This window comes from Lactuca saligna, chromosome 9 (genome assembly GCF_052625555.1).
Source record: "Lactuca saligna cultivar CGN05327 chromosome 9, ASM5262555v1, whole genome shotgun sequence".
NCBI classification, from domain to species: Eukaryota; Viridiplantae; Streptophyta; class Magnoliopsida; order Asterales; family Asteraceae; genus Lactuca; species Lactuca saligna.
Window position 1 is genome coordinate 13420013 of NC_136425.1, and position 72089 is coordinate 13492101.

Sequence of the window (72089 nt, forward strand, 5' to 3'; positions counted from 1 at the left end):
ATCATGGCTTAAAAGCCCCAAAACTCACAACCAAAGTTAGATCCAAGAGAAGGAAATGACTTAATACCTTCAATACTTCAGAAAGGTTCCACAAACTCCAAATCTGAAGCAAATCCTTGGAGCTTCACTGATTCCTCTCCTTCTTCTTCCTTCAAATCACCCAAAAATGGCTTGGAAGCTTGAATGCACAATAATGGAGGCTTAGGCTTCGTTTTCTGAACAAGGGGGCTCTAAGGAACCCTAATGGAGAGAATAAGGAGCTTAAATAGTGCTCAAAGTCCCGGATTTAGGGTTTTCCTCGCACAGACCAGACTCGCCGAGTCCACTTGGCCGACTCGCCAAGTTGGTCACTTACACCTTGACCCGGATCCCGCTCGGACTCGCCGAGTCCCTCCTTGGACCCGCCGAGTCGACCCAAATTAGGGCTTTTCTTTCCTTTCTTGGCCTTTGAAACTTTGGGTGTTACACAATTTCTCGGACACCTTGTCAACCAGAACGGGATTCTGGACGATCCGGCCAAGGTCGAGGACATGATGAGATGGGAGGTTCCAAAGTCTCCATCTGAGATTCGGAGTTTCCTAGGATTGGCAGGCTATTATCGGAGGTTCATTCAGGATTTCTCCAAGATAGTTGTACCCCTGACACGGTTGACGAAGAAAGCCGTGGTCTTTCGGTGGGGACCCGAGCATCAGGCAGCGTTTGAGACACTGAGACAGAGATTGTGCGAGGCTTCGATCTTAGCCCTGCCAGAGGGCGTAGATGATTTTGTGGTTTATTGTGACACGTCTATTTCAGGGTTGTGCGCGGTATTGATGCAGAGGGGGCATGTCATTGCCTACGCTTCGAGGCAGCTCAAGCCTCACGAGGCGAACTAGCCGACCCATGATTTGGAGTTGGGGGCGATGGTTTTCGCCCTCAAGATTTGACGGCATTACCTCTACGGGGTTCGGTGTACCATTTACACGGACCACAAGAGTTTGAGGTACCTCATTGATCAGCCGAATCTGAACATGAGACAGCGTCGGTGGTTGGACGTGGTGAAGGATTATGATTGTGAGATCCTTTACCACCTGGGAAAGGCCAACGTGGTGGCCGATGCGCTTAGCCACAAGGCGTCGCCGATCAGGGATATTTGTATGAGGATGACTGTGGTGACTCCCCTGTTGGAGCAGATTCGGGAGGCTCAACAGGAGGTTATCAAGGAGGAACATCGGAAGAGCGAGCGTGTGGTGGGTCAAGTTTCTTCCTTCGATTATGATAGTCGAGGACTATTGACACTACACCGCAGGGTGTGGGTGCCGTATCACGGAGACGTGCGCCAGATCTTGATGGAGGAGGTGCACAAGTCCCGATTCTCTATTCATCCCGGGGCGACGAAGATGTATAGGGATCTTCGTCTAGATTTTTTGTGGCCCTGCATGAAGCGGGATGTGGCATGGTACGTCGAGCGATGCTTGACATGTAGGAAGGTCAAGGCCGAACATCAGAGACCGCATGGGAAAATGCAGCCGTTGGACATCCCGTTGTGAAAATGGGAAAACATCACGATGGATTTTATCACAAAGCTTCCCAAGACTGCGCGTGGAGTAGATTCGATTTGGGTCATCGTGGATCGATTGACCAAGAGCGCCCATTTTATTCTGATCCAGAAGAGCATCTTGGCCGAAAAGTTGGCCGATATCTACATTAGGGAGATAGTAGCGCGGCACGGGGTGCCAGTATCAGTCATATCAGACCGAGATGTGCGATTCACTTCCAGATTTTGGAAGAAGTTTCATGTCGAGTTGGGCACTCGTTTGCATTTTAGCACCGCCTTTCACCCGCAGACGGATGGTCAGAGTGAGTGGACCATCCAGACTTTGGAGGATATGTTGTTGGCATGTGTGTTAGATTTCGGTGGTAGTTGGGATACCTATCTCCCCTTGGCTGAGTTCTCGTACAACAACAGCTACCACACGAGTATTGACCGTCCTCCATTTGAGATGTTGTACGGAAGGAGGTGCAGGACCCCGATATGATGGGGTGAAGTTGGCCAGAGGGTCATGAGAAGTACCGAGGTGGTGCTCGAGATGACCGAGAGGATCCAACAAGTTCGGAGCAGGCTTCAGACTGCTCAGAGTTGGTAGAAAAGTTACGCCGACAAACGTCGATCCGACTTGGAGTTCCAAGTTGGGGATATGGTTCTCTTGAAGGTGTCGCCTTGGAAAGGCGTCTTTCTATTCAGGAAGCGGGGCAAGTTGGGCCCGAGATTTATCGGACCGTTCAGGGTGGTAGCCCGGGTGGGCAAGGTGGCGTATAGATTGGATATGCCGGTCGAGCTCAGCCAGATCCACAACACTTTCCATGTCTCTCAGCTGCGGAAGTGCTTAGTGGATGATTCAGCAGTAGTGTCGTTGGAGGATATTCAGGTTGATGACAGCCTGAATTACATCGAGCGCCCAGTCGCAATCCTCGACAGGAAGTCGAAGGATTTGAGGAACAAAAGGGTGGAACTAGTGAAGGCGCAATGGCAGCACCGCAAGGGTTCAGAGTGGACTTGGGAGCCAGTAGAAGAGATGATGGAGCATTACCCCGAGCTGTTTCAGGATCGAGCGGCAGACTTCGAGGACGAAGTCTAAAATAAGTGGGGGAGATTTGTAGCACTTGGTTCCTGGTACGTGAGTTTTGCCTTAAGTATTTGTGTTTTGGCCGTGGACTTGGCGAGTTGGAGGCCCGACTCGCCGAGTAGAGACGAGACTCTGGGGCGCGGATTATATGGCGACTCAACGAGTCCATATTAGGGACTCGACAAGTCTGCGTTGTTTGATGAAACCCTAATTTCCAAGGGTTTGCACCTTATTTAAACATCCATTTGCGCCCCAACTCCGCCCCATTCACCCCCATAACCTCTCCATACGTCCTAGCGCTTGTTCTTGTGAGTTTGAGGCATCTTAAGGTGTATTCTTGAAGATTTTGTGAAGGAAGTGGAGTAGATCAAGAGAAAGGGAAGGAAGCCAAGCATCTTAGTGTCCTCTCAGTGATTTCCTTGAGGTAAAACTCGTTTTCCCCTATCTATATGCTTATAACTCCATTAAAGTCTTCCTTGAGCCCTTCCCCAAGCTTGTATGTGCATCATATTTCGTAATAAGTTGATTGGCCTCTAGATCCAGACTTGGTTGAGCTCCAGGAGCTCAAATCTACTACCTTTATGGACCCATATTGCATGAAGACCTTAAATCTACTCTTTTGGTGCATTTTGAACCTTAAAACCCTCATGGAGGAATATCTACACGTAAATTTGGAAACTTTACGTGTTATTCATGCTCTAGGAACCTAGATCTCTGAATGGAATGGACTAGATTCGAGCAAAATCGCGTTTATGGCTCTTGCATGGAGCAGACTCGGCGAGTCGCTCATCTGACTCGGCGAGTCTACTCGCGAGTCTCCGAGATTGTCCCCTTTTTGTTGTGACGAGTTGCGTAGTGAGTCCAGGGTGGACTCGGTGAGTTGGAAGCCAAAACTCACCCATAATGGAACTCGACGAGTCGATTCCCATACTCGGCAGTTCAAGGCAATCTCCTTAGATAAAGATCAGACTCGGCGAGTTGTTCATACAACTCGACGAGTCACAGTATAACTTGTTCATTGGATGAAGATGAACGCGACGAGTTGTTCATACAACTCGGCGCGTAGGATGAAGGACTTGAACATCAGTTTGGAAGGAGAACTTGTCGAGTCGACGCCTAACTCGACGAGTAGAAACAGAATTCAGGTCAGTCGTTTGGACATGGACTCGGCGAGTTGGCGAGCCAACTCGGTGAGTCGGGTCAACTGGAAGTTGACTCTGACTTTGACTTAGGGCATGATCAGGGGTAAAATGTGACGGGTTTTGGTCATAAGACATCCTATGTGCTCATACAAACCCTAATGCTTGGATCTAAGTTTCTCTATTGTACATGCTTTGAATCCAAGACTATAAACCCTAATTCTAGTATATGAAATCGATATTAACATATGAATGGGTTTAAGAACATACCTTGATTGTTATAGAGTAATAATAATCCTAATTCCTCCTTGAATTGACTTTGGAATGCTTAGAGTCACAAGTGTCACTCCTCTAATGGCTTACAAACACCAAGAGCAAATGGAGAAGGTATAAAGAGAGAGGAGAGAGGTTAGAATTCGTCCTTAGGACTCCTTGGGAAGGGATACACAAATTCATGAGCCTTAGGGTCTTTATATAGGTGTAGAGATAGGGTTTCAGTCATTATCCTTATCTAGTTGCTTATCCACAAAGCAACCCATAAGATAATCCTTGAATCCTTATCATAGTCGAATTCTAAGGCCTTATCACCTTAAATTCGTTCACCCTAATAATAAGAAAATCCTTACCTTATTTTGTAACTATCACATAATTACAAATCAGCCCCTCTAGTTTAATTAATTACACTTGATCACAAAATTAATTCCTAATTAATTATTGACCAATATTAATTAAACAAATATGATTTCTCCTTTACTATATTATTCTTATAACATATTAATAAATCATAATAACCTCTTTCTCTTTATTTATTTCTCCAATCAAGTTGCTTTGGTGAAGGCAACCCAAAAGGACCATGCACCATCGGGTCAAGTACATACCAAAATAGTTATGGACTTAGACACTAATCCAACAATCTCCCACTTGGATAAGTCTAATAACTATTATGCATATGACTTCAGATCCTGATCTGCAATCGTAGCTTTCCAAAGCCACTGTCAACTCTGATCCTATCAGATACGCGTGTCCTTAGATAAGGGATCATATATTCCTCCATTCTAGATATCGTCTGAGATATGATTTCTAATCATTCTCTTTGTACTATATCTCGATTTCCGATTTATGACGACAGACTAATTGAACAAATCAAATTAGCCCTACCCCGGCCGAGCATTTACGTTTGTCATCACTAAACCATCGAGGGGCCCAAAAGATATCGCTTTTAGCCTACTTTGGATAAAAGGAACGGATAAACTTTGATACAATGCTTGCTTGTACTTACTCACCAAATTACACACAACAATATGTTTTATAACACCAAGTTACTGGTGTGTTTACATATTATCAATGTGCAACCGATTTGCAAGATACAACTCACACATCTCGGTTTCAAGAATATAAGATGTTATCGTCTCACCAATCACTCGTAATGCAATTCATGGAGTGATCCAAGTGAGCGTGGGTTTAATCCAATGCTCAAATCATATTCATAAGCACTCATGAACGTTGCAGCAAACATTTGCTTATGTCTAATACTTTTCTAGACAATCCACACACCAATTCATGACAATCTTCATTCATATCTACTTCCAACATATGAACGACTGTGGCCCGTTTGAATAATTCGATTATTCTTAATAAATTCAATTATTCTGGAAGTCAAAACATGCAAGGTGAAACACAAGAATAATACTAATCCCATATGGTCTCAACCCTTTGAGCATAAATAAAACACCTTTTATTTATCACCATATCGATTACTCATTATTTGTCGTTTCGAGTAATCAACTTCTTACTTGAATTATTACATTTGTCCCATGCTCCTAGCATGCACACAATGTTTACCTATGGTTCTTACTTTGTGAAATGGATCACATTTGACACATTTCCAATCATTCTCATTTCACAACTCCAAATCCATTTTTCATAAGTGAAAGCATATAAAATTCTCGCTACTTATAGAATATGCCAGATTCTAACACTTTATGCAACGATCCTTTCGTAATGTCACTGCATCAAAGTCACAAAGACTATTGCTAATGATGTTACAAAATCTTCTATCGGAAATTGTTACAAGACAATTCCTTAGATATGATGTCTCTCACTCAAAGTACATTCCTTTGAACATCCTTTTGCATAAAAGTTTCTAATCTAGTCATAGATTTTCAATATTTACTTCCCAATATGGACACGCTTCCATATTTTCCATATGACAACTTATTCTTAATAGAATCTTATCTATTCATAATAATGTCAACATGGTCCATCCAATACCATGCTTCCAACTACTTACAAGCAACCAATCCTCGTCGAACTTTGGATTGTTCTTTGATAGTTGTTTAATTATTTTAGTCAAAACCGATTCTAGTCCCTTTTCCCTTTAAATGCGCTAGACATTTGGAAAATTTAAGAATGGTCAAACATTAAAGCATTTGCAATCGATCCTATACCCGAAGCGTATGGGACACGATGCACAATGTTTTATTTGCTATGTTCTCAAAATTCGAATTGTGAAAAGGAATTCCGTAATCATAATCGAAATTTTAAGAACACACTATCTACCTTTGACTAAATTTATTAACATTTCTCAACCTAAGCCTTTAGATTTGAGATGAAGCATAATATTCTCTCCCTTAATTATAGCAAAACAACTTTACAACCCTTACGACTTTGCAAGGTATAACTCTTGTTTTTCTATAATTAATATTGCCAACTTGCAATACTTTCCATAATAATCATACAATCATAACTTTTATGCTCCCACTATCATGATGATTACTATAAAACATAACAGTTATGCTCCAACTAGCTTCAACATGTATTCATAAACATCTTAACTTTTAGAAAGACAATACCTATTGAATTTCTTAAGTCCATGTTTCTAATACTTAGTGCTTTGATAATCTTTTATCAAGGCTTCTTGAACTTATACACCTTTGCCTTAGATAGTTCATATGTGTGTATTAAACAATTAAGACTAATTGTCAAACCTCACAATTCAAATCATGGAAAGGGATACCGTAACCATAATTGAATTTGAGAATGCAACTTTACAATCACTATCTTCTTAAAATCTTTCTTAGTGAAAGCATTTCCTCACAATCATTTTCATGAAGGAGGAAATCTTATGACACTTAGATTTAAAGCGGTGTATTTGTTCCTATCCATGTGAATTTGTTAAAACCAGAGTTTACGACAAATTTAAACTCATATGGACCGAACTTTCTTAATCTTGATTTCTTGCCTTATGGTAGCACAGCTGTCCACCACGTCTTCCAAGTAGTTAAGCAGCTCACCTTTTCCTATCAATGTACCTTTCATTGATCAAGGTGCTTTGCCTTTTATGCGTTCAAAATGAGAACTCATAGGACTCAGATGCATAATTAACTCAATTGGAACAGCACAGAAACAAAATAATGTCAACACGATAGGTTGCAAAACCTCAACTCGTGTGCTAGTGATGATCAATAAGGTTTATTTGATTTGTTCTTGAAACCTTTCCAGACCATTAAGACTCCCACTGACTCCTTGACATATAAGATTCTCTTGTCATTAACCATTTCTTGACAAACAAATATTCAAGAGTTAGTGTAGCTTTTATCAAAACACTTCATAAATTGGTCCAAGTTGGTCTTTGTCTTATTCAAGACATCACAAATTTCCACATTCTATGAATGTTATAAACCTTTAATACTTTTCACTCATTGTCACAATCTTAACTTTAATACTTGTTATTGGAACGAAGTATGATAGATTTCTTGATCTAACCATTTCTTCAATCCTTGATTCCTCTACTTAGACATGCAATTGTACTAAGACTCACTTAGAGGATCAATTAAGATATGGTTCTTAATCATAAAGACCTATCATAAAGCATAAAAGGTACTCTCCCTTCTTCTTAGAATGGAGAAACTTTTATCTTTCTGCCTACTTGATTCTTCTTATTCGTTTTGCTATTGATTTAAACCTTTTTAATCAATTCCTAATTACACTTAATCTTGTATGTATAATCATATTTACTAAACCTTTAGTAAATCATGACGAATATCTTTGTTACTCTTATGGTGAACTTGATCAACACACAACTTTGTGTACTCGATCTCCTAGTCCTTCACTTGATACTTTGTCAACGAATTAGTCTAATTATCAAATATGAAATTTCTCATTCATCATGCAACCAAGTTGCGTGATTCCAAATTTCTGTCCAATTGAAACTTTGGGCGATGAGAAACTCTCCCTATTTGGTAAATTCTCGACATTTCCATAAATAACATAACTAAGAATCATATCCATTTGTTGTAGAAATATGCAAACATCAATTTTCATAACGATTTCATTGCAAGGAAGTAAACAAATAAATAAATAAGTCAAACAAAAGTTATTTTATTTATAAAAGCAACGGAAAAACATTTGTCCTTACAATGCAAAATCTATTGAAAACTATGTAAAAGGAAAATTTCTAACAACTCTATCATAACTATCTAAGCTCAAAATCCAATCTTCAAGTCCATACGATCAAGATCCATCTCTTGTGATTAGATTCATCTTGCTCTCTTATCAAGCTTCCTTTCTTTTCACCGATCCTTCAAAACATTCAAATGCAATCTTATCACATCATGTATTAAGAATCAATGAATAGGAACTTAACGGAGTTAGATAGTGGATTTTACCTGAAGCGTAGTCATACTTTTGACTCTCCCATCTCTTAGATCTCTTAGGTAAATAGGGCAGCTTCGTCTCCAATGCCCCTTCTCTTGGCAATAAAAGCAAATTGACTCTTTTTGGAACAGGACATGGAACTACTTCAGACATCGCCATTCTCTTATGATCATTCTTTTCAATCATAGCATGTCTTTCATTGCCATTGTCTATATCCATAGAGGTCTCGAAGGCAGATTCACCAATCAACTTTGCTTTTCTATTGCGCCAAACCATTGCTGATTCAGCAGCAATAAGCATATAGGTGAGATCTATAAGGGTCACGTCGCGGTTCATCATATAGTACTCTCTTACGAACTCACTATATGAGTTAGGAAGTGACTGAAGAACCCAATCAACAGCCATTTCCTCGGATCCCAACATTCTTAACCTATCAATGTGTGACTTCATCCCTAGGACGTGTGCACACACCGACTTTCCTTCTTTATGTTCACTTGCCAAAAGGGCTTGAGTGATCTTGAACTTTTCAAGCCTTTGAACTTGTGGGTTAGGGAGAATAATTGGAGGAGGAGGAGGAAGTGAAGCATGATCTCTTGTTCCTCGATCGAATCATGGAATATCATCTTCATGTTGAATGCTTGTTCCACGGAATTTGGGAAGACCATGATTGTCGAACTTTGACATCTACAAAACGGGAGAAAAACGAATTCAAGTTAGTTGATAGATTGAGTCCTTAGTAAATCACCCAAATGAAATACTAAGGCTAGGACCCAACACAATATTCTACAACTCGGGAGAGGGATGTCGTAACCCTAATTGCAGAATATTTGAAGGTAAGTGAATGATGATTCACTAATTTCCACCATCGAAAACGAAAAAGAAATTTAAGTTTTAAATCTATGAAAACTCCTAGATCCTTTGAGATTCATTGAACTTTCAATGGCATGTTTAAATCTCTATATGCCCCTATAGTTTGTGACTGGGATGCCGAGGATCACAAAGCGGGTGTGAATAACCATGCAAACTTACATGGTGCCCTCACATGTTACAATCACCTATTCGATGTGCCGGTAAACCACACACGCTCCACCGAACTATGAAAAACATTGAGTCACCCTTTGCTACCTTTGCTTAGAACCATTTAGTGTGCCGGTAAACCACACATGCTCCACTAACGTCTTCGCAAGGGCACAAAGTGTAATTTCATGGAATTGCATCAATTCTCTTTTTCATAAGTAACTAAGATTGGGAATTTGAAAAACATTTAGTTACTTTGTATTTCATTATACTTATAATGGAAGGTTTTTGTCCTATCCTACCCGTTCGGCTAACGACCCTCCACTAGTCAAGAGTGCGGTGGGTAAGAGTGGATACCCATTCAATCGCCATTTTATAGGCAATTTCCTTAAACACCCCATATAGACCAGCTTCGTGAATGAGGCCTACTAACGGTAAGACTGACTTTTAGTTATACATATATAATGTTAGACTTTTAATGTTATATATAGTATAGGGTGTATTTTATAACTTTTAAAATACTATGTGGTTAACTTTAACAATTACACTTTTAATTCAATTAATTGGTTAACCTAAACTTTTATGGATTTATTAAATCTCTTTTAACTATACACCTTAATTAATTAATAAAACCATAAGGGTGTATTTGAACTTTTCAAAACTGGGGTTTTAGAATTAGCATTCCTAATTAAACTTTTTAATCAACTTTTAAATTCCAAAACTTGAGGGCAAGTTTTGAAACCTTTTTCAAAACATTAGGGTTTTAACTATTTAAATTTCAAAACAACAAAACTTTTGGGTTCAAATTTAAACTATAAAACCTAAATGGGAAAATATGAAACTTTTCATAACAACAAGGATGAAATAACAAATAATTTTAAATTAACATTTAATCACATAATTATCCATATTTGATTTATTTAATTATTTCTTGCAAAACAATTTATCAATTTACTCAAAATAATTAATCAATTATCTTATAAGGAAACAATTATCTTATTAATTGATAAATATCTTCATTTAGATAAAAAAATATAGTCAAATATATCATATAATCGGATTAATATTGATCTAACATGATAAGGTAACTATCCATATGCAAAAACAGCAAGAAATCCCAAGATAAACATTATCTGACGAGTTGACTCGTTGAGTCAAGCCTGGACTCGTCGAGTCACCCTGGACTCGGCGAGTCCAGCCTCTACAACACCAAAACATCAAATTTTTTAGATATATAATGCATCAATACAATTGAAACCACTCTAGGCTCTGATACCACTGATGGGTTTTGGTCATAAGACATCCTATGTGCTCATACAAACCCTAATGCTTGGATCTAGGTTTCTCTATTGTACATGCTTTGAATCCAAGACTATAAACCCTAATTCTAGTATATGAAACCGATATTAACATATGAATGGGTTTAAGAACATACCTTGATTGTTATAGAGTAATAACAATCCTAATTCCTCCTTGATTTGACTTTGGAATGCTTAGAGTCACAAGTGTCACTCCTCTAATGGCTTACAAACACCAAGAGCAAATGGAGAAGGTATAAAGAGAGAGGAGAGAGGTTAGAATTCGTCCTTAGGAATCCTTGGGAAAGGGTACACAAATTCATGAGCCTTAGGGTCTTTATATAGGTGTAGAGATATGGTTTCAGTCATTATCCTTATCTAGTTGCTTATCCACAAAGCAACCCATAAGATAATCCTTGAATCCTTATCATAGTCGAATTCTAAGGCCTTATCACCTTAAATTAGTTCACCCTAATAATAAGATAATCCTTACCTTATTTTGTAACTATCACATAATTACAAATCAGCCCCACTAGTTTAATTAATTACACTTGATCACAAAATTAATTCCTAATTAATTATTGACCAATATTAATTAAACAAATATGATTTCTCCTTTAATATATTATTCTTATAACATATTAATAAATCATAATAACCTCTCTCTCTTTATTTATTTCTCCAATCAAGTTGCTTTGGTGAAGGCAACCCAAAAGGACCATGCACCATCGGGTCAAGTACATACCAAAATAGTTATGGACTTAGACACTAATCCAACAAAATGGTCATTTTACCCAAAGGTCAGTTAGCAATTTTTGACTAAGTGTTTGGTGGGAATTACAGCCGGAGGATTTCCGGAGCAGCAGCAGCAGCAGTCAGACTATTCCCACGAAGATCAGCAGCTACTCCAAGGTGAGTTACCTTTTAGTAACGGTGGGTCTAAGTCCACAATGCCGGCCCACCAGTAGGAGTTGTATGTTAGATGATTGTCTTTATGATATCATATAGGTTTGCTACTACCGATATGTTATATGTTGGCATGATATGTTGTACGTGATAGTAGTAAAGTTCAGTTGTTAGGACCGAAGGGTAGTCAGGCACCCCAAATACATCTGATATTATGTTTGTGTTATGATATATGTGATGGTAGTAGTAGGGGGTGAAATAGTCCCTGAGGTTCGGTTGTTAGGACCGAAGGGTAGTCAGCACCCCATAATAGCTCGACATGGGTAGGTCAGCACCCCAGAATGGCTTGACACGGGTAGGACGGCACCCCATAATGGCCGCACGGGTAGTCGGCACCCCAGAACGGCCGTACCGGGTAGTCAGGCACCCCAGAATAGCCTGGCAGTTTGTATGTTACATATTGTATGTTATGTGGTACAATGGGGGAACTCACTAAGCTTTGTGCTTTCAGTTTACGGTTTTGGTTTCAGGTACCTCTTCATCGAAGGGGAAAGAGCTGGCACGGTAGCGGCACATTATGCACACACACTGGTTTCCGCATCTGTTAGACTCCTCTGCGATTTATACTCTGATGTTTCGATTGGTTGTATGACTTGACTTATGAACATGGTTTTTGTTGTGATGTAGTTTGATCAAACAATGTTTTTATTTATTAACGTTTTCTAAAGTAATGTTTTAAAAACGAATTTTTTTTTGGACGTGAAAATTGGGTCGTTACAAATATACCGATCTAACAGATCATACCATACACCACATAATATTATCCTACCCTCTAGGATAACGATCTAACAAGTCATACTAGCATAACATAACTAGATAACAATCCAAATGGCTGACCTTGGTGCCTAAGACCCTTGAGTATAATGAGGAAAAATCACCCCGCGACTGCCAACTCGAAGGATAAGCTCAAATTCTCGGATCACTGGCACAAACTCCACCACCTATAATCACCATAGAACCATGCCGTAAACTTTCGATATCCCAAAATGTCCTCAGAAGTCAACTGGTCAATCCTTGGTCAAAGTTAAAGTCAACTGCCAAGGTCAACAGTCCATGTTGACCTCAACTCGTCGAGTACCCTTAGCTACTCGCCGAGTTCCTTGCACAACTCGCCAACTCGCCAAGTCACTAGAGTGACTCGTCGAGTTCCTAAGGTTTGCAACCGTAAAATCCTTGGCCGACTCGTCGAGTTTCCCTTGCAACTTGCCAAGTTTATAGATGTCCAAAGGTTGGGAAAACCCTAGCCGACTTGCCGAGTCACTCATCTGACCTGCCGAGCCCACGACAATCTTCATCGGACTCGCCGAGTTGACCATGCAACTCGCCGAGTCCCTTCAGTCCTTCATCCATATAGATGCTTTTTAAGCCATGCAAAGGCTCCATATTGCAGATCCAACTTCCCAAGGCATGCTTATCACGAAAAGTTGCAAACTTTACGTGCATGCAAAGCTCTGAAGTTAATGACAAAAGTAAGCTTGCAAATAAGTCTTACACTTAAGGGGAGGTTCATACTTGCCAAAGCTGACAACTTTATGGACTTAGAGACCCAAGAGAGTTCAGATCTAAAGTTGTAACTTCAAATCTTAGCTAAAACACAAGAAAAGCTTCCTAAAATCCACCAAAAAAAGATCTAGAATGTAATGAGACCAAACTAACAGCTTAATACCTTCCAAAGGATGCCAATTGAGGTAGATCTCTGATTCCCACGTGTTCTTTGCTTCTAGTTGTTGGTTCCCCAAGCTTTTCTCACCAAAATCCTTCTTCAAAGCTTAAGACACATAAATGGAGCACACTGACACGAGTTAGGGCTATGAGGTATCAAGAGACCGTGAAGGGGAGGATGAGGAGGCCAATGATCCTTTAAATAGGATGCAAAACCTCAGAAATTAGGGTTTCATCCTCCAACTCCTGCTCGTCGAGTCCCTTATTGGACTCGACGAGTAGGTCACTTAAATACGTGGACCAACCCGCTGCTACTCGACGAGTCGGGCAATCAACTCGTCAAGTAGACCTCGAAATCAAGAAAATTCTTATATTAAAAATCAATACTTGGGAATCGGGGCGTTACAAGTTAGGGATTTTTAGTGAGATTTAGCAGTCGAGGTGAGTTTCCTCACTGGGTTTAGCGGGTCTAAGGCACCAATATCAACCCTTATTGTTTATGTTAGGATGCTAGGAGTCTGCGTGACCCTTGCATGCGTTATGTGCTGCTATGTATACCGGGCGGGGCTCAATGTCGGACGAGTCCGATAACTGCATCGCACACACCACATAGTTCCACTTTTGTGCTTTACTCTGATTAATATGATGTTGATACACTTAGTTTCACTTGGATTGTATTGATGATGTTTTGGAATATTGTTTTATTTAAATTAATAATGAAAATTTTGGGTCATATTTTTGGGATGTTACAGAACAGGTTCACAATCTTGTCACATTTATGATTAGATACTCGTAGGTACACGTTGATGTACTTGGCAATCGTTTAAACAATTGTTTCCTCGTAAGTATAAGGATTTGTCAATCACTTATCCTTATACAACTTGTATCGCTTTAGCCGTTGTTCCTATTGGTTCGATACCTTTTTCATGGTTTGGTACTTTTAAGGGTATATGTGTAGTGTCAGACCCTATACCCTATTATCGAGCATGGTGAAAATGAAAATATTTTGTTAGTTAATGCTTTTGAGACTTTCCGTAAAGAAACTAACAAACCTCTCTGGCTTGTTGAGCTTTAACAAATTGGGAGGCGGTGCGACAAATGACGTCACCATTAAGCTCATTGTCTTATAATTTCTAGTGGCTTGTGTAGTTGTGTGTTTTAATTTTTAGTTGTCTTGTGTGTTTTAATTTCTAATTGTCTTGTGCGTTATTTTAATTTTAAGCGTGTTATGTTTTTTTGAACGTGTTATGATTTCTTTTCAGATCAATGAAATTTAAGTTTTTATTAAAATAATTTGATTAAATTGTTTTTTTTTATATAAATTCAATTTCAATTTTTTTAACATGACAAACGTGATAATTCATGCCCTGTAAATAACAAACTTTTGAAGTGGTTATTATGTGGACTGCGAGAAACCGAGAAATGTGACACCACTCCATCTAGTCTAACTATTAAATCCAAATTCATAATCTTATGAGGAAATTAAAAGATAAAAAATAATATATGATTTTTAATATTAAAAGCAGTTAAAAATATTTTCAATAATTTTTATTTAAGGATTTTCTAATATATATCTAAGAGCATATATAAGAAGTATTAATTATAAAAAATATTACCATAATTAAATATAAAATACATTAATTATGGAGATTATTAATGAATTTTATATTTAATTATGATAATATTTCTTATAATTAATATGCTTGGAGTTGAAAACGGGAATACACTCAAGTTAAACCTAACTGTTATGGATTTTGATTCTGATTCCTGTGATGATGTGCACGTCCAAACAACCCTAACTCCTGTTTGCGTGTATTCCCGTTTTCAACTCCGTTATCTCTCGTTTAAGAAAAAAACGTCTTCTACCTTCCCTACCCTTTACAGTCGCGTTTTCTCGCCGTTGCCAAAAACCCTAAGAACTCTATAATGGCGTCGAAATTCGGGATGGCCGGCGGCATACCGGAACGGCGTGTCCGGCCTGTTTGGGACGCAATCGACTCTCGACAGTTTAAAAATGCTCTCAAGCTATCTACGACTTTGCTCTCCAAATATCCCAACTCTTCCTACGCTCTCGTAAGTCTGCTGTCTGATTCCCTTCTTTTCGAGTGGGTTTCAATAAGGATGAGTTCGTCAATATCTTACAGTATTTCTGTAAGAAAAGAATTGGTCTGATTTAATTGACTGATCTTGCACTCAAGCCGTCAACAGTTTGGTTATTCTCGCCAGGACTTAGGAATTCTTTTTCTTATTAGAACGACGAGTTCAGACATTCTGTTTAATGAATGCGGCTTCATGATAGTTCACAGCAGTCTTATATAACCGATTAAGAATTAGGTGTATCAACTAGCCATCTTTAAGGGTTTATTTGCCCCATACTCCACCCTGGATACATATAAATTTCAGATGAACTTTTTGGATATCCACTACACAAATTTAAGAACTCTTCTTTTATAATTCAACATATAAAATGAGGGGAGTCCTGCAAGAGAAGTTGAGAAAAGATCTGAAACTCATGTTCTTTTTGAAGTGTTATTTTCTATACCTTAACATAGTCATCCTAATATATTTGTGTTCTTCATTGGTCTGATTTTCGAAGAAGAACTGTGATTCATTGTTCTATTTCTTATTTTAATGCAATGCAGGCACTTAAGGCTCTCATATTGGAAAGAATGGGAAAATTGGAGGAAGCACTATCTGTCTGCATCAATGCTAAAGAGCTTTTATATAAGAACGATTTGATCTTGATTGATGATCTCACACTAAGCACATTGCAGATTGTTTTTCAACGGCTAGATCATCGTTAGTATTTCTAAATGCTCTCTCTATCTATGTAATTTCTTATAATCTTTTTCTACTTACAAACATATATATTCTATTTACATCATCAGTGGACATGGCTACTAGTTGTTATGAGTACGCATGTGGAAAGTTTCCAAACAATTTGGAACTGATGATGGGACTCTTCAATTGCTATGTTCGTGAATATTCTTTTGTGAAGCAGCAACAGGTTGATGATATCCAGAATTATTTTGTCAAATTTATAGTTTCTTGTGACATTTATGTGACATGTTTTTGTTTTATTTTGTAGATAGCCATTAAAATGTATAAAATTGCTGGTGAAGAGAGGTTCTTGCTGTGGGCAGTCTGTAGCATTCAGTTACAGGTTTTTTGTGGGAATGGAGGAGAGAAACTTTTGCAATTAGCAGAAGGTTTGCTTAAAAAACACATTGCTTCTCATAGCTTGCATGAGCCTGAAGGTGCGGGTTTGATTTCTTTTTGATTAATAATTATATAAAAGGATAGATTTTATTCATGCACAATGTTCTATCATCTGAATGAATTGTATTGGTTGCAGCTCTTAGTGTATATATTTCTCTATTGGAACAGCAAGCCAAATATGGGGATGCTACAGAAGTTCTTTCAGGGAACTTAGGATCACTTATAATGATTGAAGTTGATAAACTACGGATACAGGTACTATCTGCTTCTTTATCATTTCATGCCACCTTTTTATTTCATTGATTTCACTTGCATTTGTTAATTGAACTCAAGTGAACAATTTACACTATCTAAATGCATTTGACAATATTACATGTTTTTAAATAGCAAGATGAAAACTAAAGAAGGATAAGAACTGTTTTGTATTGGGCTTTAAACATCAATGACATAAAGGTCAACTGGTCCCATGTTTTCATTCCTAAACTAGTTACACAAACATTTAAAACATCAAATTCAAGTTTACTATTTATAATCGACGTTAACAATATACTGGTAAGTGATAACTCATTTAGGTAATCTGTAGACGTAAATGGTTTCACACTTTTTTGAAAACATAAACAAGGAGAGACATAAAACAGAAGAAAATGAGGCCTATGTTTCTATATGGTTTTATTTATTCTGCAACACCATGATCTTAGACTTTGTTAGTTGAATTTCACTTGAATAATCTACTCAACTACTCAAGATTCAACAGTCAAATATTATTCTATAGTGGGTTTAATATTTTTATTACTTCAACCCAAGCAAATTCACCTACAGTCTCCTAATTTGGATATTCAAAACCAAATTATACTCAATATGTGGAAATAAATGCTTGATTTTAGCATTTTCTTAGTTTCTTTAGGTTAATAAACCATTATCTTAACATGTATTTTGGGTTACATCATCATCCGACTCATTGACTCAAAAAACCCAAATTTCACAAACCCTAATTGCATTTAAACAGCAAGAAGATGAATAGAAGCTCTTACCTTGATTTTGGAATGTTAATCACTTAATCTGACATAGAGATGTTAGTTTCTTCCACAATCCTAGACTTAAAAAATCGCACCTAATCTTTGCACACATTACACATAGCTCTGGAACTGAATTTATAGCCACTAACAAAAAATACTGCTTATGGTGGAGCTGCAGATACTTTACAAATTCTTATAAGTGCTGTGTATTTGTATTGTCTTTGCAATGCATAGTTTGTTTGCATATCTTATATACTTGTGCTCTTTAACTTACAAGTTGACAGGGGAGGCTTCTTGCTCGGGCAGGTGATTATGGTGGAGCTGCAGATATTTTCCAAAAAGTCTTGACATTGTGGTATGTCTTCATCTTCCATCCACTTTCAGTGACTCATTATTTATCACTAATTATTTATTTATTTATTTGAAGCCCTGATGATTGGGAATGTTTTCTTCATTATCTTGGTTGCTTGCTGGAAGATGACTGTATTTTCCCCAGTGGGACTAATACCCCTTCAATCCACGTGTCAACATCCATTGACTGCAACCACCGACACCTGTCAGATGATGTGGTATGACTGTGTCCTTCCTTCCTTACATCTATTTCCCTTTAAGCCCTTGAAGCTTATGTCTCTCAAAAATTATGTGCAGTTTGATTCACGTATATCAAGGGCCTCTGAGTTTGTAGAAAAGCTAAAAGCAGAAGCAGGTAGTGATTCTATAAGAAATCCAGACTTGGCAAATCTTGAAATTGAGAGGAGGAAAATAATATTTGGAAAGGGTAGTTATGACAAACTCATGGAGGACATTATTCTATTCTTCTCCAGGTATTGTTATACTATAGTCTTTGAGGGCAAAACAGTATTTTCTAAAGCTTTTTCTCTTTCAACAGATTTGGACATTTAGCTTGCTTCTCAGCTGACGTGGCAGTCTTCCTTCAAGTTCTACCCGGTGATAAAAAAAACCAGTTGCTAGAAAAGCTGGCTAAAGGCATTGCTTCTTCCGCCACGTCATCAAAAAATGTTCTTGGACAACATATAACACTTTTCAAAATAAGAGAACTGATTGGTGACTTGTTCCCACTTCCCGAAGGAGGTAAATCTTTTGTAAATTTTTTAATATCTTTCATAAAGTTTAGTAATTTACATTCCTACCCTTTTCCACACAGATCTTGTGGGGTTTGCAGTAGAAATGACAGAAATGTATTGTCAGAATCTTCCTCTTTCAAAGGACTCGGATGTACAAGAGAGTATGTTTGGTGAAGAGTTTCTATCTATGACATGCAATGTACTGGTTCAGGTATAAAATATACTGCTTAATGAAATATAATAATAATTTATTTATTTATTTATTTATATTGAAACTTTAATCTCTTGCTTTCTTGTTGTAGTTATTTTGGCGTACAAAACATATTGGCTACTTATTGGAAGCTATTATGGTGTTGGAGCTTGGGATGACAGTCCGCAGGTTCTTGTTTCTTCTACTTTTCTTCTTTTCTTCCACTTTTGCCCTTCCAGTTCTTCTTTCCCTTATTAAATATCCATGTTTTTTTTGGCAGATATGTTTGGCAATACAAGATTTTGTTGCTACACCTGTACTCTTATTGGAATGCTCTTCCGTTAGCATATGAACGGTAATATAATTTAGAATCATATGTGTGTTTCAATACACATTTGAATTGACGATTTTGTCCTTTTTAGGTACAAGTCATTGGATGTGAAGAACATCCTTTTGGAAACAGTCTCCCATCACATTTTACCCCAAATGTTGACATCTCCATTATTGGTAGATACTAGTGATCTTTTAAAGGGTTACTCAAGGTTCATGGATGAACACTTCAAGGAATCTGCAGATCTTACTTTTCTTGCATATCGGCATCGAAATTACTCAAAAGTATGTTATATGTTTTTATATTCCCTCAATATTATCTCTTCATATTATTTATGGATTAAAATCTTTTATAGGTAATTGAATTCGTTCAATTTAAAGAGAGATTGCAACGTTCAAGTCAGTACTTAACAGCCAAGATTGAAGGATCAATCCTGAATTTAAAACGAAATGCAAATAGTATTGAAGAAGCAGTGGTATTTACCTAATTACCCCTACTTTTCATGGTCTGTCTATGTTTCATGTGGCAATGTTAAAATGACAATTTTTTCTATTAGTCTGTACTTGAAAGCTTGAATTTTGGAAGCGACTTTCTTGATGTTTCAAATGAGATTCAGTCCAAGAAATTGACCTTCAATGAAGATTTACAATTACGTCCTTGGTGGACCCCATCTTACGACAAAAATTACCTTTCAGGTGAGCCTATTTTTTCTGGACCCCATCACATTTGTTTATTACTTTTTTTTATCATTTCATTTTCTCCTTACAGGACCTTATGAAAGCATGTCAAATTATCCTAGAGAAACCTTGGTATGAATGTTCACATATTATTCACTTTTTATTTTTTATATAATATTCGATCTTTACCTCTGTTTCGGAATCATTAAATATTTCAAATTCCAATTCCTTGATCCTCTTTTGCAGCAGAATGATGTTAAAGAAACGGAATCAAAGGTGACAAGAACAATCGAGAAAAGATCACTACTTCCACGTATGATCCATCTATCAATCCAATGTGCTTCATCATCAGTAAAAGTCAATTCCAATTCCGACATTAATGGCTTTGATCCCAAAGCCTCCACAGAGCTCAAATCCTTGCTGGAATCCTATGCAAAAATTCTACAACTCCCATTCCATGATGCAGTGGAGCTTGTTACGAGTGTTGCATCCGGTCAAAAACCTTTGGAGGTTTTTTCTCCAAATCTGATTGACTGGATGAACTTTGCTGTGTGTTTAAACGCCTGGAATCTGAATTCCAACGGAATCACAATTCCAATGAATTGGGAACTTTTATGTTCATTACTACAACAATCCGTTTCTTCAAAGATAAAAACTGCAAAACCGTTAGTATCTTTCCCGGGAACCGACCTTTCCATTCTTGTCCAGTTAGTGACGGAGCCGCTGACGTGGCACGGTCTCATCATCCAGTCATGTGTCCGGTCAGCTCTTCCATCCGGTAAAAAGAAGAAGAAAGGCGGTGGTGGTGGTGGGACCTCCGATCAGTCAAACACCCAACTCTCAAGCTCAATAAAAAATTCAATTGTATCACTAAATAACACGATCGATCAAGTTTCTAAATGGTTGAAAGAACAAATCAATAAGTCGGTTGATGGGGACATTGACATTTTACTTTTGTCTATTAGTTGTGTTGATGGTGGGCCCGGGCCCGGAAAAGTTGTTAAGATTCTTGAAAATTTGGTTTCTTCGGTTGATGATTTGGAGGTTGGTGAAAGGATTTGCCATGCGGTTAAGTCGTGGAAGGCGGCTGATGTGGCGAGGAAGATGGTGACGGCTCAGGGAACCGCTTTGACCGACTTTCTTAATGTTTGTGATTCAAAAATAAAGGTTTTGCAGGGACTGAAACTTCAAATATAATAAGATTTGGTGAGTGAGTCCATGAGGTTATTTGTACACTTAGTGTTTCATTTGTTGAGCTGTTTTGTTTTTTTTAGGGTATTTTTTTTTATAAAGCTTTTTTGTATGAGCAGAAATTTTGGAAACACATTTTATTTTTTGTAAATCGATGGCGTTTTGCTTTCGGAGATTGGATTTTTTGTTATATAAATGGTGTTTGTATTTTTTTGTTTTAATTGTTTGGGAAAAGGTAGTTTTGGAGGGGTCAAAATTATGAATAAAGTTTTCAATAGAAAAATGGCAATAATTAATGGTTACACCAAAACCCTCTTTTGGTTAGATTAATGAACATTTTTAATCTAACTTATCTTTGCCAAAAAAGAGCCCTTACCATAAACAAGAAGGCTATATCTTTATTCTTTTAAACACGAAGAAACTACCATTATAGCAAGGGAAAATGATGCAATGGTCATACTATGTATTTTGACTTTACCTTTTTAGTTCTTAAAGTTTTTTCCGTGCCTTTTAAGTGAACAAACTTGTCGGGTCTGTTTGGTCATTTTTGAAGAAACGAAGGGGCCAGCCCGCGACTTCTTTGCCACCTTAACAAACAAATTCACTTTAACTTCTTCCTTTGAAAATTTCCTCATTTGATTTTGCATCGGACCATTTTGAATTTACAATAGCCATTAACAATATTCCACAATATTCCATAATCACAAAATATCATTGCTTAATTACACGTACTTGAGCACAAAACATTTACAGTGAATCTGGAAGCTAATTTTGACTATTTAGGAAATCAATTTTGACTATTTGCCTTTGGATACTTCACTGACTTTTCACAGATGATGAAAATTCAAAATGATTACAATCACAAAAGTTCACTATCAGTCGGAACAAATCACCAACGTTAGTTCGTCGATTTCAAACAACTTGATCGAAATTCCATGAATTTTGGAATCGAAAAGTGGTAAATTAATTACTTGCAAAAGTGGTAAATTACTTTCAAACAACCTATTCCACCAGGTCTCATTCACTCTATCCTAAGCATACGGGCCTCACCTACCATTCCTTCATGTTATTTGTTGGTAACCAAAACCTTCAAAACAAGCTAAACTTATTTTTGGACCGGACCGGACCGCACTGGTCTTGGAGTGGATCGATTGTTCACCTTTTGTCATTGTTAGTCATTTCCTCACTTTTTGTTAATGATTTTTTATCATTAACAAAATAAACGAAATTGGAATTAGACCGCACTAGACCCAATAGACTCCATTGCATTCCGATTTAGATAATGTGTTTTTTTTTGGTGGAATTCAACAAATATTTTCTCTGTGTGATGTATTCGATTGCTGCTTCTATTACTTGGAAAAAGATTTTCTGAGATCGAACTAAATTTTTTCGGTTTGATATCGGTTTTAGAAAAAAACCAAATTGAACCGAATTATACTTACCTAGTCTCTCTAACAAAAGATATTGATGGTTGGGTTAACTTGGTGTGGTTAAACCGATTTAACCCTGACCAAGATAATCATGTGCCGGGTCCGCATCTCTACTATACGAAAGATAATCTCATGCTTCATGTTAAAAAAATAAAATAGACATTTTTATACTCTATTAATTCATAACGTCCTTAAAAATAATATATTTTAGAACAAATTACTAGAATCATCCTTATGGTTTACCAAAATTTCGTATTTGGTCTCTATCTTTTGTTTTACACTTGGATCATTCTTAAGTTTTGGTTTTATTGCTCTTTCAAAAAAAAAAAGTTTTGGTTTTATTACTTCTAAGTCTCTGCCCAATAAGAAATGACTATAATGCCTTTAATATTTATATTTCAGTGTTTTTATTAACTTGTTCTAAATAAAAATAAAAAAATAGGTCCCTCACCCATCATCTCTTCCCTTATACTTACTTTCTCTATCCTCCTGAGATCAAATCCACCTCACCACCACCCACTCTAGCCATCTGAAACCACCAACAACTGAAAACACCATTAAGAACCTAAAATCAACAAAGTTTTTGTACAACAATCATATTCCGATTTCCAACCAACATCGAGCCTTAGTTTTGGTTCTTGTTAGCCTCCTTCTTTAGGGTAGAAAGCCCCAAATTTCAACCTTTTTTTTTTCAAAATTTGTTGAGTTTCCAACACAAATAAACAACCTACCATAAAATTAAAAATCGATGTTGGGGCGATAATGGCTGAAAAAAAATCAAAACCGATACAAGAGAGAGGGAGAAAGAGGAGGTGGATGCGAGAACCATGGGAGATCGAGACTGCAAAATTCAAAATTGAAAGATGGTGCAATAATTTCTTGCTGATTACGGTGATGCTTTAGGAAGTGGTGATTCTTGCTTTGTCCATGGGTGAACCGGAGGTGCATGCGAATTTGAGTTCAAGTGAAATTAAATCATATCTCGTTGTTTAGTGACGAAATTAATGAACCTCATACGACTTTGAGTTCCAGATTAACCAAAGATAAGCATCAAGTGGTGGTGATTAACCATCAATGAGCTTCCGATTAAATCTCAAATCTAGTCATCACAGGTAGATCTTCAGGCAACAGTGGATGTTGTTTTCGGTGGTGATGAAACATGATTTCAAAATTGATGGCTTCACAATGGTTTGATGTACTGCTGTTTTCAGTGGTGTGTTTCACCGGACGACTCGCCAGTTGTGATACTGTGGAAGGGCAACGAGATTAGGTAAGTGTAGATGAAGCAGGAAAATGGTATTTGGGACTTTTAGGTGCGTTTAGTTGCGGAAAAATGAGCTGTTTTCCGGAAAATTTTTCCAAGAAAAATGAGAATTTTGAAAACGCGTTTAGTTCGTCTATTTTTCTAAATTTTTCACGGAAAATGAAATTTTTCCGTTTTCTAAAATTACAAAGAAGTCGGAAATTTTTGGAAAACTGATAATCATTGTTTTCCACATTTTTCTAATTCCAAATTTTTTCTATAAACACACACCCACTTCACCCCATCCACCTCTACCTACCCTCACCTTAACACCCCCACCCACACACACATATACATACCCACCCTCACACACACACCAACCCACAAACACACACACACACACACATACATACCAACTAACACACACACACACCAACCCACACACGCATACATACATACCCACCCCACACACACCCATCCACAAACACACACACATACATACCCACCCACACACACACCCACCCGCACATACACACACACACACCAACCCGCACACACACATACATACTCACCCACACACACACCCACCCACCCACCCACCCACAAACACATACACACATACATACCCATACACACACCCACCCACAAACACGCACACACACATACACATACACATACATATCCACCCACAAACACACACACATATACATACCCACCCCCCCACACACCCACCCACAAACACACACACATACATACCTACCCACACACACACAAACACACACCTACCCCCACCCCCACCCTCACAAACACACACACCCCCTACACACAAACCTACACCTACCCCCACCACAGCAATCACCGATCCACCATCACCACCACCACCACCACCACTAACCCGTCACTAGCACCACCATCATCGTTGCCGCCGACATCACCACCACTGATACAATTGCCGCCGCCACCACCATCGCATGTCATCACCACCACCGCCGCCGACCCGCTACCGTCACCGCCCCCACCCATACCCTACCACCGCTACCGTTTTCTAAAAATGAAAATCGATAGAAAAATACACATCTAAACACGTTTTCTAATTTTCTAAAACTGAAAATGAAAAATGAATAAATTTAACTAAATGCGTTTTCAAAAAATTTCAATGAAAAATGAAAACGGGAAACGAAAATCAAAAAGGGAAAACAAAAAACGAAAAATGAAAAGTGTTTTTCTGTAAAAAGTAAAAAAATTCAAAAGATGTTTGGGAATTAGAAAAGAACTTTTCAAAATAATTTTTTGCCAAGAAGAAAAAAAAAAGTTTTTCAAACCAAAAAGTTCTTTGTATCTTTTTTTTTTTTTTTTTGTAACTTTTGACATTTTAAAAGGTAAAAGACATTCAAAAGTAAAGAAATTTCATCCAAATGTTTTTTAAAAACAGCTTTGTATTTTTTTTTTTTAAAAAACTTTTATAAAAAGAACTTTTAAATTTAAAAAATAATTCCAAACACCCTGAAGTCTCTCACCAGAGAGCTTACCAGAAAAATGACTAATATTTTATCTTTTTTCTTTAAGTTATAAACAAATACAAAGCAATAAAATAATTTAAAAAGAAACTCATAAAGTATTATAGTCTTTTCATATAGACGAAAAACACAACAAATCAGAATCCAAAAAAAATATTAAGGAACAAAGACAAAATCTTGTAAAGGATTTCAATAATTTGTACTTAAGAAAATTGGCTACAGGGGTCTCAAAAAAACCCGAACCCGATTAACCCGACTCGACCCGAACCCGAACCCGAATAAGGTACTTAGGGTCGGGTTTAATAGGATCAAAATTCTAAATCGGGTCATTCGGGCTAACCCGACATACCCGAATTGCATTTAGGGTTGGTTTTTGAAATAAAATCGGGTTGTGGGTTAACCCGATTAACCCGAATAAGGGGCATACTATAATTTTTTTTACATATTGTATCCCCCACATGTGAAGTACCAATACATGTTCTTTGAAATAAGAAAATTATTATGCATATACGTTTGGTTTATTTTACATTTACTAATCTTACGTTATATTTTCTAGAAGGATACATATTGGATCTTTTCATATTAAGGTGTATTAAAAGGTAAATTATATTGGTTTAATATAATAGACGTATATAAGGAACTAATTGATAGTTATACTAAAGGTAACAAAAATTCTGTATATGTAAGTTAAGCAAGTTTATGAACCCAAGGTTTTTTCAGTTTTTAAATTCATTTTATGTACAAACAGTTTACTTTTTAAAACGTTACATTTTAGGTCCTTGTAAGTTATTTGTTAAAATAAACAAATATTATTTTATTTCTATTTAAACCCGATTAACCCGAAACCCGACTAACTCTACCCCGAACTTTAATAGGGTCGGGTTTAGGATCAAATCCTTTTAAGAAGAAATCTGATTAATCTGATCCGTTTAACCCGAAACCCGATTGAGTTGACCGATTAACGGCCCTAGCTACAATAGTTTTGATCCTCCTCTTGTTTTCACAGCCGGCCCCACCTCCCACGGCTTCAGTTAGATCAATAACTCTTAAACAAAGAAAACCCAGTTTTTCTTTCTATTTTCCAGAAGTTTTCTCTATAACTTCCCCAAATTCCCACGATCCCTCCTCGTCGTAAGTTGTTCGCTTTCTTGCAGGTTGAATCCAAGCAATCAATTTTAGGGTGCTGTGTTGTATTTTATGCTCCAAACCTGAAATCGACGTTGTATTCTGTTTTGTCCTGCTCTTTTTTTAGGTTTGTTGTTGTTGTTGAATCCAAGCAATCAATTTCCGGCTTCCGACTGTGTGTTATCATTTAAAAGATACCGAAAAAGAAGAAAGAGAAAGAGGCATACATCAGTCTTCCCGAAAGTATCAAAATTTACCAAAACCCTAAGGATCAGGAACTAAAAAACCCTAACCTGAATGGATCCTTCCTCAGAAAGTTCTAGCAACAGTCCCCAAGATTCCGGTAGCATCTCCACTGTTGCACCTGGCTCCTCCTCCTCGTCTCCAGCAGTGGCCACCACCCCTAGCCGCTACGAGAACCAGAAACGCCGGGACTGGAACATCTTCTGCGAGTACCTGAAAAACCAGCATCCACCACTCTCTGTTTCACAATGCAGTAGTGCAAATGTGCTTGGATTCCTTTCTTACCTTGACCAGTTTGGAAAGACCAAGGTTCATAACTTGACATGTCCGTTTTATGGGCATACGACAACGCCAGACCCTTGTCCTTGTCCACTGCGACAAGCTTGGGGTAGTGTGGATTCTTTGATTGGCCGTCTTAGGGCGGCTTATGAGGAGAACGGTGGTTCATATAAGACGAACCCTTTTGGGGCTGGAGCCGTGAGGCTTTACCTTCGAGAGGTTCGTGATTCGCAATCAAAAGCAAGAGGGATCAGCTACGAGAAGAAGAAACGAAAACGGTTGCCTCCACAAGGTGATGTTTCTTGAAGTCAACAAACACAAATGAAGCAGGTATGCATTCATCTTTAATTTTGTTTTCATTTTGTGTTTTTCCCATGTTGAATTATCAAGACTGAAGAGTAATTCTAACTCTTGTTCTTGCTCGAAGGAACTACTGTTAGTTTGTTTTCATTCGGATATCTAGAAAAGAATGTCAAAAATGAAAAATCCTGTTATTAATTATGTACATCAGTTATATGCGTACTAGTCACTTGATTTTATCCTTTTTAGGTACAAGTCATTGGATGTGAAGAACAAACAGAATCAAAGGTGAGAAGAACAATCGAGAAAAGATCACTACTTCCATGTTTGATATATCTATCAATACAATGTGCTTCATCATCAGTAAAAGTCAATTCCAATTCCGACATTAATGGTTTTGATCCCAAAGACTCCTCTGAGCTCAAATCCTTACTTGAATCCTATGCAAAGTTTCTACAACTCCCATTCCACTATGCAAAGTTTCATTTGTTGAGTTGTTTTTTTTTTTTTTTTTTTTTTTTTTTTTTTTTTTTTTGTAAATTGATGGCGTTTTGCTTTTCGAGATTGGACTATTTGTTATATAAATGGTGTTTGTGTTTTTTGTTTTAATTTGGGTAAAAGATAGTTTGGAGGTGTCATTAATCTCATAAAATGCTAGAAAAGTAAGCAATAGTTAGTGGTTACACCAAAACCCTTCTTTGGTTAGATTAATGAGCATTTTTAATTTAACTTCTCTGTCATTGCCAAAAAAGGACCCCAATTGTTTCTCAGTAAGTGTACCATAAACACTATATCAATCAACCCAAAAGGCTGTTGCATAGGAAGCTCAAAGTGTCGCTAAAATATTTTTATTTATTTATTTTAAATTTTAATTATACATGTCATCTTGCTGGGTGTAACATTATATCAGGCTTTAAGATTTTTTATATCAAAGAAAGCTTTCTGCTTTTTGTGACATCAGATATAAACGATGCTAATGGAATTCTTATAATTTTATTGAACCTAACATCAAATCAAATTTATTAATAATAGTAAGGGGGAGGCAGATTTTCTTTTTTGTTGAGAAGTTGAAGCAAGTCAACCAACCATATGAGGAAATGCACCAAACCCTAACCATAATTCAATTATAACTAAACAATGAGAGTCACTGGGGTCCAACCCCATGGACACCTATGACCTGCCCAAAGTTTAAACCATTTTTTTTATAGACCAAAACGTGAAAGTTGGAAACTTTTATCCTCTTTCTTATAACCTGTATTAAACAATAAAGAAAAATCGAAGTAGAACTTCAAATCTTTTAAGTTATTTTTAGGACGAGCTTTAACCATTCAGTCATGTTACTTGTTGGTAGCCAAAAGCACATGCTGGATGGACTCCATTGCATTCCGATTTAGTCAATGTTTATCGACGCTTTTTGCTATTATACCTTGTGAAATTCAGCAAATCTCTTCTTTGCTTTGATTTAAACAATTCTATTTATTCGATTGCTGCTTTTGTTACTTTGTGCAATTAGAAAACCAACAAAAAAAGAGAAACACCGAAAATTGGCAAAATACCAAAATCTAATTCTGGATGCAAATTTTCAGTTTGGTTTCATTTTTAGAAAATACCAACTTGGTGTGGTTCAACCGGTTTAACCCGGATCAGGATAACCATGTGCAAGGTCCCCATCACTACCATACAAAAAAAAGTCTCCTGCTTCATGTTAAAAAAATAAGGCTAGTGCTAAGTGGTTGCACCAAAATCATCTAAGTTTCCTTTGATTCCAACTTCACAATTGACCCAAAATCAACCTGACCCCATCACACACTCTGTATATAAACCCACCCCTCATTGTCATCTAAACACACAGATTAACCTTCACACTTCTTCACTCAGAAGTGTTCAGAAACAAGCTCAAAACCTCAACACAAGATCCCATGATGTCGATATCTCGATCCAGCCTCCTTCTGAGCCTTCTGCTTTCTCTTGCTTTTACTACAATATTCGCAGAAACACATAACTATGAGTTCAAAGTACGCTCTTATATTATACAGTGCACCATCCATCGTCTTCATATACCTTTTATTATAACTAATATTCATGTTAATTTCAACAGTTGATTATGATCGTAATTACTTTGATTTTCACGAACAGGTTCAAGAACAAGCAGCAACAAGGCTATGCAGAAACCATAGAATAGTTACAGTCAACGGACAATTCCCCGGCCCCACAATAGACGTACAGAATGGAGACAGTCTTGCTATCAAAGTCACCAATGCTGCTCCTTACAATGTCACCATCCATTGGTAAGTATTTTTACTCTTATCATTTACGTGTTAATTATTCTTCATCATTAATTAATTTATTTTGCTTTTGAGACTCTAATCAAATGGTTCGTTGTTTTCAGGCATGGATTGCGTCAACTGAGAAACCCATGGGCTGATGGGCCTGAATTTGTGACCCAATGTCCAATCCGACCCGGAGGAAGCTACACATACAGGTTCACCATAACCGATCAAGAGGGAACATTGTGGTGGCACGCTCATAGCAGGTGGCTACGAGCTACAGTCTATGGTGCACTTGTGATTCGTCCAAAGTCGGGTTCTTCATACCCCTTCCCAAAACCCACAATCGAGTTTCCTGTTCTTCTAAGTACGTAAAATTCATGTCCTTTGGGCTTTGCGATTTACGCAATTTTCTGATTCAACCGAACTGTTTTTAACTTTGTTCATTGTTGACGATGAAACAGGTGAATGGTGGGATAGAAAGGTCATCAGTGTCCTCCGACAAGCGTTGTTCTCTGGTGCAGCTCCAAACATATCAGATGCTCTCACCATTAACGGACAACCTGGCGATCTTTTCCGATGTTCAAGCCAAAGCACTACCAAACTAACTGTCAACAAAGGCGACACAGTTCTTCTGAGGGTCATCAATGCTGCACTCAATCAACAACTCTTCTTCAGCGTCGCTAACCACAAACTAACCGTGGTTGCCACTGATGCTGTTTACACCAAACAGTTTACAACGAATGTAATCATGGTTGGCCCCGGTCAAACCACGGACGTCCTTTTGACCGCAGATCAGCAGCCTGGGCGCTACTACATGGCTTCACGAGCTTACGCAAGTGCTAGAAACGCTCCGTTTGATAATACAACAGCCACTGCCATCTTGGAGTACAAATCTGCTAATTCACAGCCGATTTTACCTCAACTTCCGGCTTACAATGATACAAACACAGTCACTGCTTTCTCCAACCAAATAAAGAGTCCTGGAAAAGTAATGGTTCCAACTAAGATCGATGAAAACTTGTTTTTCACGATGGGGTTTGGGTTCTTTAACTGTACTCCTGGACCTAGATGCCAAGGGCCTAATAACACACGCTTTGGTGCTAGCATGAATAACGTATCATTTGTGCTTCCGAATCGGGTGTCTTTACTCCAAGCTTACACACAGAAGATTCCAAACATCTACACACCAGACTTTCCGCGTGTTCCACCTTTGCAATTTGATTACACCGGTAATGTCCCTCGTGGGCTGTGGCAACCGGTTAAGGGGACGAAGCTTTACAAGCTCAAATTCGGGGCTAATGTGCAGATTGTGCTGCAAGATACTTCAATTTTCTCAACGGAAGATCATCCTGTTCATCTCCATGGATACCATTTCTACATCGTTGGTCAGGGTTTTGGTAATTTTAATCCTTCCAGAGATACTGCCAACTTCAATCTTGTTGATCCGCCACAAAGGAATACAATTGACGTACCAGTTGGAGGATGGGCTGTCATCAGATTCGTAGCTGATAACCCAGGTAAATGAAACCCACATGAATATATGAATCTTTAGTTGGAAAAACACAATATTTCTCTTCTGAATGATTATGATTTTTAGAATTAATTAAAAACATGTATGGAGCTAATACTGGGATCTTTACAGGAGTTTGGCTGATGCACTGTCACATAGATACTCATTTGGCTTGGGGTTTTGCAATGGCTTTCATAGTTGAAAACGGAGTTGGGGAATCAGAGACGTTGCTGCCTCCTCCTTCCGATCTGCCTAAATGTTAAGATCATCACAAGATGTCTTCGTTGGTGTGGCTTTTGCTTTTTTTTTTTTTTTTTCTTTTTTTCTTTTCCACTTTGCTTAATTACTGGAGCAAAGCACATAGTGTTCATAGGTTTCACTTTCATCATACCTGCTTATACTATGCATTCTTGTGTGTAAGTTCCTTTGTTCTAAGGAAACGATAGAATTAATGATGCATCATCAGTTGATATACAGAAGTTGATGTCTTCTTGTACACCAATTAGTTAAAGCTACAATGATTTGCATTCTTGTTTATTTAGCTTTTGATCAAACCACAAAGAAAAAAAAATTGCACATTAATTTTTATTATATTTGTTTTTGATCAGAGACAACATATTACATCAAGGCCCTAGTATACATTAAACTAAATAAAAAAAGTCTATAAAATATTTTTTTAACACACCCCAGCGGTCCAAGCTGTAATATTGCAACAATCTGGTGATGAAGTTCCATTCCTTTCATATTTAACATTTAGTGCGTCTCACACACCTGAAAAATCATAACAAATATATATGGTTAAAGGAATTAGCATTTGATACAGACCAAAAAAATGCCCAAATGTTGACATAAAAAACTTAGGATTTCATGCTTACATGCCTTCCCCTTCCCCAAGCCCTAACGTTTTCTTAGTTGAAATGCCAAAGTAAACCGTTGTGCAGTTTAGGGAGGGAATTGTAAGTCTTTAATGGCTATAAAGACTTTGTCTTTAGCTGATTTGAACAAATCGCTAAGTCATATATAGGAGTATTTGCTATGTATTAGTTCTTTTCATTTTTACTTATATACTTGGGGCTCTAAACGAACCAAACCAACACGAATGGGGTTTGTTCATGTTTGCTCGTTTAAGTTAACCGAATAAATGAACGAACACGAACGGTTAAATGAACGAGTTTTCTTGTTCATGTTCGTTCGTTTAACAAATTACATTGTTCATGTTCGTGAACATGCTAAACGAACATAAACGAACAAAGATAAAAAAACATATATGAACATATAATATAGTAATGTAATCAAACACAATTAAACATATATAAAGATAAACGAAACTTCTATGAACGAACATAAGCAAACGTAAACGAACAATATCAATGAACGTTCACAAACATATTTGAACGAACGTGAGCATTGTTCATGTTTGTTCGTTTAACTAAACGAACGAGAATTTTTGTTCATGTTCGTTCATTTATTAAATAAACGAAACAATTCACGAACAATTCGTTGAACGTTCAGGTCGTTTACAACCCTATATATACTCAATTTGCAATAAATCCACATGTGCTAATAGGATTTTTGCATCTGATTCTTGAAATTTGACATTGTATAATGCATAAAAAATGATTGTCATATTTGGGATATGCAAGTCATGTTTGATTTTAGCTCCAAAATTAACTCAAACCATGAATAAGCCGCTACACGAAATTATGGCTCTTATATTCTTTTTAAATTTAATTATTGATTTTTGTCTGAACAAGTAAAATACTGCCATACCAGTTTCAAATCCCAAATCAAAGTATGGTGATATCAAGGAGAAAGTACCTTTTAATAATTGAAATTCTACCAAATCAACACATCCTAAAAGAGACAAAGTCTCTTTGGAGCAATCCCAAGTTCAAGGGTCCTTAGCTTTGAATACCCGAGGTCAATAAATCTGAGCTTGTTAAGAACCTGGAATAAGCGTAAAAGGAAGATAAATATTGGTGTGATAACAAAGTCATGGACGAAATGAATTAAGCAAAACAATCAATCAACCATAATTATACTTTTCTTTCTCTCTCCCCCCCCCCCCCCCCCCCCCCCAAAAAAAAAAAAAAAAAAAAAAAAAATTTGTACAATTCGGCTTGTATTCCATATTAAGTGTAACAAGATTATTTTCTTGAAATGTTTCGGGTAATGACCTAAAAGGGTAATAGTCCCACCACAAGATTCTTAAAGCATTAGGAAAGTATGGGATAATTCATCACATTTCCAATTCCAGAAAGAATCTTTGAGAGACATGCAAAGATATCTAAGTTCCTTCATCTTTCTAAGGCCTTTCATGATAATTCCCGGATTGAGTTCCCGTGTGCTGAATTGTATATATCTTGTTGCTTCAGTACCCTGTAATGCAAGAGCAACCACAATGAGATTAATTTGTGTCCTAACAAATGAAAATGTGTTAGTTTTCTCCAACTTAAAGATTGACTTGATCCTTACCAAGTCATTAGCCAATATATCTTCAATTTCCATGTCAATCCACAGTCTGCTATGTTCACTAGGCTTATCCAGGTGCAAACGATGGACAATATTCCTACCTATTTCCACAACTTTCAAGTGCTTCAATTACTAAGTGTTTTTGCTCACCTTCCAATATGCATGCAATATTTCTTTGTAATCCTCCTCTAAATTGATATAACTTAGTTCTAATTTTTCCAGAGTTTCCATTAATGAAATTGCTTTTAGTCTTTCCATGACATCTATCCATTCAAGCTCACTTTTACCACAAAGAAAGGATCCCAAAACTTTGATTGTTAAGGGAAGACCAGCAACATAACTTATAACTTGTCCTGATTGCTCTTCGTATCCTTGAATTGACATCTCTATCCCAAATGCATAAGAATATTAAGAGGGTGGCACATCATCAATTAGTCAAAGTATCCATTTCTGTTGGTTTTGACTTTTAAGTTGACTTGTGTTCCATGATTATGTGTTGATATCCAAGATTACATATCCATTAAGCAACTAAGATGAACAAAGAGTATGACAAATGAAGCTGCAGTTACCTTAAATCCCATGATTGTGATTATTATTTTATTTCTGGTTTGTTTTTAGTCTTAAGTGCAAATGACATTGCTATGGCTAATCTTAAATTGGATATTATTCTGAACAACAACAGTGCTGCTCATATTATTATTACTCTCCTGATTGGAGCTTCTGTTTGAGAAGGTGGAGGAGCCTACTCTGATGCCACCACCAGAATTTGTTTGTTTGCTCTTGATTGTAACAATTTATTCTTTACAGCCAAAGCCATCGATTCACCTGCAAAAGTTCATCAAGTTTTAGACTATCCCTTTGCTTTATTATACTTGACTTTGATGCTTATTATTTGAAAAGGGGAAAGAAGTAGCAACCTACTTTCAGCTATTAGTAGAGGAACTTGGAAACACCACACCAGATGAAAGCACATGTGCCTCACCAGTCTAGTTGCTGACATTAGAGGGAAAGTTCTCATCCAAGTCCTGGTCTACACTAGCACCATCCAACTGATGGGTACTTCTCAAATTCTCTAAATTAGTATTATCTAGTAACGTACTAGAAGGCATTGACTCATCAGAGGAAAATAGATCATCTAAAATGACATCCGATTTATCTGTCAAAGATGAATACTTTTAGGTTGAAAGGAAACACAAATTCATAAAACTTTATATCCCTGGAAACAAAAACAAGATTTGAATCAGGACTTAAAACCTTATAACCTTTTGTATCAAAAGCATAACCAAGACATATGCATTTATCAGCTCTTTTAGAAAACTTATCAGAGTTGTTCAGCCTAGTTGCAAAACACAAACAACCAAAGACTCTATGTTTATCAAAAACATGAATGTTATTATAAACGAGTTCATAAGGAGAAGCTCCATTTAAAACAGATGTAGGAGTTCTATTAATAAAAATTACAGAAGTTGAAATTGCTTCTCCCCAATATTTTAGAGGTAAACCAGATTGAAACATCAAAGATCTAGCAACATTTAAAATATGTTTATGTTTTCTTTCAACAACTCCATTTTGTTGTGGAGTGTGAACACAAGATGTTTGATGCAAAATACCTTTTGAATCCATTAATTGTGTCATTCTATAATTCAAAAACTCAGTTCCATTATCTGACTTAATAGTTCTAATTTTAACTCCAAACTGATTAAGTAAAATATTAAAGAAAATAAGAACACAACCATAAACTTCATCTTTTGATTTTAACAAATAAACCCATGTGGCTCTAGAATAATCATCAACAATGGCTATAAAATATCTAAATCCTTTTGTGGTTGTCACTCTATAAGGTCCACAAACATCAAAATGAACTAACTCACCAAGTTGTTGACTAACAGGAAAAGATTCTCTAGTTTGCTTAGCTTTATGACATACATTACAAGGTGGAAGAGTTTCATTACTAAAGTTAAGTTTAGTTTTTAAAGACCTTAGAGCTTGATCAGAAGGATGACCAAGTCTATTAAGCCAAGTTAATTTGGACACACAACAAATAAAAGCAGAGTGATTAATACTACAAGAATTACCTGAAGGTACACTATTAATGTAATAGAGACCCCTAGATTCTCTACCATTCCCCACCATCTCCTTTGATTGTAAACCCTGAATTTTACAACTATGTTCATTAAAAACAACATCATAATTAATGTCTTTACAGACTTTATGAACAGACAACAGGTTAACATTAAAATCAGAAACAACAAAAACATCAAAAAGAGTTAAAGAATTAGACAAATTTATATTGCCAATTTTTTCAATTTTAGCTGAAGTACCATTAGGATGACTAACAAGAAGATCAAGCTTAGATACATCCACAGTGTCATAAAGAAGAGACTCAGAAGCAATCATATGTTGATTAGCTCCTGAGTCAACAATCCATTTTTGATAATTAACAGATGAGTTAAAAGCTTGAAACAAGCAAGTACCTGCCATATTAGCACTACCAGGTGCTTCCTCATTAACTTGTCTATCACCAATGAGTTGTAAAAATTTGAAGTATTGCTCCTTAGTGAGCTGATGGAATTCTGATTCTCCACAAGAATTAGAGACACTATAAGTAATTGTACTACCTAAGGTAGTAGTAGAGGAATTGACCGAAAAATTCTTATTAAAACTATTTTGATTATTAGACTCATTCCTTGGCTTGAAATCCTTAGGATAACCAATTAGCTTATAACATTTGTCTATTGAATGACCCTTAATTCCACAATTCTTACACTGAACATGTTGATTTTTATTTTTATTAGAGTTATTAGAACTTGATCTGTTATTAAATCTAATGTTAAAGGCAGTAGACTGAGACTTAGTTAAGGACTATGAAGACTGAAGAGAAGACAAAGAACCATTTCTTTAAAGAGATTCTTCCCTTGAAACAACAGAAAAAGCAATTTTAACATTAGGTAAAGGTCTCATTAGTAAAATATGACTCTTTACTTGACTATAGGTTTCATCAAGTCCATATAAAAACTACATAAGTTTCATGAGATTAGAATGATCTTTTAGTTTGACAGAAGCCTCACAAGTACACTCAGTCAAGCTAGTAAGACCATCAAATTCCTTTCACTAGGAATCAAATTTATTAAAATAATGTAACAAGGAAACCCCATTTCATTTAAGAGAATTGATCTGTTGATGTATAATAAACACAATTGAACCATCTGACTTATTATATGTTTCAAAAAGATTATTCTAAATATCCTCAGCCACCTCAGAGTCAGCTTGATAATATTTTATTAAATACATATAATCACATGTAGTTATATGTATCTGATCACATATGATTTACGTAGAGAATATTCATTTTTGCATTCTCGATTCACTAGTTTTTTCACGTGTATTTAATCACATGTTATTATATGTATTTAATAACATATAATCATATGTGACTCGATACATATAATCACATGTGATTATATAAAGAGAAAACCTAATGAATAAAAAACACAATAACAAATCTTTGTAGGTGAAGGTGGGGGTGGTGGCGACGGGTGGTGGAGGCAGGGTGGTGGTGGTGTGTGGTGATGGGTGGTGGGTGGGTGGGTGGTTGCAAGTGGTGGTGATAGTGACGAGTGATGGTTTTGGTGGGTGGTGGGTATCGGTGGTGGAGGTGGGTGGTCGTGGCGAGTGGTGCTGGATGGATGGTGACGGGTGGTGGTGATGGTTGTGGTGGGTGGGTGCTGGGTGGTGTTGTTGGCGGGTGGTAGTGGGTGGTGGATAGTGATGGTTGGTAGGTAGTGGTTGGTGGTGGTGGATAGTGATGGGTGGTGGTGGTGGTTATGGTGGGGGGTATGGGGTGGTGGTGAGTGGTGATGGGTGGTGGTGGCGGGTGGTGGTAGTTGGATGGTGATGATGGTGGTGAGTGGTGGTTGGTGGTGGTAGGTAGTAATGGGTGGTTGTTGTTGGTGGTGGTTAGTGATGGGTGGTGGTGGTGGGTAGTAGTGGTGATGGGTGGTAGGTAGTGGTGGGTGGTGGTGGTACGCGGTGGTGATGGGTGGTGGTGGTTGGGTGGTGATGGTGGTGGCGGGTGGTGGTGGTGGTAGTGGGTGGTGGTTGGTGGTGGGTGGTGGGTGGTGGGTGGTAGTTGGTGGTGATGGTGGTGGGTGGTGGGTAGTGATGGGTGATGGTGGCGGGTGGTGGTGGGTAGTGATGGGTGGTGGTTGGTGGTGGTGGGTAGTGATGGGTGGTGGTGGCGGGTGGTGGTTGGTTGTGGTGGGTGGGTGGTGGTGGGTGCTGGGTAGTTATAGGTGGTAGGTAGCGGTTGGTGGTGGTGGGTGGTGACAGGTGGTGGTGATGGGTGGTAGGTAGTGGTTGTTGTTGGTGGTGGCGAGCGGTGGTGAATAGTAGTGGAGGTGGGTGGTCGTGGCGGGTGGTAGTGGTTAGGTGGTGATGGTGGTGGGTGCTGATAGTGGTGGCGGAGGTGGTGGGTGGTAGTCGGTGGTGGTGGTTAGTGATGGGTGGTGGTGACGCGTGGTGGTGGTGGGTGGTGTTGGTTGAGTGGTGAGTGGTGTTAGTTAGTGAGTTTTTTAATTGTTTGTAATTATTTTTTGATTTATATGAATATTATTTTATAATTTTAATTAAAAAAAATTATGTTTTTCAAATTTGTTCTTATATGTTCTCGCGATAAGAAATGTTGGTGAGTGGTGGTGGTGGGTGGGTGATAGTCGGTGGTGGTGGTTAGTGATGGGTGGTGGTGACGCGTGGTGGTGGTGGGTGGTGTTGGTTGAGTGGTGAGTGGTGTTAGTTAGTGAGTTTTTTAATTGTTTGTAATTATTTTTTGATTTATATGAATATTATTTTATAATTTTAATTAAAAAAATAATGTTTTTCAAATTTGTTCTTATATGTTCTCGCGATAAGAAATGTTCTTCATCCGAATCCATAAACAATCTGTTATTTTGAAAATACATAACAATTATATTAACAACATATAACATAAAAATTCATCCAAAACATCAAGTCATTCATATCGTATAAAAATCTCGCAATGCAAAACATCAAGTAATCCAAAACGTCAAGTAATCCAAAAAAAACCATCTAGTTCAAACCAAACATCAAGTAATCCAAAAAAAAAAAAACCATCTAGTTCAAACCAAACATCAAGTAATCAAAAAAAAAAAAAAAAAAAAACCATCTAGTTCAAACCAAACATCAAGTTATCCAAAAAAAACCATCAAAACATTCAAAAAATCTTCTTAGCGAAACATTCCATAATGTGTTCCAACAGTCTTGACCCAATTCTCACAAATAGCTGGATCAATGGTTAACCACACTTGCCTCTTATCCGCACCTTCACCAAAACGAGCAACAACAATAGTGTATCTTGGATCAAATATTCCCCATCCTAACTTCTCCAATTTTTCCATACACGCATCAAAATTTGAAGAAGAATGCTTTTCCACAAATATTTTAGCAACCGTGGCAATATCTTCACCGATTTCAAGCAATCTTGAATTGGATGCATTTTTACCCTTATCTTTACTTTTATTTTGACTTTTTGCCGTATCTGTAGTCTTTTGCTTTTTTGATTGAGCGGATGACTCGTCACTGAGACCTACAGTTTCTTGTTGAGTGCAATCGATGTCATCAAAGTCATGCAAACTATAGTGGCTTGACTCTTGACTAGGACGGGGAAGGGTAGAAGTTGGCCCCCAACTATTTATGCCTGTCGCAGTTGCGCCTTCAAACAACTGTGTGCAAAGGTCGGGGTAGGGTAGTGGCGTGCGTCTCAAAGAATCCACATGTTTGTTTGACTGTTTGGAAAAAATATTTTATTACTTAAATATGATAATATGTTTTTTATAACTAAAAAATACCTTCGATTCTAGTTCCCATTCTTCTTTGGAAAGGTTGAAGGTATTGGTTGTTAAATTGTACACGTTGCCGGTTTTGTTTTTTAACTTCAAAAAAGCACCAAACTTTGATTTTAGATAGTCATAGCGGTTCTTCATTTGTTTTTGGTCCCAATAAAGTTGTGTTCAATTTTTAATGTTTCAGCTACATTCCTCCAAGATAATGATTTCAAACTACTCCCTTCCCGCCCATTCACCGTAACTTCACGTAAACAAGCTTCTAGAAACGTTTTTTCTACACCTTCAACCTTCCAGCTAATCCTATCCTCCTTTTCTCCCATTTCTTTGATCAATTCAACAAAAAAATGCATGTTTTAACAAGAAGTTAAACATTGCAAAAACACATTTTCAACAACAATTTAAGCAACATAAAAGCACCTTGTCAACAACTATTTCAACAACACAAGTGTACAATTTCATGATATAAGCAAGAATATATATGATTTCACTGTAATATCAAACACAAATATGGATATTTCATGATAACAACAATATAACTAATGCACATCATCAACAACTATTTCAACAAAACAAGTGTAAAATTCAATAAAACTAATGGATATTTCATGATTTAAGCAAGAATATATATGATTTCACTATAACATCAAACACAAATATAGATATTTCATGATAACAACAACAAAAATAATGCATATTAAAAATCCAACATCAACATTCGATCATATAACATTAAAATTGAACATATTACATCAGAATTTCATCATATTCCTTAAACATAATCAAGTCTACCATCAAAATTGAACATATAACTTCAAATTTTCATCAACGTTCGATCATATGACATCAAAATTGAACATATAACTTCAAAATTTCATCAACATTCGATCATATGACATCAAAATTGAACATCAAAATCAAGCCTAACATCAAAAATAGCTTTTGATTGAACAAAGCTATTTAAATTATTATTTCAAGAAAAGCTGTGAACCTACCTTGATTGAAGGCGGCAGACAAAAGAATCGGCAGACGAAAAAAAAAATACCTTGATTGAAGGCGGCAGACGAAATCTGTAGAAGAACCGGCTATACTTTATACGTTTAATCGGTAGAAATAAACTCCAAGATTTATAGCTGCTTCCATTATTGTTATTACAATTGCTGCAAGTAATTTTGGTAATTAGTATCTCTAATCCGATGACCATAGTTCGCTGCCATTATTATTGACAGGGAAAGAAGAATGAAACAGAAAGAAGATGAGGCGGAAGCATACTGTTGCAGTCGGATGGAGATGGAGAAGTATCGATGCTGGCAGCGACGCACGAGATGGAGATCCTGTCGATGATGGCGCCGGAGTTAGGATTGGTCGACGATTGAGTTTTCGTCGATAACTTTGTTTCACGGACACAAGCAACGAAGTGAAGACAGAAAAGGAGGCGGTCGATTAATCTAGGGCAAATTAGGAAGCGTCCCATTTTTTTTTTCAGACTTTTTTTTTTTATATCTGAAAAAATAAGAGGTATCTTTTAGTTTAAGAGGTAAAAATTAATACTCAAACAAACACTCTGAATCTGAAAAATTAAGACATTACCTCTTAATTTTGCAATTAAGAGGTAAACAAACGGGGCCTACGTTATAATACACATTTGTTACTTTTTGCATTTAACCAAAACTATAACATTTATCAAGTAATAAGTAATTAATAATGCCAAAGTATCTCGTAATATAAAAGAATTAAAAGTACTAAGTTATAATACACATTTGTTACTTTTTGCATCTAACCAAAACTATAGCATTGAACAAGTAATAAGTAATTAATAATGCCAAAGTAATTATATATATACTTTCGTAATTTAAAAGAATTAAAAGTAATAAGTTATAATAAACATTTGTTACTTTTTGCATCTAACCAAAACTATAACATTGAACAAGTAATTAAGTAATTAATAATGCCAAAGTAATAAAACAAATTGAGACATACAGTTAGTAGTTACACCAAAACCCTTCCGTTAGTTGAACCAAGTTTAATAACGAAAGGTTATTCTTTGACTTAATACCCAAACCAATCGCTCTCAACACCAAAACGGCATATATTTTTACCTGAATGTAAAGCTAATTTAAGGAGATGATGAGAAATTAGGTGTGCAAGACCCATCTTTTGTTTCAAGTATGTTGATTAAAAAAGTAAATCAATTTCCACTTTTTGCACTGTTCTAGATTTCTCGCGATTTACATAACTAGAGGTAGATTATAATAAAAAACGAAATAACTTAAATTAGAAAAAACTATACGTTTGAGTTTAGAAGGATTTTGGTTCAATGATTTAGCCTGTTAATTTGTGGAACCTGTATCTCCACTCGGATTGAAAGTCATAGTCATAGCCTTTTAATATAGGTTCTACGTATGAGTCAGCCAATCTAGTTATTATTTATTCATCTTCAATAACATCCCGTAATTCAAAGATTTTCTGATTCTACCTTACGTTTAATTTCCCATGCACACTCATAATTTTGTATTAATTATCGTAAACAAATTTCAACCACTCGGAAGAGAAGAAATGTACCTGTTTCATATCACTACAAAAGCAACTCTCCAAAAGTGCACGAAAAAAAAACACCAAGTTGTTACACCAAAATCATCTTTGTAGTTGGTTTATGTTTCCCCGATTCCAACTTCACTATTGACTCATAACCTAACCCAAATCCCTTCCTATATATATATATATATATACCCACCCCTATGATCACCATATAAACACACAACAAACCTTCACCTCTCTCACGATGATATCCATGTCCATCCTTCGGGCTCTCTTACTGCTTTCCCTTTCTTTTGCCACATATGCAGAAACACACCACCATGAGTTTAAAGTACGCCCTATATATTAATGTGCTATATATATATATATATATATATACTCTATATTTAAGTTTTCAGTTATCTATTCGGGTTGATTGAGTATTAATTAATTTGGCTGTTACAGGTTCAAGAGGTTGCAGTAAGGAGGCTATGTAGAAACCATAGAGCAGTAACGGTCAACGGTCAGTTTCCAGGACCTACTCTAGAAGTAAGAAATGGTGATACTCTTCTTGTCAAAGTCACAAATGCTGCTCCTTACAATGTCACAATCCATTGGTACTTAATTAATAATTACACTTTCATATCATTCGGGATTTCTTTTTTAGCAATTGCAATGGCTAATTAATGGTTCAATTTGTATTCCTTAATTTTCAGGCATGGAATACGCCAACTTAGAAACCCATGGGCTGATGGGCCTGAATTTGTGACCCAATGTCCAATCCGACCCGGAGGAAGCTACACATACAGGTTCACCATAACCGACCAAGAAGGAACATTGTGGTGGCATGCTCATAGCAGATGGCTACGAGCCACAGTCTATGGTGCACTTGTTATTCGTCCAAAATCCGGTTCTTCCTACCCCTTCCCAACGCCCAAAATCGAGTTTCCTGTTGTTCTAGGTACATTAATTATTTTATACAATTAATCAGTTTTTGAAACTTTGTTACTAATTAAGAACACTTAATTAATTACACTATTTTATCTTTGACGATGAAACAGGCGAATGGTGGGATAGAAAGGTCATCAGTGTCCTACGACAAGCATTGTTCTCTGGTGCAGCTCCAAACATATCAGATGCTCTCACCATTAACGGACAACCTGGCGATCTTTTCCGATGTTCAAGCCAAAGCACTACGAAACTAACTGTAAACAAAGGCGACACAGTTCTTCTGAGGGTCATCAATGCTGCACTCAATCAACAACTCTTCTTCAGCGTCGCTAACCACAAACTAACCGTGGTTGCCACTGATGCTGTTTACACCAAACAGTTTACAACGAATGTAATCATGGTTGGCCCCGGTCAAACCACCGACGTCCTTTTGACCGCAGATCAGCAGCCTGGGCGCTACTACATGGCTTCACGAGCTTACGCAAGTGCTAGAAACGCTCCGTTTGATAATACAACAGCCACTGCCATCTTGGAGTACAAATCTGCTAATTCACAGCCCATTTTACCTCAACTTCCGGCTTACAATGATACAAACACAGTCACTGCTTTCTCCAACCAAATAAAGAGTCCTGGTTATAAAGTAAATGTTCCTACTAAAATAGATGAAAATCTGTTCATGGCAGTGGGATTAGGGTTCTTTAACTGTACTCCTGGACCTAGATGCCAAGGGCCTAACAACACACGCTTTGGTGCTAGCATGAATAACGTATCCTTTGTGCTTCCAAATCGCGTGTCTTTACTTCAAGCTTACACGCAAAACATTCCGAATATCTACACCACAAATTTTCCGCGTGTTCCGCCTTTGCAGTTTGATTACACCGGCAATGTCCCTCGTGGGCTGTGGCAACCGGTTAAGGGGACGAGACTTTACAATCTCAAATTCGGGGCTAATGTGCAGATTGTGCTGCAAGATACTTCGATTTTCTCAACGGAAGATCATCCTGTTCATCTCCATGGATACCATTTTTACATCGTTGGTCAGGGTTTTGGTAATTTTAATCCTTCCAGAGATACTGCTAATTTCAATCTTGTTGATCCACCTCAAAGGAATACAATTGATGTCCCCGTTGGGGGGTGGGCTGCAATTAGATTTGTTGCGGATAATCCAGGTAAACTTTAATTTAATTTAAACACCTATCAATTTATAACTCTTTGTCTTTCCGGTTTCTTTTTTTTGATGATGTTGAGTTTAAGACTAACTAACACTGGGATTATGTAACAGGAGTTTGGTTTATGCATTGTCACATAGATACTCATCTTGCGTGGGGTTTTGCAATGGCTTTCATTGTTGAAAATGGAATTGGGGAATCTGAAACATTACTGCCTCCTCCTTCTGATCTTCCTCGATGCTAAGATCACTTGGACAATTACAGTGTGTGATAGATCAACATTTGTTTCGCGCCATTGGATTATAGTATTTGTGTTATTTTCCTTTCACTTTGCAATTTGAAGCAAAATATTTATATATGTAAGTTCATTCGATGGGTTTCTGGTCAATTTTCATCTACTTAATCGCTTAAAGCATTCTAGTGTGTAATTTTATTTTCTAAAGAAGCATTTACTCCTTTTACCATTACCATAATAGCAATTTACTTATAATTTTTACCCACAGTAGCAACATACTTGCATATATTATCAATTAACCCCTCGTATTTAACTAATTCTAACATGACAAACTTTTTGAATTGAAGATGCATACTTGCGTTTTGTTTCAAGTTAATAACCATACTTGTGAAAATGCTAAACAGCCCATTGTAGTTTGAAATAATGAATGCCACTGATTTTGATGTTAGATTATAATAATTTTCTCTGAAGCTATTCATCAAAAACATGTAGTAAACGGAATTTGATGTTACATCATGATAATTTTCTTTTAAACATTTCATCGAACATGTGGTAGACGAAACAAAGGTAGCAATGATGAACCCATTGATCAACTTGATTTAATTTTAGCATGAGCTTATAAGTTAAACAGACATACGTACGCATCTATTGTTTTGCTTTTATGCATACAAAAGTTCTACAGGTTTGCATATAAAACAAAAAGGATATAATATTGTAATTTGTAACATAAGTAGGTTACAAGGAATAAACAAGAAGTATTAAGGAATATTAATAGATGTTTACCGAATTAGAAAGGAAGATTTGAGCCCGAGATTGGTGGTGAGCCCTCTGTAGAAAGTAAAAATGTTAACCCTTTAGAAATAGAAATGATATGTCGAACTCTGTCAAACTGAAACACGTAGGATCCCATTTTGATTTGTTTGTTATACAACTTAATAAATATAAATATAGTTCAACTATTTAATTTAATTAATAAAACTTTAAAAATACCCGATGAAAGGTGATAATGACATCTATTATGTCTAACTTAAATCATCTATCTGGTTCATATATAACAGGAGTTTGGTTAATCCATTGTCACATAGATTCGCATCTGACTTGGGGATTTGCTATGAGCTTTTTGGTCGAGAATGCACCTGGAAAACTAGAATCTATTGAAGCTCCGCCTTTAGGCCTACCTCCATGTTGATTCATATGATCAAAAGAAGAGATCAGCAGTCAAGATTTCTGAGTTCCATTTCCCAGATTCTTCCTTCTTTTAAAAAACCGAGGATGTAATCAGATGATGTTCTAGATTCTAGACCGGCCCAGATTTGTTTTTACCGTTATCTCGAGATTTTTAGGCTTTACATAAATTGTGTAGCCATTGTGGGACTAGGGTTCGTGCCCATTGACGGATCTTTAGTTTATTCATATTTTTCCATCCGAAATGGTTGAAGAAACGGATCATGCATTTAGGATGTGTAGATGTATACATAATTATTTTGATTTTGATTTTGATTACATATAATCCGTTTATTATAAGAAAGGTTATTCGTTTATAAAAAGGTGATATAACGTGCGGCATTCATTTGGATAAAAGTATAAAAAACATAAATACTTGTTGGCATACAAATATAAAGATTGTTAGTTAAATAAAGTTAATTGGGAAACAAATAAAAACTTAAAAGTCTAAGTACCAATTTTGCCATCATGTCAAAGTTATGAGCTAAAGCCAGAGTCTTCCCTAATCCTATTCTTTCTCATTTGAACATTAAGAGATCTAGCTACCATAGAAAAGAGTGATTTTTTTTGAAGTTTTTGGTGAGATAGGAAGTGGATTTACAGATCTAGTGATGATTTTAAAACAAATACTTACTTTATTTGAAGCTTCAATTATCTCAAGATACGCTCTACCATTTTTTTAGAATTATAAAGTTTAAAATTCTATAATATAACTTAATAATTTAGTTGTGAAAACCTTGAACCTACACTCTTGTTGGTTGATCTCGTTGTTGACGTTTAGAAGGTTGTTGACTTTTGATCACTCGGGGGGTGGGGTGGGGGGTGGGGTGGGGTGAAAGGGGGGGGGGGGGGGTGGATCCAAAAACTACTTCACTTTGTGCATCTTTTGAAGGTATAAAGTTTATTCCTTGATGTGTTTCTTTCTAAATCTTCATAGATGCGTTTTTATGAGCTTTTTGTCATAAATCTTGGACCTTTGTAAGTATGGGTTACTCTAGAGTATTTTGGTTGTCCTTTTAGATGTATTAGAGTGCTTAGACTCATAAAAATGATTGCTTAATGGTCAGTTTCCAGCCATGCAAGAGTTTGGTGGTGTTGGGTATGGATTAAGTTAATTTTTTAAGGTTTGAGCTCTTTTCAGCCATGCAAAGGCTTAAAGTTTTGGGCTTTGTGGATTAAGACGTTCAATGGAGGCCGGATCTATGTTTGGATTGCATGTATTAACGATTAAGACATTTTGGAATGATTTTGGGATCAGGCGACGTACGCCCCGCGTACTTCTGGCTATGCCTAGCGTAGCCAGGTCTGACCACGATCCGCCTGGTTCTTCAAGTACGTTGCACATAGGAGGAGTGTACGTGTACTTCTGGCTACGCCCAACGTAGCCAGGCCTGACCCCAACCCACCTGGTTCTTTAAGTACGCCGCACGTAGGAGGAGTGTACACCCAACATACGTGTTGGGCAATTGAATTTTGCTGACTTTTGACTTGTGTTCAAGATTTAGGGTTTTAGATCATGGAAGGGGCAAAATGGTCTTTTTTCCCTTAAGGGCATAGTTGTGGGATTTGGACTTGTGAGTTGAGTTTTGGACCTTAATTATTAATTATGGTTAATTATTGTGTTATTAGGCGGAGTCTAGTTCCGACAGTTCGGGTGTGAGATTTATTTGTCATCAGTATTAGGTGAGACTCCTCACTAATTCTCACATGTGGGGTAGAATAGTTGTATTTGTGATGATCAACATAGTCTAACTGTTATTATTGTGTGATGCTATTTATGTGTGATTGAGACTGTGGATAGTCTCCAGGGTTGCTGATAACCTACAAGGCGTGTTGTTTGTCCATTGGGACTGCTGTTAGTCCTCAGGGTTACTGATAACTCATAGTTGTTTATTTATGATATACTGTAGGTGGTATCTTGGGAAATTCACTAAGCGTCGTGCTTAATAATTGTAGGACTCTTGGTCAAGATTGATATTCCCATTTATTGACTTAATATTTATTATTTGAATAGTTCGGGATTTGTGGTGAGACAACAATTGGAGGCTTTCTGTTCATTTCAGCATTACTTGTGAGGTGAGTTATCCTCACTATATCAACTGGGTCTAAGGCACCAATGCCGACCCTTAACGGATTTGGATCCGTGTTTATTACATGGTATGCTTACTGATTTACATCCTAGTAGTTAGGATGGTGATATGTTATGTTAGTGACCGATTAAGTCTGTATCCTCGTAATATGATTTTGCTATGAATAGTGATCGGTTAGATCAGTTTGACTGTTATATATGCTAGCATATGATATGTATGTGCACATGTTTTTCGATTTGGGGTTGCGTTAAGGTGGTCCTGCTTTGTGCTGAAGGCTAACATACCTAGGGCGGTCCGGATAAATTGAAGGTCTTGCAAAGGGGTTCAGTTAAGCCGAATGCCCAGAGAGCGGTCCAGATAGGCTGTAGGCCCTGCGAGGCGATCCAGACGCGCTGAAGGGTCGGAGAGCGGTCCAGTCAGGCTGAAGGCTCATTATGTATGTTGTTTCTAATATGTTTATATGATATGGTTATATATGTATGGAGTTGGTATTTTGGGGGTAACTCACTAAGCCTTCGAGCTTACATTTATCGATTATTGTTTCAGGTACTTCGGATGATTACTGGAAGGCGAAGGTGTGACCGTACACTTCCTCGATTTATGATTATGATTTTTGGGAACACTGATATGATACTATTTTGAATACAAATTGTAATAATTTAATGATTTTTTTTAATGTTATAAAAGTTCAAATTTGGCATGATTTTTATGGATGCTACACTATAGGGGCCAACACTATGTATGGTTAGCATACACGAGTGCTGAAGGGTTGGTGAAAGTTTCATGGGTGGGTTGTGCGAGGTCGGTAGGCCAGTATGAGATATTTAGCATTCCTCTAGGCATGAGGATTGAGCGCTCGCTATCTTTATGTATGTATTTAGTGTTGGATTAGTGTCTAAGTCCATAACTATTTTGGTATATACTTGACCCGATGGTGCATGGTCCTTTTGGGTTGCTTTCACCAAAGCAACTTGATAGGATGAATTATGGAGAGTAAGGATTAAATATGATTTATTAATATATTATTGGAATAATATATTAAAGGAGAAATCATATTGTTTAATTAATATTAGTCAATAATTAATTGGTAATTAGTTTTGTGACTAAAAGAGATTAATTAAACTTAAGGGACTGGAATTGTAATTATAAGATAATTGAAATTTGGGCCATGGATTGCCTTGTATTAAGGGATGGACGAATTCTAATGGGAAACCCATAAGGAAATCGTCCATGGGCTTAATAAAAGGAGTCTATGGGTTGCTTAGGGCTTAAGCATCCAAATTAGGGTTTCCTTGTTAGATAACCTAATAGCCCAACTATATAAAGACCCCTTAAGGCTCAAAAACGTGGCTAAGCTTCTTGTAAGGGTTTACACACGTTTTTGGCAGCCTCTAACCTCTCTCCTCTTCATCCTCTTGCTTATGGTGTTTGTGAGCCATTAGAGGAGTGACACTTGTGACTCTAAGCATTCCAAAGTCAATCCAAGGTGGAATTGTGATTGTTATTGCTACATAACAATCAAGGTAACATTATAAACTCATTCTTATGTTAATATGATTATTTGAATACTAGAATTAGGGTTTATAGTCTTGGATTCAAAGCATGTACAATAGAGAAACCTAGATCCAAGCATTAGGGTTTGTATGAGCACATAGGATGTCTTATGACCAAAACCCATCAGTGGTATCAGAGCCTAGATTGGTTTCTATTGTATTGATGCTTGACATAACTGGAAAATTCGATTTTTTGGATTCTGGAGGCTGGACTCGCCGAGTCCATGGCTGAACTCGCCGAGTTCATGCAGACTCGACGAGTCCAAGGCTGACTCGACGAGTCAACTCGTCAGACAGGCGGATTTTCGGGATTTTTACCTATTATGACTTAGGATAATTACCATAATTGTTTAAACTTAATAAAATTCGAATTTTATTAATCCCTTATGATTATCCTTGTCAAAATAAAAGATTTTGGTTATCTAATTAGATAATTGTTACCTTATTTGATATATGTGAAGTTATGGAAATTATTTGATCATTATCTTGCAAGAATTTGAACTAGATCTAATTAGATAACCACCAATTATAGTTAATTGCCTTATTTGAATTATGTGATCTAGAATATTCTTGACAAAGTTTGAAATAGTTTCAAATTAATCCCTTTAGGTTTTATAGTTTAAATTTGAACCCCAAAAGTTTTGTTGTTTTGAAATTTAAATAGTTAAAACCCTAATGTTTTGAAAAAGGTTTCAAAACTTGCCCTCAAGTTTTGGAATTTAAAAGTTGATTAAAAGGTTTAATTAGAAATGTTAAATTCTAAAACTCTAGTAATGTTTTGAAAAGTTCAAATCACACCCTTATGGTTTTATTAATTAATTAAGGAGTATAATTAAAAGAGGTTTAATAAATCCATAAAAGTTTAGGTTAACTATTTAATAGAATTAAAGGTGTAATTGTTAAAGTTAACCACACAGTATTTTAAAAGTTATAAAATACACCCTATACTATATATAACATTAAAAGTCTAACATTATATATATGTATAACTAAAAGTCAGTCTTACCATTAGTAGGCCTCATTCACGAAGCTGGTCTATAAGGGGTGTTTAAGGAAATTGCCTATAAAATGGCGATTGAATGGGTATCCACTCTTACCCACCGCACTCTTGACTAGTGGAGGGTCGTTAGCCGAACGGGTAGGATAGGACGAAACCTTCCATTATAAGTATAATGAAATACAAAGTAACTAAATGTTTTTCAAATTCCCAATCTTAGTTACTTAGGCAAAAGTGAATTGATGCAATTCCATGAAATTACACTTTGTGCCCTTGCGAAGACGTTAATGGAGCGTGTGTGGTTTACCGGCACACTAAATGGTTCTAAGCAAAGGTAGCAAAGGGTGACTCAATGTTTGTCATAGTTCGGTGGAGCGTGTGTGGTTTACCGGCACATCGAATAGGTGATTGTAACATGTGAGGACACCATGTAGTTTGCATGGTTATTCACACCCGCTTTGTGATCCTCGGCATCCCAGTCACAAACTAGAGGGGCATATCGAGATTTAAACATGCCATTGAAATGTTCAATGAATCTCAAAGGATCTAGGAGTTTTCATAGATTTAAAACTTAAATTTCTTTTTCGTTTTTCATGGTGGAAATTAGTGAATCGTCATTCACTTACCTTCAAATGTTCTGCATTTGGGTTACGGCATCCCTCTCCCGAGTTGTAGGATATTGTGTTGGGTCCTAGCCTTGGAATTTCATTTGGGTGATTTACCAAGGACTCAATCAATCAACTAACTTGAATTCGTTTTTCTCCCGATGTCAAAGTTCGACAACTATGGTCTTCTCAATCCCGTGGAACAAGCATTCCACATGAAGATGATATTCCTCAATTCGATCGAGGAACAAGAAATCATGCTTCACTTCCTCCTCCTCCTCCAATTATTCTCCCTAACCCACAAGATTGTAAAATTGAAAAGTTCAATATCACTCAAGCCCTTTTGGCAAGTAAACATAAAGAGGGCAAGTCGGTGTGTGCACACGTCTTAGGGATGAAGTCACACATTGATAGATTAAGAATGATGGGATCCGTTGTCGGTGAAGCGATCGCTGTTGATTGGGTTCTTTGGTCACTTCCTAACTCATATAGTGAGTTCGTAAGAGAGTACTATATGATGAACCGCGACGTGAACCTTATAGATCTCACCTACATGCTTATTGCTGCTGAATCAGCAATGGTTTGGCGCAATAGAAAAGCAAAGTTGATTGGTGAATCTGCCTTCAAGACCTCTATGGATATAGACAATGGCAATGAAAGACATGCAATGATCGAAAAGTTTGATCATAAAAGAAAGGCGATGTCTGAAGTAGTTCCATGTGTTGTTCCAAATGAGTCAATTTGCTTTTGTTGCCAAGAGAAGGGGCATTGGAGACGAAGTTGCCCTATTTGCCTAAGAGATCTAAGAGATGGGAGAGTCAAAAGTATGACTACGCTTTAGGTAAGAATCCACTATCTAACTCCATTAAGTTCCTATTCATTGATTCTTAATACATGATGTGATAAGATTGCATTTAAATGTTTTGAAGGATCGGTGAAAAGAAAGGAAGCTTGATAAGAGAGCAAGATGAATCTAATCACAAGAGATGGATCTCGATCTCATGGACTTGAAGATTATATTTTGAGCTTAGATAGTTATGATAGAGTTGTTAGAAATTTTCTTTTACATAGTTTTCAATAGATTTTGCATTGTAAGGACAAATGTTTTTCCGCTGCTTTTTTATAAATAAAACAAATTTTGTTTGACTTATTTATTTGTTTATTTCCTTGCAATGAAATCGTTATGAAAATTGATGTTTGAATATTTCTACAACGAATGGATGTGATTCTTAGTTATGTTATTTATGGAAATTGGACTAATTCATTGACAAAGTGTCAAGTGAAGGACTAGGAGATCGAGTACACAAAGTTGTGTGTTGATCAAGTTCACCATAAGAGTAACAAAGATATTCGTCATGATTTACACTTACAAGATTAAGTGTAATTTTGAATTGATTAAAGGGTTTAGATCAATAGCAAAACGAATAAGAAGAATCAAGTAGGCAGAAAGATAAGAGTTTCTCCATTTTAAGAAGAAGGGAGAGTAGCTTTTATGCTTTATGATAGGTCTTAATGATTAAGAACCATATCTCAATTGATCCTCTAATGAGTCTTGGTACAATTGTATGTCCAAGAAGAGGAATCAAAGATTGAAGAAATGGTCAAATCAAGAAGTCAATCATACTTTGTTCCAAAAACAAGTCTTAAAGTCAAGATTGTGACATTGAGTGAATAGTATTAAGAAGGTTTATAACATTCATCAATTGTGGAAAGTTGTGATGTCTTGGATAAGACAAAGACTAACTAAGACCAAAATTATGAAGTGTTTTGTTTTGATATAAGCTACACTAACTCTTGAATATTTGTTTGTCAAGAAATATTTTTGACAAAAGAATCTTATATGTCAAGGAGTCAGTGGGAGTCTTAATGGTCTTGAATAGTTTCAAGAACAAATCAAATAAACCTAATCGATCATCACTAGCACACGAGTTGAGGTTTACAACCTATCGTGTTGACATTATTTTGATTCTGTGCTGTTCCAATTGAGTTAATTATGCATGTGAGTCCTATGAGTTCTCATTTTGAATGCAAAAAAGGCAAAGCACCTTAATCAATGAAAGGTACATTGATAAGAAAAGGTGAGATGCTTAACTACTTGGAAGACGTGGTGGGCAACTGTGCTACCATGAGGCAAGAAATCAAGATTAAGGAAGTTCGATCCGTATGAGTTTGAATTTTTCGTAAACGTTGGTTTTGACAAATTCACATGGATAGGAACACATACACCGTTTAAATCTAAGTGTCATAAGATTTCCACCTTCATGAAAATGATTGTGAGGAAATGCTTTCACTAAGAAAGATTTTAAAAGATAGTGATTGTAAAATTGCATTCTCGAATTCAATCATGGTTACGGTATCCCTTTCCATAATTTGAATTGGGAGGTTTGGCAATTAGTCTTAATTGTTTAGACACACATATCAACTATCAAAGGCAAAGGTGTACAAGTTCAAGAAGCCTTGATAAAAGATTATCAAAGCACTAAGTATTAGAAACATGAACTTAAGAAATTCAATAAGTATTGTTTTTCTGAAAGTTAAGATGTTTATGAATACATGTCGAAGCTAGTGGGAGCATAAGTGTTATGTTTTATAATAATCATCATGATAGTGGGAGCATAAATGTTATGATTGTATGATTATTAAGGCACGTATTGCATAGTTGGCAATATTAATTATAGAAAACAAGAGTCATACTTTGCAAAGTTGTAAGAGTTGAAAGGTTGTTTTGCTATAATTAAGGGAGAGAATATTATGCTTCATTTCAAATCTAAAGGATTAGGTTGTGGAATGTTAATAAATTTAGTCAAAGGTACATAGTGTGTTCTTAAAATTTCGATTGTGATTACGGCATTCCTCTTCACAATTTGAATTTTGAGAACATAGCAAATAAAACATTGTGCATCATGTCCCATACGCTTCGGGTATAGGATCGATTGCAAATGCTTTAATGATTGACCATTCTAAATTTTCCAAATGTCTAGCGCATTGAGAGGGAAAAGGGACTAGAATCGGTTTTGACTAAAATGATTAAACAACTATCAAAGGACAATCCAAAGTTCGACGAGGATTGGTCGCTTGTGAGTAGTTGGAAGTATAGTATTGGGGAAATTATGGAAATGTTTCCATATTGGATGGACAATATCGACATCATTATGAATAGATAAGATTCTATTAAGAATGAGTTGTCATATGGAAAATATGGAAGCGTGTTCATATTGGGAAGTAAATATTGGAAATCTATGACTAGATTAGAAACCTTCATGCAAAAGGATGTTCAAAGGAATGTACTTTGAGTGAGAGACATCGTATCTAAGGAATTGTCTTGCAACAATCTCTGATAGAGGACTTTGTAATATCATTGGCAATAGTCTTTGCGACTTTGGTGCAGTGACATTACGAAAGGATTGTTGCATAAAGTGTTAGAATCTAGCATATTCTATAAGTAACAAGAATTTGATATTCTTACACTTAAGAAAATGGATTTGGAGTTGTAAAATGAGAATGATTGGAAATGTGTTCAATTTGTCTATTTCACAAAAGTAAGAACCATAGGTAAACATTGTGTGCATGCTAGGAGCATGGGACAAGTGTAATAATTCAAGTAAGAAGTTGATTACCCGAAACGACAAATAATGAGTAATCGATATGGTGATAAATAAAACGTGTTTTGTTTATACTCAAAGGTTTGAGGCCATATGGGATTAGTATTATTCTTGTGTTTCACTTTGCATGTTTTGACTTCCAGAATAATTGAGTTTATTAAGAATAATCGAATTATTCAAACGGGCCACAGTCGTTCATATGTTGGAAGTAGATATGAATGAAGATTGTCGTGAATTGGTGTGTGGATTGTCTAGAAGAGTATTAGACATAAGCAAATGTTTGTTGCAACGTTCATGAGTGCTTATGAATATGATTTGAGCATTGGATTAAACCCACGCTCACTTCGATCATTCCATGAATTGTATTACGAGTGATTGGTGAGACGATAACATCTTATATTCTTGAAACCGAGATGTGTGAGTTGTATCTTGCGAATCGGTTGCACATTGATAATATGTAAACGCACTAGTAACTTGGTGTTATAAAACATATTGTTGTGTGTGATTTGGTTAGTGAGTGCAAGCAAGCATTGTATCAAAGTTTATCCGTTCCTTTTATCCAAAGTAGGATAAAAGCGATATCTTTGGGCCCCTCGATGGTTTAGTGATGACATACGTAAATGCTCGGCCGGGCTAGGGCTAATTTGATTTGTTCAATTAGTCTGTTGTCATAAATCAGAAATCGAGAAGTAGTACAAAGAGAATGATTAGAAATCATATCTCAGACGATATCTAGAATGGAGGAATATATGATCCCTTATCTAAGGACACGCGTATCTGATATGATCAGAGTTGACAGCGGCTTTGGAAAGCTACGATTGCAGATCAGGATCTGAAGTCATATGCAGAATAGTTGTTAGACTTATCCAAGTGGGAGACTGTTGGATTAGTGTCTAAGTCCATAACTATTTTGGTATATACTTGACCCGATGGTGCATGGTCCTTTTGGGTTGCCTTCACCAAAGCAACTTGATAGGATGAATTATGGAGAGTAAGGATTAAATATGATTTATTAATATATTATTGGAATAATATATTAAAGGAGAAATCATATTGTTTAATTAATATTAGTCAATAATTAATTGGTAATTAGTTTTGTGACTAAAAGAGATTAATTAAACTTAAGGGACTGGAATTGTAATTATAAGATAATTGAAATTTGGGCCATGGATTGCCTTGTATTAAGGGATGGACGAATTCTAATGGGAAACCCATAAGGAAATCGTCCATGGGCTTAATAAAAGGAGTCTATGGGTTGCTTAGGGCTTAAGCATCCAAATTAGGGTTTCCTTGTTAGATAACCTAATAGCCCAACTATATAAAGACCCCTTAAGGCTCAAAAACGTGGCTAAGCTTCTTGTAAGGGTTTACACACGTTTTTGGCAGCCTCCAACCTCTCTCCTCTTCATCCTCTTGCTTATGGTGTTTGTGAGCCATTAGAGGAGTGACACTTGTGACTCTAAGCATTCCAAAGTCAATCCAAGGTGGAATTGTGATTGTTATTGCTACATAACAATCAAGGTAACATTATAAACTCATTCTTATGTTAATATGATTATTTGAATACTAGAATTAGGGTTTATAGTCTTGGATTCAAAGCATGTACAATAGAGAAACCTAGATCCAAGCATTAGGGTTTGTATGAGCACATAGGATGTCTTATGACCAAAACCCATCATTTAGGGCATTGTAGTGATATTTGAGACAAATATGGGTAGGTGTGGAAGGTAGTATGGGCCCGTGCTATTGAAAGCACAGGACCCATTCGCGTAGCAAGGAAGTCACAACCCCTAGGGTTTTGTTGGGAGTTGGTTTCCCGTTATTTATACAGGTTATCTGATATCTTCCTAGTATATTTTCAGTATGGTGGTTACTAGACGCTTTGCGACTGGATCTAAATCAGGATCTGGATCGGGAGATGGCGGTCAGGAGGGACTGACAATGACCGAGGTTGTTGGTCAAATGAGGGCGGATGAGCTGGACGCTAGGATTTGAGAGATCCTGCATGATGAGGTTCCTACTTTGTTAGGCACAACTGCTGGAGATTTTTGGGTCTATTAAGACCGCCATGGTTGAGTATTTCGATGAGTGCTATGCAGCCCTTGCAGAGATGGTTGTTGCAACAATTATATCAACTATAACAACGGCAGGAGAGGAGCCAGTCGGGCTTTTCACTACAGGGACTTCGATAACACACAACCCTTTACTTCTGATGGGACCCAGGACCCCATTAAGGCCATGAGGTGGATTTATGACGTGGAGGGGTGTTTCTTCACATTTTCATGTCCTACTGACCAGAAGGTCAGGTGTGCCCTGCACCTACTGAGGTATGGGGCAAAGGACTGGTGATTGGTGAAGGTTGACGAATGGGTCTTACACTGATGAGCAGAGAGCTGCAATTACTTGCGAGCAATTTAGGGATATGTTCCACGCTCGTTACATTCCACGAGTCGAGCGGGAACGGTTAGCTCAGGAGTTCTTGGAGTTGAGACAGGATGGTGAGACGGTGACGGAGATCACCTGTATATTCACAGGGAGGGCAATGTTCTGCCCAGAGTTTGCTTCCGAGCAGGCTCAGATGACACATTATTTGAGCATGATCAAGACTGACATCCGTTAGTTTGTGGCGACCTAATGTTGTGATACTCTTCTAGAGTTACCGGAGGCCGCTAGGCGGCACGAGTTAGAGATTGATCTGCAATTGAGGGAGCAGCGACATGCCCTGACATAGTCACAGTCGGCACCAAAGCGGTCTAAGACTGCTGATTCCAGGTCAGGGGACAGCAGGGTCGTACTTGTGGAAAGTGCGGGAAGGGTCATTTGGGGGTTTGTAGATTGAGCAGTGTGTGCTGCAAATGCAGAAAGGGGGGCATTTTGCAAAGGAGTGTCGTCGGGCAGCCCCAGTTCAAGATATGAGGATTTGTTACCACTATCATTAGGTTGGTCACGTAAAGACCAACTGTCCACAGCTCGCTGTCAGGCCAGTGCAGGCTCCAACGCTGGCTACACTGAGGATCACTGATGGGAGGTAGGGTAGAGAGGAGCCCCTGAGGGCCCAGGGACGCGCCTTCCAGCTCACAAGAAAGGAGGCAGGACAACGCTAGACGTGGTTGCTAGTATGTTTCTATCCCTTATCTTATTGATTATATTTGTTTTATACTTATATATTTGTGCCTGTGATTAGGTACGTTTTTAGTGAACTCCTTACCTGCTTTGGTATTATTTGACTCGGGGCCGAGTCAATCGTTTGTTTCTCATTCATTCAGTAGGGAGTTTGGGTTGCCAGTAGGAGAGCTAGAGTGTCCATTGCGAGTATTTATCGCCAATGAATACGGGGTTTCTACTTCTTCAGTTTATCGGGGTTGCTTATTGGAGATCTTTAGGGTATCTTTCCCGATAGACCTAATCCCGATTCCCATGGGGGATGTATGTGTGATTATGGGTGTGGACTGGCTTAGTCGTTTCGGTACCATGATTGACTGTGAGGGTCAGCGAGTGGTAGTTCGAACCCCAATTGGGGGAGAACTGATTGTCTATGGTGAGGGTACCAGATTGGGATCCGGGTTTTGTTCGGGTGTTAGGGATCGACAATATATTCAACACGGGTGCGTGGGTTACATAGCATACGTGATGGATACGCAGGTTAGGGATCACGTTTCAGTATCATAGGATCCAGTGGTCAGGGAGTTTGCTGACGTATTTCCAGAGGAGTTACCCGGAGTGCCTCCAGAGAGGTAGACCGAGTTTAGGATCGACCTAGTGCCAAGTGCGGACCCTATCGCCAAGGCGTCGTACCGGATGGTACCACCAGAGATGCATGAGCTGTCATCACAGCTGCATGAGCTGATGGGCAAGCAATTCATTCGTCCGAGTAGTTTTCCATGGGGAGCACCGATTCACTTCGTCGGGAAGAAGGATGGTTCACACCAGATGTGCATTGCTTACTGGGAGTTGAACAGGTTGACAATGAAGAATCGCTATCGACTTCCAAGGATATATAATCTTTTCGATAAGTTGCAGGGAGAATCTTGGTTCTCCAAGATAGACCTATGGTCTGGGTACCATCAGGTCAGGGTTAAGGAGGAGGACATGGAGAAGACCGCGTTCGGACTCGTTATGGACACTACGAGTTCGTGGTGATGCCGATTGGGCTCACCAACGCACAAGCAATATTTATGGACCATATGAATTGGGTCTACAGACCAATGCTCGATCCCTCGGTCATCGTATTCATAGACGATATCCTAGTATACTCCAAGACCCAAGAGCAACATGAGGAGCATCTACGGGAGTTATTGGGAGTTTTGAGGCGAGAACGACTATATGCCAAGTTCTTGAAGTGTGAGTTTTGGTTACGAGAGGTTTAGTTCCTTGGACACCTCGTTAACCAGGAGGGGATTTTGGTCGATCCGGCCAAAATCGAGGTGGTTATGCAGTGGGAAGTTCTGAAATCTCCGTCGGATATCAAGAGTTTTTTGGGATTGGCAGGGTACTACTGGAGATTCATACATGATTTCTCCAAGATTGTAGTACCCTTCACTCGTCTGACGAGGAAATGGGTGGATTTCTGGTGGGGCCCTGAGCAGCTGAGGGCATTTGAGACCCTCAGACAGCGACTTTGCGATGCTATAGTTTTGACTCTCCCAGAGGGAGTTGAGGATTTTGTAGTGTTCTGTGATCATCCATCACAAGAGTGGGAACAATTATCATGCATAGAGGATGGGTGATAGGCTACACATCGCGACAGCTGAATCTGCACGAGACGAGATACTCTACACATGATCTGGATTTGGGAGCGGTTGTGTTCGCTCTCAAGATTTGGAGACATTAACTCTATAGGTTCTGCTGTACCATTTACAGGGACCACAAGAGCTTGAGACACATCATGGATCAGCCGAACCTGAACATGAGACAATGGGTGGTTGGATGTAGTCAAGGACTACGACTATGAGATCCCTTACTACCCAGGTAAAGTGAACGTGGTTGTGTACGCTATGAGCCGCAAGTCAGTTGAGTCTTCTACCCCAGTGGCATGTATGGGGATATCAGTGGATTCTCCACTTGTGAGCTTGATCAGGGAAGCTTAGGCAGAGGGTATACGTCAGGAGAACTGGAGACCTGAAAAGATTAGGGGTGAGAACACCCAGTTTGTGCAGGATAGCCGGGGATTATTGACCCGTTGCAGTCGGGTTGGGTTCTAATGTATGGTGGGGTCAGACAGATGGTTCTGGAGGAGGCTCGTACGTCTCGCTTCTCTATTCACTCGGGGGCCACCAAGATGTACCAGGACTTGCGATTGAGTTACTGTTGACTGTGCATGAAGCGATAAATCGCTTGGTATGTGGAGAGGTTCCTAACCTACAGGATGGTCAAGGTCGAGCACCAAAGGCTGCATGACAGGCTATAGCCTCTCTAGGTTCCCATGTTGAAATGGGAGTAGATCACAATGGGCTTCGATGCTATTTGGGTACGTGGATCGATTGACCAAGAACGCTCACTTTCTAGCGATACGGGAAAGGTCATCGGCTGAGAAGCTGGCCGACTTGTATATCCGTGAGATCGTTGCCTGCCATGGGGTGCCGGTCTCTATTGTATCAGACCGCGATGTTTAGTTCACCTCCCTTTTCTGGTAGAGTTCCACAAGGAACTGGTCACGCAGCTACACTTCAGTACAACCTACAATCCACAGATAGATGGCCAGAGTGAGCAGACCATAAAAACTCTCGAGGGTATGCTGAGAGCCTGTTTCATTGACTTCGGTGGGAGCTGGGATTCCTACCTACCTCTTGCAGAGTTCTCCTACAACAACAACTTTCAATCCAGTATTCGATCCCCACCATATGAGTTATTGTATGGACGGAGATGTCGCACCCTAGTCTTTTGGGGTGAGATTCGTCCTCGAAGTCCTCTGCAGTGAACAACTCCGGATAGTGCTCCCGCATCTCAGCCTCCGGCTCCCAAGTCCACTCAGACCCTCTTCGGTGCTCCCATTGTACTTTTAACAAAGGTACTTCCTTGTTCCATAGAACCTTCACTTTCCTCTCCAGTACGACCACTGGTCTCTCTATGTAAGTTTGGCGCTCGCCGACCTATATGTCCTCCAACGACACTACTGCTGCCTCATCTAATACTCACTTCCGCAACTTGGACACATGGTAAGTGATGTGGATCTGACTAAGCTCCTCTGGTAGCTCTAGTCTATATGCCACCTTACCAACCCTGACAATGATCCTGAACGAATCGATGTATCGGGGACCCAATTTCCCCCCTTTTCCTGAAGCGGATCACACCCTTCCAGGGCGCGACCTTCAGGAGTACTATGTCACCGACCTAAAACTCTAATTTTGATTGGTGCCGGTCGGTGTAGCTCTTCTATCTACTCTATGCGGTCTGCAATCATTGTCTAATCTGCTGAATCTTCTCGGTGGTTTGCAAAACTACCTCTGTCCACCCCATCACTTTGTGACCAACCTCACCCCAACAGACCAGGGTGTGACATCTCCGCCTGTACAATAGCTCAAAAGGTGGGGCGCCAATACTGGAATGATAGTTGTTGTTGTAGGCGAACTCTGCAAGGGGTAAGTGCGAATCCCAACTCCCACCGAAGTCGATGACATAATCCCTTAACATGTCCTCGAGGGTCTATATAGTCCGCTCACTTTGGCTGTCGATCTGCGGATGATAAGCTATACTAAAATGCAGCCGCGTGCCCAGCTCCTCGTGGAGCTTCTACCAGAAGCGGGAGGTGAATCTAACATCTCGTTCAGAAACAATAGAGACCGAAACTCCATGGAAAGCAATGATCTCGCAAACATTCACGTCGGCCAGTTTCTCGGCCGATGAAATCTCCCGTATGGCTAGGAAATGGGCACTCTTGGTCAACCGATCCACAATGAACCATATAGCATCAAATCCCTTCGCCATCCTTAGCAACTTGGTAATGAAGTCCATCGTGATCTGTTCACATTTCCAAATGGGAATCTCTAGAGGCTGCAACTTTCCATGCAGCCTCTGATGCTCGGCCTTGACCATCCTGCACGTCAAGCACCTCTCGATGTACCAAGCGATTTATCGCTTCATACACGACCACCAATAGCTCAAACTCAAATCCCGGTACATCTTAGTGGCTCCCGGGTGAATAGAGAAGTGAGACTTATGAGCCTCCTCCATAACCGTCTGCCTGACCCCACCAAACATCGGAACCCATACCCGGCCGTATCGGGTCAACAATCCCCGGTTATCCTGCACAAATCATGCATTCTTGCCCCTGATCCTCTCTGGTTTCTAGTTCTTTGGTTGCATGCCCTTAGCTTGAGCCTATCTAATCAAACTCACGAGCGAAGAATCCACCGATATCCTCATACGTGTTGCTGGTGTGGAAGACCCAGCTGACTTGCGGCTCAGAGCGTCCGAGACCATGTTCGCTTTACATGGGTGGTAAATGATCTCACAGTCGTAGTCCTTAACTACATATAGCCACCTGCGCTGCCTCATGTTCAGGTTTGGCTAATCCATGATGTGTCTCAGGCTCTTGTGATCCGTGTATATGCTACAGCGGATCCCATAGAGGTAATGTCTCCAAATCTTAAGAGAGAATACCACCGCTCCCAACTCCAGATCACGAGTAGGGTATCTTGTCTCATGCAGCTTCAACTGTCGCGATGCATAGGCTATCACCCATCCTCTTTGCATGAGGACCGCCCCCAGTCCTGTGATGGATGCATCACAGATTACTACAAAATCCTCAACTCCCTCCGGAAGAGTCAAGACTAGAGCCTCACATAGTCGCTGTTGGAGGGTCTCAAACGCCCTTTGCTGCTCGGGGCACCACCATAAATCCACCCCTTTCCTCGTCAGACGAGTGAGAGGTAGTGGAATCTTGGAGAAATCCTGTATGAATCTCCGGTAGTACCCTGCCAATCCCAGAAAGCTCCTGATATCCGAAGGAGATTTCGGAACCTCCCACTGCATAACCGCCTCGATTTTGGCTAGATCGACCAAAATCCCCTACTAGTTAGTGAGGTGTACAAGGAGCTGAACCTCTCATAACCAAAACTCACACTTCGAGAACTTGACATAAAGCCATTACCACCTCAAAACTCCCAATAACTCCCGAAGGTGCTCCTCATGCTGATCTCGGGTCTTAGAGAACATATCGTCTATGAATACTATGGCCGAGTGATTGAACATCGGTCTACAGACCTAATTCATCAGGTCAATGAATATTGCAAGCACGTTGGTGAGCCCAAACGGCATCACCACGGACTCGTAATGTCCATATTGAGTCTGGAATGCGGTTTTCTCCACATCCTCTTCTCTAACCCTGACCTGATGATATCCAGACCTTAGGTCTATCTTGGAGAACCAAGATGCCCCTTGCAACTCATCGAAAATATCATTTATCCTTGGGAGTGGATAACGGTTCTTCACCGTCAACTTGTTGAACTCCTGGTAATCGATGCACATCCAGTGTGAACCATCCATTTTCTTGACGAAGAGAATCGGCACTCTTCATGGGGAACTGCTCGAGCGGATGAACTGCTTGCCTAACAGTTCCTGCAGTTGTGATGACAGCTCCTGCATCTCTAATGGCTCCAGCCAGTACAACGCCTTCGTGATAGGGACCGTTCGTGGAACTAGGTCGATCCTAAACTCGACCTGCCTCCCCGGAGGTACTCCTGGTAGCTCCTCCGGGAACACGTCAGCAAACTCCCTGACCATTGGAACCTTTGAAACTGAAATCTGATCCATGACTTGTGTATCCACTACATACGCTAGATAACCCGCACACCCATGCTGATTGTACTATCGAGCCCTGGCAGCTGAAGTAAACCTTGATCCCAATTTGGTACCCTCTCTGTAGATAATCAACTCTCCCCCACTTGGGGTTCAAACCACTACCCGATGACCCTCGCAGTCGATCATGGCACCGAATCGACTAAGCCAGTCCATGCCCACAATCACACCCACATCCCCCATGGGGATCAGAATCATGTCGATCAGGAAAGACACCCTGGAGATCTCTAACTCACATCCTGATAGACCGAAGAAGCAAAAACCCTATGTTCGTTGGCGATAGAGACTCGCAACAGACATTCTAGCTCTGATACTGGAACACTGAACTCCCTACTAAATGTCTGAGATAGAAACGACCGACTCGCCCCCGAGTCAAATAAAACTAATGCGGACAAGGAGTTCACTAAAAACGTACCTAATCACAGGTATAAATAGATAAGCATAAAACATATATAATCAATAAGTTGTTGTGTTGGCCTCCTCTGCTGTGAGCTGGAAGGCGCGTCCCTGAGCCTTCGGGGGATCTGCTCTACCTGGTCTCTCATCAGTAATCCTCAATGTAGCTAGTGTGGGAGCCTACGCCGGCTTGGCGGCAAGTAACGGACAATTGGCCTTCAAGTGGCCAACCTGATCACAGTGATAACATAATCTCATACTCGGAACCGAGGTAGGTTGGCGACAATCCTTCACATAATGCCTCTCCTTGCTACACCTGTGGGACCTGCTACCAGCTCGACAAACCCCAGAATGACCCTTGTCGCACTTTCCACAAGTGCGACTCTGTTGACCCCCAGTCCTAAAATCAGCGGTCTTAGACCACTTCGGCGCCGACTGTGACTGTGTCGGGGCTGCCGCTGCTCCCTCAACTGCAAATCAATCTCCAACTCACGATGCATAGCAACCTCCTACAACTCCAGTATGTTATCACATCGCGAGGTAGACACAAACTGACGGATGTCAGTCTTGAGCATGCTCAGATAACGTGTCATTTGAGCCTGCTCAGAAGCAAACTTCGGGCAGAACATCACCCTCTCTGTGAACATGCTGGGTAGATTCCCCATCCTATCTCAATCCCAAAAACTCCTGAGCTAATCGTTCCTGCTCAACCTGTGGAATATAACGGGCGTGGAACATATCCCTGAACTACTCCCAACTAACAACAGCTCTCTAATCATCCGTGTACAATCCAGTCATCAACCTCCACTAGTCCTTGGCCCCGAACCTCAGCAGGTTCAGGGCACATCTGACCTTCTGGTAAGTAGGACACAAACATGTAAAGAAACACCCCTCCACATCAAAAACCCACCTCATGGCTTTGATGGGGTCCTAAGTCCCATCAAAAGTAGAGGGATTCGTGTTATCAAAGTCCTTGTACTGAAAAGCCCGACTGGCTCCTCCCCTTGCCATCATTACAGCTGATGCAGCAGCCTTCTATACAAGGGTTGCATAACGCTCGTCAAAATACTTGACCATGGAGGTTTTAATAGACCCAAACATCTCTGGCAGCTGTGCCCAGAACAAAGTGGCACCCTCATCGTACAGGATCTCTCGAATCCTGACGTCTAGCTCATCTATCCTCATTTGTCTCACAACCTCAAGTGTTGTCGGTCCTTCCTGACCGCCATCTCCTAATCCTGATCCTGATCCGGATCCAACCACAAAGCGTCTCGTAACCACCATTCTGAAAACATACCAGGAAGATATCAGATAATCCACATAAATAACAGGGAACCAACTCCCAACTAAACCCTAGGGGTTGTGACTTCCTTGTTACGCGTATGGGTCCTGTGCTTTCAGTAGTATGGGTCCATACTACCTTCCACACCTACCCATATTTGTCTCAAGTATCATCAAAACACCCTAACAATATACATATGCATGGTGATATCTTAATTCTTACTCCTAGAGGAAAGCTAACTGTCTCATAATCGACCTACCGGCCTCACACAATCCACTCATGAAACTTCCACCAACCCTGCAACACTCGTGTATGCTAACCATACATAACACTGGACCCTATAGACATTCGAATACTCAGTCCTACTCTAAGCCCACAACCAAAAAAGGAATATGAAATAAAGCTAAACCAATATTCTCATACTATAAGATCTTAATTATGTACAGTCGTTATGCATACACTATGAAACTCACATCACAACTGCCGATATTGGTGCCTTCGACCCCTTAGTATAGTGAGGATAACTCACATCACAACTTTCGACCCGAAGTGATAAGCTCAAACTCTCGAACCACAGCCATGGAATCCACCACCTATATTTACCATAAGACCATTTTCATAAATTTACAATTTACCAAAAGTCAATCCTTAGTCAAGGTCCAGGTCAACGGTGAAGGTCAACAGTCCATGTTGACCCGACTCGTTGAGTGCATCTCACTGACTCCTCGAGTCCTTCCAGAACTCAAGAAGTCGTAAAAACCCCCAGTTGAATCATTGAGTTTCCTTACAACTCGTTGATTTCATGCATGTCCAAATGTCGGGAAAACCCTAGCTGACTCGCCGAGTCCATGCATAAATCCTTGCAGACAATCTTCATTGGACTCAACGAGTTGGCCATGCAACTCGTCGAATCCCTTCAGTCCTTTCTCCATTCATATGCTTTTAAGCCACCCCAAAGCTCCATATTGCAGACCAAGCTTCCCAATGCATGTTTATCACGTAAAGTTGCAAACTTTACGTGCATGCAAGGCTCTAAAGGCTTATAATATCAAATCCAAGCTTATAATGGGGTTTAACTCAAAAGGGATGACTCATACTTGCTAAAGCTGGAGACTTTATAGCTACAGAGACCAAGATAAGTTCATATCTGAAGTTGCAACTTCAGATCCTAGTCCATACCCGAAAATGGTTAACATACATGCTAGAAAATCCCTAATCTTAAACATGAAGAGATCTAGAAGGAGGAAAGTCAAGGTAATGACTTGTTACCTTCAAAATGATGCAAATAATTAGAAGAGTCAGATCTACCAGCTCCTATATGCTCCAATTCTCTTATACTTTAAGTCTTCTTCTTCCAAATCACCTTCTAAGCTTGAAAATCACACAAAATGGAGAGCACACGTGAATTAGGGTTTCAGAGATCAAGGGGACGGTGAGGGGAGGCAAAAGGAGGGTAATGACCCTTTAAATAGGGTGTAAAACCCCATAAATTTAGGTTTCCTCCTCCAGCTCCAACTCGTCGAGTCATGTCCTCCGACTCGTCGAGTTGGTCACTTAAGTTACACGGCCAAATCAGTTCCTACTCGACGAGTCAGGACATCCAACTCATCAATTCGACCTTTCAAGATGAAAAATAAAGTTGTAAAGTTAAAACCTGAGAGTTGGGGTGTTACAAACTACGTTTTTTTTACAGATGTGTAACCAATGGTAAAGGGTTCCAACTACATGGTAGTCCAAAAATAAAGCAACTTGTCTCCTAATAGGCCCTAATCCTAAAATCAAGAAATAGCCCCTAATGAGTAATGATATGTTTACTCTTTTTTTAGATTTTTATACATTTTTTATTTAAAACTAAATTTATATATTACCTGGAGCTAAAACAACATTCCACCCCCACCTTCTATTTTCTCGTTTCCACTTCTTTTCTTTTTTCACATATCTCGTCTACACACTCTCATCTCAGTATCTTCAAATATTCATCGGATCCTACACCTCTTCATAAATTAATATTTGCTTCCTGTAGAAGTGTGTACTCCAATCTTTTTCACTTAACATCGATGCCTATGAAATGCAAAATAGAAAAGAATGATGATTTTGATGAAGCCAATAGAGCAGATGTTTTTTATGAAGCCGATAGAATAAATGTCGTTTATGCATGTACAAAGGAAAACATAATTATTGTAAATGTTGTATAATCGAGGAAGTAAAAAGTGTAATTAAGAAACATGGAAAACATACGTAATAGCGGGTTGTAGAACCGTTGTGGTGGTGAGCAGTGGCAATGTGGAGATGTGAGCATTGTTATATCCTTTGACTCAACATGTGTCACACCTGTTTCCTCAAAAGGAGGTGATGGGAGGAGAGTGCGAATCACGACGACATTTTTTGGATCTAGGGTTTCATAATCAGTCTATGGGTGCCTCTGATCTCCATATAGTGAGGGTGTGAACTTGTTCTCTTCGGTTTGTTTTTCATACATATGTCATCGAACCTAGAATCTAGAATTATTAAAGAGGTGGACGTAGATCTGAATTTCACGCCTACATCGAACAAAACTGATCATGATGGTGCAATTCTAGGGTTTTGGAGAGAGCGATGGTATTAGAGAAATGAGAGAGGACTCGTTTAGACTATGCTATAAATTGGGAATCAATTCAATTTTTCCTAAAAATTTGGGGAATGACTTATATGAGTCAAAGACATGCCATAGAGGGAATGACTTATATGCCAATCTACAATTGTATCTTGTGTTATATCATTTGTATAATTGGTTGAGATCAAAATTTTAATATTATTTTATTGTTAGTTACTTGTACAATTAGTTTAATTTTTTGAATGTTTAAAAAAAATATTATTATTATATTCAATAGATTTATAGAAATTGTGAGATTTTTTTATAAGATAGTATGTATATATATATAATATTTTAATAAAAAAACAATAAAGTCTTTTAAAATTTTAATCTAAATATTGATTTTTGATTTACTAAACATACAAAACTCAGAAAACTTAGACTAAACTAATTATGACGTAAAAAGCTTAAACTTAAACTTGATTATTAAATAAAAAACTTAATTTAAAAAGAAAGTTGATTAGTATGTTTGATAATATAGTTTTTAATTGTTATTTAAAAAAAAATTGAAATAACAACTATGAAAAAGTAAATTCTCATGTAGGGCAATGCGCGTATCAGGAAAGCAAAGGAAATAATGTTTTACTGATCAAATATGACTACATCCAAGAGTAATACACAAGTTCGTATTATTATTTGGGTAACCTTCTGCAGTTCTGCATTAGATGATTGTAGGTCTGGAAAACGGAAATAAAAAAACTTCAGGGAATTAATTAAGAGTCGGCTGTATTGAAGCTGCGATATGACAGTACATGTACTCGACCTCAGAGTATAAATCATTACTGCATTAAACATATACCAAATACGAGACGTGTCACCTAAAAATTCCAACCTTTTTTATACCCGTAATGATTGATTTCCCCATGCCAGCTCCACCAAACATTTTTTTTAATTATTATTATTTTTAAGGCTTGGTGAGGTGGTGTAGTTTTCAACCGTGGTTTTACTACCATGGAAGGAGAACATCGTCTCCTGATTGCGGTTTTAATCATAATGTGATTGATTTTGGCGGTGAGTTTGATTGGTTGGGGCATCTTTGACCGCTTCAACGGTCATTTTCAAATTAATTTTTTTTAATCACTCTATATATACATATCATTTTTTGGAAAACTTTATTCACATTTATTAATATTTTACCATTTTTTTTCAAATCCTCTTAATATGTTTTCTTTCAAAAAGTCCATCAACGAAAAAATATCCACTAGAAACACCACAACCTCAAGACCTTTGTATGATCAACCGATTTATTCGTTTCCGTATTATCACTATGACAGTATGTTTCTGTATTATCCCCAATAAAGCTCACAACCACTTCCACAAATACAACTATAACCCGACCCAAATTTTAATCCGTTTGACTTTTTGTCTCAATCTGAGTTTGTTCAACAAACATAATCACAACTACGAATACTTGCTTCTGATTCTGAACCAAAATTCGTTCAAGAAACTCCATCCACTCAAACACCAAGTAAAAAAAAAAAAGAGAAGGCAGACGGCTAAAAGATGAGAATCCTTAGAAGTGTTAGTCTTGACACAATTATTGATCGATATTTCAGAAAATGTGACGACTGGAATAGACCAAAAACATGACCGTTTTTTTATTTGAGTTTTACATAGGTTCCACAAAGGAATGAACCAGGGAGAATATCGTTCAAAACATCAAGCGTACACGAAATGGGGGAAGATGAACAAGGAAGTCATGTTGTTTTAATGATTTGTATACCAACATGAAACGTCAATGGAGAACTGGAGAAAGTGATGATGTGACTTTATAGAAAGCGTTGAAAGTGTATCAGAAAGAAAACTTGAAGGCTTTCAAGTTTATTAAAGTTTGGAATCTTGTGAAAGATAACAAGAAATGGCAAAACAACAAAACATTCGACGAGCATATTGACAGTGGTACAAAACGCTCAAGAACATCCAAATTCGACCACACTACATCCAATGCTCATGTTCAATTCGAACTAAACGAAGATGAACTCGTTCCAGTTTCACCACCTTCCCGACCAATGGGAAGGAACAAAACAAAAAAGCAAAGGCAAATGCAAAGCGTCAGATTCAGATGAGTTGAAAGAAATGGGGATCGATATGGAGGATATAAAATATAAAATAAACAAAATTTTGCAACCTGATTCAAAAAGAGAGCTTCAAAAACTAAGGGATATCGACTACAAAATACTAACGATGAACACATCATTAATGACTGGGGAGAAGGTTGAAATTGCTTTGACAATGAAAATCGATTTCAAAAAATTATGCTATAGATAGGTTTAATTTTATCTTTAAGTAATGTAATGTATGGATTTTAAAATGTTTAATCTGTTCATTTTTACCCTTGTAGCCGGTTACCTAATGCTAGTAAAGCCCTTAAATTTTCAAAAATGTTCAGATTTTACCCTTAAGTTTTTCAAAAATGTTCAGATTTACCCTTACCTTGATTTTTATTATTATTATTATTATTATTATTATTATTATTATTATTATTATTATTATTATTATTATTATTATTACTACGTATTTTTAATAAATTTTAATGTTTAAAAATATTTTATAGATACATTTTTAAATGTATACAAATATTTTTATTAATATAAATATATTTTAAAAAATATATATACTTGTAATTAGTATTTATATACATTTGAATTCCCATATATTCCATTAAAAACGTATTTATATATTAAAAAAATATTTATTTGTATATAGTAGGTATAAATATATATTTATTTAATATAAAAATATATTATATACATATAAATATAAAATACATATTTATATGGATTATATTGTATAAAAGATATATTTATATGTATTTTTACATATTATTAACTATAAATATGTATTTATTTCATAACTATTTGCATAAGATAGTTTTTATACAGATGAAACACATATTTATATCTATTAAATACAAATGAAAACATATTTATACATTTCCAAACATATTTATATGTATTAAATACAAATAAAAAGTGTATTTATACATTTAAAGACATATTTATACATTTAAAAATATATTTATTTGTATTTAATAGATATAAATAAGTATTTCATCTATATAAAAACAATAGTATGCATATAATTATGAAATAATACATATTTATACTTGGGAATATGTACAAATACATCTAATTATATCTTTTATATAATATAAAGCATATAAATATGCATTTTTATATTTATATGTATATAACATATTTTTATATGAAATAAATATATATTTATACCTACTAAATACAAATAAATACATATTTAACATATAAATACGTTACTACAGGAATACATGTGGTTTCAAATGTATATAAATACTAAATACACGTATATATATATACATATATATATATATATATATATATATATATATATATATAAATATATTTATATTAGTAAAAATATTTTTATACATTTCAAAATGTATGTATAAATTATTTTTATACATTTAAAGGGGTAATAATAATAATAATAATAATAGTAATAATAATAATAATAATAATAATAATAATAATAATAATAATAATAATAATAATAATAATAATAATAATAATAATGATAATCAAAATAATCAAAATAAAAATCAAAGTAAGGGTAAATTCGAACATTTTTGAAAAATTTAAGGGTAAATCCGAACATTTTTGAAAATTCAATGGCTTTATTGACATTAGGTAACCGGTAGGTTACCTGGAAAACCGGCTATAAGGGTAAAAATGAACAAATTAAACAAAACTTCGGGCTTTACTGGACCTAAAACACATCCAAGTGTAAAACCAACATTTTTGTGAAAACTTAAGGGCTTTTATGTCATTTACCCTTTTAAGATTCTTGGGATTGTACTCTGATATTATTACTATTTTATAATATGGCTTTGAGACACGTAACTATGGTTTTATAAAATGATGTGACTATTTTATAATATGGCTTGCGATAGCGTTGGTGGCTAGATGTGGTGAAGGATTACGATTGTGAGATCTCTACCACCCGAGAAAGGACAACGTTGTGGTCGATGCGCTTAGTTGCAAGGCAGCCCCGATTAGAGACATTTTCTTGAGAATGATGGTGGTGACTCCTCTTTTGGAACAGATCCGAGAGCCGAAGATTGAGGGTATGAAGGAAGAGCGCCAAAAGTGCGAGCAGATCATAGGCCAGGTGGCCTCGTTTAACCATGATAGTCGCGGGTTGCTGATCATACATGGGAGGGTCTAAGTTCCGTACTGGGCGGAGTATGACATATTTTGATGGATGAGGCCCACAAATATAGGTTTTCTATCCATCCCGGGGCGACAAAGATGCATAGAGATCTTCGCCCTGACTACTGGTGTCCCTGCATGAAGCGGGATGTAGCCTGGTACTTCGAGAGATTCCTGATCTGCAGGAAGGTCAAAGCTGAGAACCAAAGGCCTCACGAAAAGATGCAACTATTGGATATCCCTATGTGGAAATAGGAAGATATTACTATGGATTTCATCACGAAGCTTACCATGACCGCACGGGGAGTGGATTCGATTTGGATCATCGTGGATCGATTGACCAAGAGCACCCATTTCGTTCCGATCCAGAAGAGCATTTCAACCGAGAAGCTGATTGACATTTACATTCGAGAGGTAGTAGCACGACATGGAGTGCCAGTCTCCGTGATTTTTGACAGAGACGTGTTGTTCACTTCCAGATTCTTGAAGAAGTTTCACGACGAGTTGGGTACTCGTCTTCACTTTAGCACCCCTTTTCACTTGCAGACGGATGGTC

At 37.8% G+C, this 72089-nt stretch overlaps 4 protein-coding genes and 1 long non-coding RNA gene across 8 annotated transcripts; 4 read left to right on the top strand and 1 right to left on the bottom strand.

Moving 5' to 3' along the window:
- The first annotated feature begins 15116 nt into the window (after window positions 1-15116).
- Window positions 15117-21274, top strand: LOC145014656 (Tetratricopeptide repeat (TPR)-like superfamily protein). Of its 2 annotated transcripts, none has more exons than XM_078973089.1 (17): window positions 15117-15417; window positions 15987-16143; window positions 16233-16351; window positions 16433-16601; window positions 16700-16818; window positions 17864-17934; window positions 18007-18148; window positions 18228-18403; window positions 18469-18671; window positions 18745-18875; window positions 18967-19043; window positions 19135-19209; window positions 19277-19469; window positions 19541-19660; window positions 19742-19880; window positions 19954-19994; window positions 20112-21274. In XM_078973089.1, the coding sequence occupies exons 1-17, from the start codon at window positions 15271-15273 to the stop codon at window positions 21057-21059; spliced, it is 3027 nt and encodes a 1008-aa protein (XP_078829215.1). In that variant the 5' UTR covers window positions 15117-15270; the 3' UTR covers window positions 21060-21274. The 2 variants fall into 2 exon arrangements, with proteins under 2 accessions (XP_078829215.1, XP_078829214.1); XM_078973088.1 differs by having other exon boundaries at window positions 15118-15417; window positions 20109-21274.
- A 4917-nt stretch (window positions 21275-26191) lies between these two features.
- Window positions 26192-27799, top strand: LOC145014661 (protein LIGHT-DEPENDENT SHORT HYPOCOTYLS 3-like). Of its 2 annotated transcripts, none has more exons than XM_078973094.1 (3): window positions 26192-26397; window positions 26496-27220; window positions 27440-27799. In XM_078973094.1, exon 2 carries the CDS (start codon window positions 26666-26668, stop codon window positions 27194-27196), a length of 531 nt encoding a protein of 176 aa, XP_078829220.1. In that variant the 5' UTR covers window positions 26192-26397; window positions 26496-26665; the 3' UTR covers window positions 27197-27220; window positions 27440-27799. The 2 variants fall into 2 exon arrangements, with proteins under 2 accessions (XP_078829220.1, XP_078829221.1); XM_078973095.1 differs by having other exon boundaries at window positions 26192-26374.
- A 1247-nt stretch (window positions 27800-29046) lies between these two features.
- On the top strand, window positions 29047-31507 carry LOC145014659 (laccase-12-like). Its single transcript, XM_078973092.1, has 5 exons — window positions 29047-29205; window positions 29327-29478; window positions 29580-29824; window positions 29922-30977; window positions 31103-31507. Exons 1-5 carry the CDS (start codon window positions 29110-29112, stop codon window positions 31231-31233), a joined length of 1680 nt encoding a protein of 559 aa, XP_078829218.1. The 5' UTR covers window positions 29047-29109; the 3' UTR covers window positions 31234-31507.
- Window positions 31508-40579: 9072 nt separating this feature from the next.
- Window positions 40580-45610, bottom strand: LOC145014663 (uncharacterized). The gene is made up of 3 exons (XR_013665572.1): window positions 45309-45610; window positions 44956-45000; window positions 40580-40803 (listed from the first exon to the last, which is right to left on the bottom strand). It is a non-coding gene; the product is annotated as an uncharacterized LOC145014663 (long non-coding RNA).
- Window positions 42058-45463, top strand: LOC145014662 (laccase-3-like). 2 transcript variants are annotated; one of them, XM_078973097.1, is made up of 5 exons: window positions 42058-42169; window positions 42283-42434; window positions 42534-42778; window positions 42879-43937; window positions 45231-45463. In XM_078973097.1, exons 1-5 carry the CDS (start codon window positions 42083-42085, stop codon window positions 45359-45361), a joined length of 1674 nt encoding a protein of 557 aa, XP_078829223.1. In that variant the 5' UTR covers window positions 42058-42082; the 3' UTR covers window positions 45362-45463. The 2 variants fall into 2 exon arrangements, with proteins under 2 accessions (XP_078829223.1, XP_078829222.1); XM_078973096.1 differs by lacking the exon at window positions 45231-45463 and adding an exon at window positions 44051-44352.
- Window positions 45611-72089: the final 26479 nt, after the last annotated feature.

What these genes read in the sequence shown, in the direction of transcription:
- LOC145014656 (XM_078973088.1), top strand. Translation starts at nt 15,271, where the DNA reads ATGGCGTCGAAATTCGGGATGGCCGGCGGCATACCGGAACGGCGTGTC. An exon ending in GTTCCCACTTCCCGAAGGAG is followed by an intron (nt 18,672 to 18,744) that starts GTAAATCTTTTG and finishes TTTTCCACACAG; the next exon opens with ATCTTGTGGGGTTTGCAGTA. An exon ending in CATGCAATGTACTGGTTCAG is followed by an intron (nt 18,876 to 18,966) that starts GTATAAAATATA and finishes TTCTTGTTGTAG; the next exon opens with TTATTTTGGCGTACAAAACA.
- LOC145014661 (XM_078973094.1), top strand. Translation starts at nt 26,666, where the DNA reads ATGGATCCTTCCTCAGAAAGTTCTAGCAACAGTCCCCAAGATTCCGGT.
- LOC145014662 (XM_078973097.1), top strand. Translation starts at nt 42,083, where the DNA reads ATGATATCCATGTCCATCCTTCGGGCTCTCTTACTGCTTTCCCTTTCT. An exon ending in CACACCACCATGAGTTTAAA is followed by an intron (nt 42,170 to 42,282) that starts GTACGCCCTATA and finishes TGGCTGTTACAG; the next exon opens with GTTCAAGAGGTTGCAGTAAG. An exon ending in ATTTGTTGCGGATAATCCAG is followed by an intron (nt 43,938 to 45,230) that starts GTAAACTTTAAT and finishes CATATATAACAG; the next exon opens with GAGTTTGGTTAATCCATTGT.
- LOC145014659 (XM_078973092.1), top strand. Translation starts at nt 29,110, where the DNA reads ATGATGTCGATATCTCGATCCAGCCTCCTTCTGAGCCTTCTGCTTTCT. An exon ending in CACATAACTATGAGTTCAAA is followed by an intron (nt 29,206 to 29,326) that starts GTACGCTCTTAT and finishes TTTCACGAACAG; the next exon opens with GTTCAAGAACAAGCAGCAAC. An exon ending in CGAGTTTCCTGTTCTTCTAA is followed by an intron (nt 29,825 to 29,921) that starts GTACGTAAAATT and finishes ACGATGAAACAG; the next exon opens with GTGAATGGTGGGATAGAAAG.